General features: G+C 39.2%; 2 long non-coding RNA genes across 4 annotated transcripts; one reads left to right on the top strand and one right to left on the bottom strand.

Annotated features, from left to right (window-relative positions):
- Nucleotides 1–2,830: 2,830 nt before the first annotated feature.
- On the top strand, nt 2,831–29,221 carry LOC144314090 (uncharacterized). Of its 2 annotated transcripts, none has more exons than XR_013379759.1 (4): nt 2,831–3,106; nt 6,202–6,290; nt 7,823–7,903; nt 8,815–8,867. It is a non-coding gene; the product is annotated as an uncharacterized LOC144314090 (long non-coding RNA). The 2 variants fall into 2 exon arrangements; XR_013379758.1 differs by lacking the exon at nt 8,815–8,867 and adding an exon at nt 26,717–29,221 and having other exon boundaries at nt 2,837–3,106.
- LOC144314087 (uncharacterized) lies at nt 6,143–39,488 on the bottom strand. Of its 2 annotated transcripts, XR_013379743.1 has the most exons (5): nt 39,362–39,488; nt 22,490–22,583; nt 18,076–18,425; nt 14,160–14,281; nt 6,143–6,304 (listed from the first exon to the last, which is right to left on the bottom strand). It is a non-coding gene; the product is annotated as an uncharacterized LOC144314087 (long non-coding RNA). The 2 variants fall into 2 exon arrangements; XR_013379738.1 differs by lacking the exon at nt 6,143–6,304 and having other exon boundaries at nt 14,078–14,281.
- Between the last annotated feature and the right edge of the window lie 21,460 nt (nt 39,489–60,948).

Here is a 60,948-nt window from a genome sequence, read left to right as displayed (position 1 = left end):
ATGTCTGGGTGTGGGAATTATTGTTACAAATAAAATGAGGTGCTGGCACTCAGTGTCTGGTGCAACTCAGTTTGTGTAGGTGCCTGCACCAGCGCAAGTTTTTAGGAGCAGTGGGTAAGTTCAAGAAGCCTGAGACATACTCTTCATGTCCCCCTCAGTCCCCAGTCGGCTGTATTTGTATTAAAGTAGGTCAGACCTGATACATACTTAGTGTAGTTAAAATAATGAAAAAGAAGTGTCATTACCTTCCTAAAAGCAGGAGAAAAATAGCTGCAAAAATTGCCAAAGCCATTTTAAGAAAAGGTGGTTTTCTAATCCTTTTCTACAGGATTGTTATAGCAACACCAGTAGCTGTGTCTTGCATGTGATTGTCAGGGAGGGGAGCTGGAGGAATAACATATCTACTCCCTAAAGCAGCAGCAGTTCTGATCCTAGATAAAGCTAAAAAGGAGGCAAAAAGATGGTTTGTTTTGTTCTGAGGCTCTCCTTCCCTTCTGAGTCCTGGACATGTTTCCCTTCTAGCCAACCTTGCCTTCTTGTTCTCTTTTCCCTAGAAAATTTGTTAATTCATTTATTCATTCATCCATCAGACTTCTATAGAGCACCTTCTGTGCCAGGCATCAGGAATACAAAAATGAGTAAGAAATAGTTCTTGCTGTCTAGGATGGTCTAGCGAAGTGAGAAGATTATGAGAATAAGGGGGAAAAAATCACAAGGGAGAAATCTTTGCCAAAGGCATTGCATTCTTGAGTGGGTATAGCAACAATATTCTGGATAAGAGCAGAAGGTGGTAACTAATTTCCCTAGAGTGGCATTCAATTGATCATAAGAATTTAGGATTTTGCTCAACTCTATAGTATTTATACCACGAGATTTTGAAAAGAAAGTAAGGAAATAACATGTACTGAGTTCCTATTATTTCACTGCTTTCACATACATTATCCCCATTTAAAAATGTGGAATTGGGAGTTTACAAAACAAGTGACTTGCTGAGGGCCCATTGGATGCACAAGGGCTGAGATTTGAATTCAGATCTGCCTGACATACAAGTCCAAGCTCCTTCTACTTTCCCACATTGTCTACACAGGAAAAATTCTCTAATTACAGAACCTCAGATTCTGTAAGAAGTGAGGGGCCTATATTTTTGGATAGAGAACTCTCTGACATCCATTTTGTCACCTAAACAGGTCAATGCATGTAAGGCTGGCCTTGTGTAGTTGACAGCTGGACTACATAGATGGCCTTCTCTGCTAGGAAAGCAAACCAGAGAATCAGCAAACAGAGTGGACAGATTCAGGGGGTCTGGCTTTGTCAGACTTGTCATTCCATGGAGGCTGCAAAGAGCAAGTTACATCCAATGCCTTTCATTAGGGTTCTCTGCCCATTTCCCACACCACTCTTTTCAGATCCCACACTTACCAGAGGTCTTCCAAAAGCTCTTTCAGGGCAGTGGACATGCATTGCATCAATTTTGTACCTCCTTCTGTGCCTGACACAACTGCATTTGTATAACAGGTCTACAACAGGTTAAAAAGCAGCTTTGTCTTGACAAAGCAAATCATTTGATGGGACACCTGGGTGGCTCAGCAGTTGAGCATCTACCTTTGGCTCAGGACGTGATCCCCGAGTCCAGGGACCCGGCCGCATTGGGATTCCTGCATGGAGCCTGCTTCTCCCTCTGCCTGTGTCTCTGCCTCTCTCTCTCTCTATATATATATAAATAAAATCTTTAAAACAAAACAAAACATAAACACAAATCATTTGAGTATCAAAATTCAAAACTTCTTCAAAAAATCTTTTGGTAAACTCCGTACATAGTAATCTTCCAGAATGTTGCTTGACTGTACTAAACGGTTGAAAACTGGTATTTCATGGCTAAGACAGGTTTTCTGACGAACCCCACCCTGATTGCACTCTTGACTCCGACAGGAAGTGCTGTTGTGATCACAGAGAAACACATGACTCACGGGAAAGTCGGCCTTGATCCCTCCTCTGCCTCCGCGTGTTTTGAGATGCTTGGACATTTAGGGGAGTTTCCAGTCTTGTTTTGATTCCCCTTCCGCGAATCCCCCTCCTATCCAGGCTCTCCTCCCTGAAAATGTCACGTTTTCCACGTAGTTAAAACAAAACAAAACAAAACAAAACAAAAAACCCGACAAGACAACCCATCATCACAAAACCAGAAACTCTTCAGGAGTCCGCAGTGAACTTCTGTGTGTATGTGTTCAATTCAGATTTTACTCTTTAAAGTGAGACCACGTTGAATGTTCTTAGCCCATCCATGCCTCCCAACTTGAGTTAACTGCAGCCTGCAGGCCCCCTGCGTGGCCTTGTCTCCCGGGCCCACGCGTCCCCAGGGCTCAAGCGCAGGGCACGAAGGTGCAACAGCGCCAACGAGTCCCGTGCAAGGCTATTTGTCTTCCAGCGCACGCAGGCCTGCACCGCTGGCCTCAACTTCTCAGCCCGCAGCTTCATTCTGGAGCCCCGGAGCCCACAGGTCACGGTCCGAGGGCTTCTCCCGGTTCTGCGGCCCAGCACGTCCTCCCAAGTCAGCCTGTGCGCGCCCCTGGGGGTGACCCCGCTGCCGGGCCGTGGGGGGGGGGGCGGTCGGGCTCCCGCCGTTGCACGCGCAGCACTCGCGGCGCGCGGTGCACCCAGGGGTCGGCGGAGCTCGGCTGCGCGCTGCGGTGCTTGCGCATCAGGTCCCACCCGCGCAGCGGCTTCCCGGCCCCGCAGCCTGAGCCTGCGCGCGACGGCTGCTCCGGGTTCGCGGCCCGGGTCTTAGGAGTTGGCCGCGGCGTCCAGGAGCCCGGCCCGGCAGCGCCTTGTCCTCGTCCTTGCTTGCGGGGCCTGCGGTGGTCCTGGTGGGGCATCCTCTGGGCCATTCCCTGAAGCGGCCGGGGGGGCGGGGGGCGGGGGGTGCAGAAGGCGTCGTGGGCGCGGGCCCCGGCCCGGGATGACTGCCTCCTCCTCCGGGAAGCCGGCACCGTCACCGCGCTGTGGCTGCTGCAGCTGTTCCTGCTGCTCAGGCCCGGGCACCCGCCTGCTCGCCGTCTGCCTTCTCCGCGCGGCCGAAGCGTATCAGGATCGCCTCGTGCTCCTCCAGGTAGTGCGTGCAGACCACGGGGCCGCCGCAGGCTGCAGTCGGAGGAGCCGGCAGTGGGCGTCCATGAGGCCATCCCGGGGCCTGTAGCCTGAGGCCCTGCGGTAGCTCCCGGCAGGTGTAGACGCCCCGCCTTGCGGTGCTTGCCCGAGTGTGTCATCCGCGCAAACAAGCCCTCGTGTCCTGGTGGCTTCTTCAGCTCTGCTCCGACGCACATGCCCCCCTGCCCCCCTGTAGCACGTTCCCTTCGTTGCCTTCAACAGGGTTGAAGCTCAAGGCTACCAACATAAATTTCAAAAGTTATCTTGGGTAGGCAGACGTCAAACCTATATTTTCCAGCTGTTGTAGAAAAAAAAAAACACTTTTTTTCCTTTTGTTGAGAGTTATTGGGGTTATTCTCGTTTTCACTAGTAATTGCTGCAGAATTTTATCTCAGCCCTACTTCATGGACAGGGTCTGTAGTCTTCAGTTTATGAGCTGCGAAGGCAGTGGTTTGCAGAATGTGATTAAAGTCTGCTTTTCCTGGGGTGCCTGGGTGGCTCAGTGGTTGAGTATCTGCTTTCCGCCCCGGGCCTGATCCCCAGGTCCTGGGTTCGAGTCTTGCATCAGGCTCCTGGTAGGGGGCCTGTTTCTCCCTCTGCCTGTGTCTCTCTTTTTGTGTATCTTTCATGAATAAATAAATAAAACCTTAAAAAAGGTTTGCTTTTCCCAAAATGGCGTTCTCCCTTTTTATCTGCTCAAAAACCTGTACTATAGAATTTCTTTTCTGTTTAGTGATGTAGGTGGGGACAGAAAGCCACCATGGTGGGCAGTATAGGCCCTTAATTTGTGCCCACACACAGTTGACTGGCAAGTTGGTTAATACAGAAAGCCATATCCTAAGGTGTAAAGATAATGGACAATAGTAGGAGAAACAACAAATTTCAGGTGACCACAGGCACTTGAAATTGAATTAGGAAAAGGAAGGCATCCAGAAGAAGAGGGAAGTGTTTAGGGTTGAGCAGAAGAGGCTTACAGCTTGGCTTTGGCTTGGCTTTTTCTATTTTGTGACATAAACTTGAGTCTCTGGTTCTGTAAATGGAGATGAGAAAAATTAGAAAGGGGAAATAAAAACTAGAAACTGTAGAGCAGTATCAAAAGTAATTTATCTATGAGATACTTGTGCGGCTTAGTGGTTGTGTGCCTGCTGTGGCTTGGGGCATGATCCCCGGGGTCCTGGGATGGAGTTCCACATCTGGCTCCTCATAGGGAACCTGCTTCTCCCTCTGCCTATGTCTCTGTTTCTCTCTCTGTCTCTCATGAGTAATTAAATAAAATCTAACAAATGTTATCTAAAAATGTTATGAGAAGGCAGTAAATCAATGTTGATTTGTAAATATCCATAAACAGATTGTCCTCCCAATAATGGAACTCCGATGTTGAATCGTTTTTAGATGTCATGTCTCTTTAGAACTGAAAGCCTCAGAGAGGCAAGGCCACTACTACTCTCAATTTGCAGGGGAGGAAACAGATGCTGACACAGGTTAACTACTTGCCCAGTCATATGACTGGTTGGTGACAGAGGTGTGACTTGAACACAGAGGTTTTAAGTTCAGTTCTGATGCAGTGAACCACTTGCCTCCTATGTCTGAGAGAGGCTTTTGGGAATAGCTCAGAGTAGATCTTTTGTGTTCTACTGGGGTGAAAATATCATAGTCACTTGGGAGGAAAATAAAACAGTATGAGAACATATTTGGACACTATTGCCTTATGAAATATAGATGGGGTCTGGGGGGAGGAATTGATTATACCAGATTAATTCTCCTTTGACTTAAAGTGAAATTAAGGAAAAATTGGAAGAATAACTGGTTCTGCCAGTCTCACCAGCTATCAACTTAAAAGGTGAGGTCTCAAGATGGAAAATTCTAAGTCAAGGTGGAAGAGAACAATTTTCTGCTTTTTGCCCTCTGAGTGGACCAACATGGCACCTAATAGCAAAGACTCTGAAAATTCAAAGGCTGAAATTCCTTCTACTTATTCCAGTAGAACCAATTTGTCTCATGGGGGAATTTATTAATAGAGAGCTTCCTGTAGGTTTCATTTTAAGGCTGGATTTCTTGTGATATACAAAAACTTATTAGCCAAAACTTTGAGTTATGACTTGTGGGGTTTTGAGTGGAATTTCAATTATTCCTCAGAATGTCATTTGGAGCAGACCAGATCATGCTCTGGTAACAACCAACCCCTAAATCTCAGTGTCTTAAAACAACAAAGATGTATTTCTTAGTCATGCTTTGGGACCTAACAAGTTGGCAGAGGGGCTTTACTCATAATGATCAATCAGATATTCAGGCTGACTGGGAACCTGGTCACCAGGCTAGAGAAGAAAAGGGAGAACCCTGGTAGATCTTACACTAACAATCAGGTGTTCCAGAAAAGAAGTGACATTGCTCAAAATCCACTGGCTGGATTAGTCATATGGCTCCACCCTTACTAGGATGTATAGTCCTACCTTGAGAAAGCAGAGAACTGGAAGCATTTTGTGAATTGCACTACTGCCTATCAAAATTCATGTATAAATACCTGAGACTCTGGTAAATAAAATCCTGTAAATCAAATCCTTTTTCCTAGTAGTGTTGATGAATACAATTATTTAAAGAATGAGGTATTCCAAAGTGTCTATTCATAGTAATTGGTACTAAATGAGAAGTATGGTTCAAGGTTGAGCAAAAAACAATTATAGTCATTATTATATTGGTCATGAATATAAGAGTAAGGAAGCTCTTCTTTTTGACTGGGAAGTATCATAGTAAATCAAGTATTTTTTGTTCATTTGTTTTGAGTGGAAGATGCAGTATATAAGAAAAATTCTCGAATACTGATAGCGATCAGATTTTATCTCCTATAGCAATTCCAATTTTTTGTATAATAGCAGACTCTAAACTTCTTTGATTTCTTCTACTGGTAAAAGATATAGTGTATTTGCTTTCATCCCCACTTATATATATTTATTTGATTATCAATTATTATCATAATTTATTGCATATACTAGAAAACTTTTACAAAAATAGACATTAAAACTAGAAATAAGCAATCTCTATTTTCTTCCCACTCCACAGAGAACTGCCTTATTTGTCCCCTTTGAAGACAAATGTTCTTGAGCACTGGTTGAACTGGATTTTCAGGCCAGGTCAAGGCCCAGTTCTTGGTAAGTAGCAATATCTGCCAAGCAAAGAGAGAAAAGGATGTCATATGTTTCAGATGGTTGAAGTCTCAGACTGAAGTTGGCAAGGGTTGGATCCATTTTTACTTCTTTTCTATTTGCTTTAAGAGATCCTACCCGAAGTTTCCATTTTTAGATCATGGGAAGTTACACCCCTGACACGTCTTCCAATAACTCTTTCAAATGAGTCCTTCCTAAGCTGAACTAAGTGGATAATTGAGCAGAGGAAATGATGATGCATATGAAAATTCACAACTGCATGCAATTAGGCAATGGTTTGCAAGCTGGGTCCAGAAACTATAGATAGCATCTCAGGAAATTTCATATGGTGTATTTTTTTAATATGAAAGATGCCTGAACTTTCTTGTAGCATATGAACTTTGTCCCACAAGATTAAAAAAACTAATTATAAATTTAGTGCTCAAAAAATTGAAGGATGGGAATGACTGGTTTTAGAAATAGTCTGTGCTAGACATATTTTTAAAAATACCTTTTGTTTTTTTTAATAAAGATTTTATTTATTTATTCATGAGAGATACACACACACACACACACACACACACACACACACAGAGGTAGAGACACAGGCAGAGGGAGAAACAGGTTCCATGCAGGGAGCCCGATGTGGGAATTGATCCCAGGACCCAGGGATCACGCCATGAGCCAAAGGCAGATGCTCAACTGCTGAGCTACCCAGGTGTCCCCAAAATACCTTCTTTTGAGTGAATGATAGGTGGTATCCTCCAGGAAAGGACTGGAGAACTTTCTGTGCTAGTGGTTGGAACTACCTGTGTTTTATCTGTGTTAGCACAGAGAATGATTTTAGAAGCATTGAGTTTTTAGGAAACTTGAGAGATTGAGGAAGAATACTTTATTGAACTCAAGTAGGAGTACCAGATATTCTGGTGCTTAGATGTTTATGCATTGTAATAGGCCAGGAGTTTTATTCAGAATACGAAATAAATATAACATTCTTTCTTCCCAATAATCGGTATTATAATAGGAATGTCTGTTTATTTGTTTTGGACAGGGCATTTTAATATGCTATACAAAATTTATTGACAGTTCTTTCAAACCTGGCAGTGGTCTGTAGGAGTATAATAATTATGAAGATCAGAAACTTCCAGGAAGTCATAAGAACAGATTCTGTGTGGCTATGTATAGTTGTTTCAGAGTTTAAAGTAGTGGAAGAAAATAAAAAGGTGGTGACATTTCAAAGACATCTACAGGGATGCAAACATTAATGTAGATTTTTGTATCTTGTATATAATATGTAATTATATCTATGAAATAAAATAAATTTCTCGTGTGTGTGTGTGTGTGTGTAACAGCCCAACCTATACAAAAAAAGTCTGTGGAGATATGATGTATAAACACAATTTGGTACTATTCCATTGAACTTGAAGCTTCTAATTCTAACAAGATTCTTTAACAAGCACTTTGGTAAGACTTAAACATTTTTTTCCCCCTGAATCAGAAATGCTTTATTGGTGATTGACATTTCTTCTTTCCAACAGATGGTGCTATCTTACTGCTACCTATTCCATGGCACACCCTCCAGATAAGTCCCTTTCTCCAGTTACCAGCTACTGGTTTAGGTACATCTGTCCCATGAATTAGTTGGGTATTACAGTATCTTAAAGTGTCCTAAAAACTCTCTAATAATGTGTTTAATTTCTCAGTAATTTTCTTTCACCGGCCTCTTTTTATTAAAAGCTAGACATATAATGGATGCATAACTTACTTCTGGCTTCCTAATATTCATTGTTTGACTTGGCCATCAACATATTGAAGGAAGATATTAATTAAAACAGCCAGATTGTGTTGACCTAAAATACCAAAAGGATTTTGAATAACTTTCTGGTGTCCATCTCTAAATAATTGAGAAGGAAAAGATAGCTTTATTGTGTGAAACCCTTTCAGAAGCAGAGGTCATCTGGTGACCTCTTTTAGCTATATGACCTCTTGACACCATGATTTTTGAGTTGTATTGGGTCTATTTAAGTTGTTGGATGTAACATATAAATACGTATCTAGCTAATACATCAGTCATTTGCATCCTCTGGGCCAATTTTCTGTTGAATACTGCCACATTTAACGTAATGACTTGAAAATTAAATGTAGATATAATAATTGAGTTATATCAAATACTTAGTAGAGTGGCTTTATAAAATGATTTTAATTTAATCTCTCATTACCTTATTAAAACTTTTTACTGTGAAAAATTTCAAACATACATAAAAGTAGAAGAAATGGCATAATGAAATCCATTGTTCAGCTTCAATAATTATCAGCATATTGTTATACTTGTTTTATCTGTATATCCCCACCTGATCCCATGGTGGTTTTTTTATTATACTTTTATTTAGGTATAGTTTTTACATACAATAAAAATCACCCATTGTAAGTGAATGCACACTTCCACTGATTTGTAATTTAGTGATTTTTAATTTATAGAGTAGTGGAACTATCACTATGATCTAGTTTTAGAATATTTCCCTCATTTCAGATTTCCCTGTGCCTGAATGCAATCAGTTCTCCCTCATACTCTTGACTCCAGGTAACTGCTATTCTGCAAATCTATAGATTTCTACTTTCTGGATGTTTCGTATAGATAGAATCATAATAATATGCAATCTTTTGCATCTCACTTTCTTTACTTACAGTGTTTTGATATAGTGTTCATCAGTGCAGTAGCATGTAGTAGTAGTTCATTCGTTTTTATTGCTGGATTGTATTTCATTGTATAGATATATTACAATTTTATATATATATTTTTTTATTTATTTATGATAGTCATACAGAGAGAGAGAGAGAGGCAGAGACACAGGTAGAGGGAGAAGCAGGCTCCATGCACCGGGAGTCCGACGTGGGATTCGATACTGGGTCTCCAAGATCGCGCCCTGGGCCAAAGGCAGGCGCCAAACCGCTGCGCCACCCAGGGATCCCGATATATTACAATTTTAATTACCATTCATCAGTTGATCAATTTTAAGATTGCTTCTAGTTTTGGGCCATTATGTATAATGCTGTTACGAACATTCACGTAACAGTCTTTGTGTGAGCATGTGTTTTGACGTTTTCTGGGTAGGTACCTACTTGTGGAATTGCCGGGTTGTTTAATATTTATCTTTTAAGAAACTGCCAAGCTGTTTCCTAAATGGCTATACCATTTTATATTCCCACCAGCAATTTGAGGGCTCTTGATTCTCCACCTCCTCACCAACACTTGGTATTGTCTTTTTCATGATAGCCATTGTAATGAATGCATAGTGTTGTCCTTTTTTTTTTTTTTAAAGATTTTATTTATTTGAGAGAGAGAGTGCGGGTGCACACACATAGATGTTCACACAAGTGGCGGTGGGGGAAGGTAGAAGGAGAGGGAGAGAGAGAGAATGAATCCTCAAGCAGGCTTGATTCCAGAACCCTGAGATCATGACCTGAGTCAAAACCAGGAGTTGGTCACTTAACCAACTGAACCACCCAGGTGCCTCTCATTGTCCTTTCTAATTACCTTTTAAATCTGTTAAGTTGGGCAGCCTGGGTGGCTCAGCAGTTTAGCGCCGCCTTCAGCCCAGGGCCTGATCCTGGAGACCCGGGATCAAGTCCCACGTCGGGCTCCCTGCATGGAACCTGCTTCTCCCTCTGCCTGTGTCTCTGCCTCTCTCTCTCTCTCTCTGTCTCTCATGAATAAATAAATAAATCCTTAAAAAAAATCTGTTAATTTTATCGAATGAGATTAGTTCTTTCTCTGCCTCAAATGCCTTTTCCAGTTGCTCTTAGGTATTACAAAGGATCTTGATTTAGTCAAAATGTCCTAACTGATTTAAAGGTGAGGCACCTGCTTCCCATCCTCTGCTAGAGCCTAGAGTGTGTTGATGGTGGGGGGAAGCCAGTGGTTGGCTTTCCTCTTTTGCCTTCTTACTCTTTTAGCTTTTCCCCTTATTTTGCTGCCAAGGAACAAGGATAGGGGAGCAGAAAAGTCTTTTCTATTACTGTGGTGAGGTGGCCTAACAGTTTCTCAGCCTGCAGGTATTTAAGGCTGACTTTTGACTTTTTGAGTGAGTGAGTGATACCTCTACCTCTTCTGCTTTCTCACGGTGAATACATATTCAGTCTAGCTGGTTCCTTATGCCCTGAACATCTAGAATTTGAATGATAACTTCTACTTTTCTTTACTGAGGTCTTTTTGCCCCTATAGATTGCTCTTCTGGTTAGGAACTAAAATAACCTCTTCTTATGAGGCCGACATCTTAGGCAATGTTACCTCATCTCTGCCCCCATAAATTTTGCGACTGCTAATATACTGACACTGCTATAACTCTTCTGGCTCATCTATTGGTAGCTAGCCATCCCTTTTCTTTCACTTGAGATTTCTCAGCTTAGAACCAGAGAACAGACCATTCACTGTCACCTCAAACTGAGGGATTCTGCTGGGCCCCACTAAGTAGGCTTGAAGAGAAGATCAGGCATCTCCAGAGCCTCGATGTGGCAGAAGGGACACAGAACACTAACATCTAAAATCTTTCAGTCTGTTCTCTTCCTATACCTTTATGTCCTCGATGCAGTGAGTGGTTCAAGAGTTATATGCCTGTTTATTTGTGAAATCCTTTGAAAATTTGCATCTTGTTTGATACTCTGGGGGTATTGATTATATGTTAAGATAGTTCTGGGTAATAGGTCCAGACCAGAGATAGGTCTCACGGTATATTTATGTGTTCCCTTACTGAGAAAAAAAGTTTTTTTTCCAATCAACGTAAGGACAAATTGCTGAAGGCATAATGCTTATGTTTTGCAACTCTAGGAAAGCAGAAGAATAAAGCATCAGGGTTCCTGATGTCTAGTTCTATGTGACTTAGGTACTTTTCTTCTTACATTCTTTCATTCATTCTTTTTAATATTTTCTTTTTTAGATAATCTCTCTACCCAACATGGAATTTCAACTTATAACCCTGAGATCAAGAGTTGCATGCTGAACTGACTGAGCCAGTCAGGCACCCTGCTTTAGGTACATTTCTTAATCTCTTAGGGACTGTTTTATCCTTTGTAAAATTGAGGCAATGCTAACCATCATTGTGGACATTGTGAAGAATAAAAGAAATGGTGTATGAAAACAAATTAGTTTAGTATCTGGCATATAGTGCATGCTTGTATATAGCGAAATGACTGAGTTACAGAGCATTATTTGCATTTGTTTGGATAGTACTGTAGACTGGGTAGCCTAAAGAACAGATAATTTATTTCTTTAAATTTCTAGAGATTAGAAGTCCAAGATCAAGGTGTCAGCAGGATTGATTTCTCGCCTTGGCTTATAGATATGGTTGTCTCCTTCCCATGTCTTCACATGATTTTCTTTCTGTGTATGCTTGTGTTCTAATCTTGTCCCATAAGTAATCCTATTGGATTAGGGACCACCCTAATGACCTCACTTTAACTTAATTACCTTTTTAAAGGCTCTATCTCCAAATATGGTCACATTCTGAGGTTGAGATTAGGACTTCAGCATATGAATTTTGGAAGGACATAATTCAGGTTCATTCATTCATAATTCATGATTATTTAAAAGGAGGAAACAAAGCCCTTGTTATTTATGGATGATGTGCTTATTTACATAGCTGATCAAAAGGCTCTGTGGTTAAACTATTGGAGTTAATAAACGAATTTGTTAAGTTGCTAGATAAAAGGCCAATATACAAAAATCATGTTTCTATAAAACAGTAGAAAACAACAAGAAAATAAATATGAAAAATATGACTTACATTAGCATCAAAACCACCAAATGCCTGGTAACAAATCTAATGAGTGATGTACAAGACCTTCTCCCCAAAAGAAAAAAAAAAGCTACAAAATATTATTTAGAAAGTTGAAAGAAAACCTACAGAATGGGAGAAGATATTTGCAAATGACATATCAGATAAAGGGCTAGTTTCCAAGATCTATAAAGAACTTATTAAACTCAACACCAAAGAAACAAACAATCCAATCATGAAATGGGCAAAAGACATGAACAGAAATCTCACAGAAGAAGACATAGACATGGCCAACATGCACATGAGAAAATGCTCTGCATCACTTGCCATCAGGGAAATACAAATCAAAACCACAATGAGATACCACCTCACACCAGTGAGAATGGGAAAAATTAACAAGGCAGGAAACAACAAATGTTGGAGAGGATGTGGAGAAAAGGGAACCCTCTTACACTGTTGGTGGGAATGTGAACTGGTGCAGCCACTGTGGAAAACTGTGTGGAGGTTCCTCAAACAGTTAAAAATAGACCTGCCCTACGATCCAGCAATTGCACTGTTGGGGATTTACCCCAAAGATACAAATGCAATGAAACGCCAGGACACCTGCACCCCGATGTTTCTAGCAGCAATGGCCACGATAGCCAAACTGTGGAAGGAGCCTCGGTGTCCAACGAAAGATGAATGGATAAAGAAGATGTGGTTTATGTATACAATGGAATATTACTCAGCTATTAGAAATGACAAATACCCACCATTTGCTTCAACGTGGATGGAACTGGAGGGTATTATGCTGAGTGAAGTAAGTCAGTCGGAGAAGGACAAACATTATATGTTCTCATTCATTTGGGGAATATAAATAATAGTGAAAGGGAAAATAAGGGAAGGGAGAAGAAATGTGTGGGAAATATCAGAAAGGGAGACAGAACATAAAGACTGCTAACTCTGGGAAACGAACTAGGGGTGGTGGAAGGGGAGGAGGGCGGGGGGTGGGAGTGAATGGGTGACGGGCACTGGGTGTTATTCTGTATGTTAGTAAATTGAACACCAATAAAAAAAAAAATGAAAAAAAAAAAAAAAAAAAAAAAAAAAAAAAAAAAAAGAAAGTTGAAAGAAATGAAAGAAGACCCAGCTATACCATGTAAATGGATTAGAGGACTAAATATTGTAGAAATATAAATTTTCTCAAAAAGATTCATAGAGCAAATAAAATCCCAATAAAAATTCAACTGCGGATTGAGTTTTGTGAACATTGAGTTGATCTTAAGACTTATATGAACATTTAAAGGGTAAAAAGGGCAGGAATAGCAAATTTGACAAACTTCTATTATCAAATAGCATGACTATAAAGTTGGAATAATTAAGACAATATGGTATTCATGCTGTATCAAGGGTCCTCAAGACCATCCTCAGGTTTGATGATTTAGAAGGCCTCCCAGGACTCAGGTATAGTCATATTCATGGACATGATTTATTACAGTGAAATGATACAAAGCAAAATCAGGGAAGGGAAAAGACACGTGAGGTGAACTCTGGAGGAAACCAAGTGCAAACTTCCAATACTCTCCTGGTGGAAACACATTTAATTACCCCAGCAAGTTATGACAACACATGTGAAATGTCCATCCGAGAAGCTCATTAGAAACTCCATGCCCAGAGTTTTTATTGGGGGTTTGTCATGTGCACATATTCTGTCAAGTACACATGCAGGTTCCAAACTCTAAAAGGAAAACAAGTGTTCAGCATAATCTACGTTGCTTGTACAGTTTAGGCACAGTGAGACATTCCTATCAGTTCTGGGAATGGTAGGAACCCTCCATGGATCTAAGTTCTGCATTCTAGCCACGGGCCACTCTTATGTGCAAGCCTATCAGAGGATAGCATTCTCAGGCCTGCTTTGCTAACTCTTTTCTAAACAGGTACAAAAATGGGTAAATTGATAAATAGACTAGAAAACAAGTCCAGAAGTAGATCTACACATATTACAGTTATCTGATATATGATGAAGATGTCATTACAGTATAGTAGAGGAAAAAAAGGCATTTTTAATAAACGATGCTGGATCACTTGGTTATCTAAGTGGAAAAAAGTAGATCTTGACACCTACTTTACATAATATCCAAATAATTCCAGATGCGTCAAAATAATAAAGCTTTTAGGAGATATCCTGGAGAATGTCTTCATGACCTTGTAAGCAAGATGTTCTCAAAAGCTCACAAAAAGCACCAACTGTAAAGAAAAAAGATACATTGGACATGATTAAAATTGGGAGATTTGTTTTTTCAAAAAATAGCACTGGAGTGCCTGGATGCCTCAGTCAGTTAAGTAGCTTCCTTCTGCTCAGGTCCTGACCCCAGAGTTCTGGGATGGAGCCCTTATCAGGCTCCCTGCTCAGCAGGAGGGAGCCTGGTTCTCCTTTTGCCCCTCCTCCTGCTCGTGTGCATTCACGCTCTCTCTTTGTCTCAAATAAATAAAATCTTTAAAAAAAAAAAGGCACTGAGTAAAATAAGCCATGGAGTGGGACAATGCATGATAAATATTATCTTCAAAGGACTTGAATGCAGAGGATATAAGGAAATCCACCTCCAGCCCTGGAGACAATATGATATTAAAAATACCAGACAGGGGGATCCCTGGGTGGCTCAGTGGATTGGTGCCTGCCTTCGGCCCAGGGTGTGATCCTGGGGACCCGGGATCGAGTCCCGTGTTGGGCTTCCTGTGTGGAGCCTGCTTCTCCCTCTGCCTGTGTCTCTGCCTCTCTCTCTGTATCTCTTATGAATAAATAAAATCTTAAAAAAAAAAAGTACCAGACAGGCACTTCATGAAAAGGGATATCCCTATGATCAATAAACATACGAAGAGGGAGATATATGAGTTTCCTATTACTGCTGTAACAAGTTACCACAGGCTTAGTGACCTATGACTGACTCCTTGGAATATACTCAACAGAAATGTGTACCAGTACTCATCAAGAGACATATTATTAGAATTCACACAGTCACACTTTTTGTAATAGTTCCAAACTGGAAAGTATGCAAATTTCCAATAGCAGTAAAATGAATAAATAAATTGTGGCATATCATGCAGTGGAATACTGAACAGCAATAAGAATGAAGAAACCTCCACTATTACTATGTGTAACCACATGGATGAAACTCCCAAATGTAACCAGAGTAAAAGCATCCAAGCACAAAAAAGTACATATGGTATAATTGTACTTACATAAAGCCCAGAGTTAGGCAAAATTAGTTCATGGTGTTAGGAGTCAGAATAGTGGTCTTTTTGGTGATGAGATCGCAGAGGAGGAGGCAATGGGAAGTTTTATCAGTATTGGCAATGTTCAGTTTGGCTGGCTACACAGATGTATCTATTCTAAAATAATTCACTTACAATTTACGCACTTTCCTACATGTATGCTAAATTTAGTAAGAAGCTAACTTACAAAGTAAGTAAATAAATGTGCATGAAGTCTTTTTGAGAAATCTTTGAAAAATTATTATCTTATAAACTTTTCCCCTTCCCACTCCACTTGAAATCTGTACTTCAAAACATTTGTTTCCTTTTTGGAATCCTCACACTCTCCAGTTGAAGGCTGGGTCCGATTTTAAGTTAGCAGAGTCTGGAAAGTTGAGAATATCCTTTCAGGAAATGGGTCCTTAATTGTGTGAATATGTTTCACAGGTTACAAAAACAGGCTTGGTGGGAATTTTAGTTTCAACATTTCATCCAGTGCCAACTACACTTGACATTGAAACTCCAGTGACCCATCATCTCAGGTTGTGACAGTGAGATTAAGGGGAGTTTGGAAGTTCAGGCACAAAAGAGATCAGTTACTAGTAAGCCAGTTTCTGTGTTTTGTCTTTTCAACAATGCACATTTTCTTAGTTTGAACCCTGTGTGTGACTGAATATACTCGGAGTATAAGATTTCATACTGTCCTTTAAAAGTTCCTTTTATCTCACTGAACTTATTTGTTTGTCTGTTTATTTATTTATAAACTCACTTTAAGAAATGCTGTAGTGAAAGATACAGAAGAAATGGAAGACTGAACTCCTTTCCTTTGGAATTATTTGAATCTGGATTTATGGAACCCTTAAGGATCCAAGTATCAGTCAGCCAAGTATCCAGTGTGTTGGGGGAGACTATATTTCAGAATCTGCATGTTTTCATAAAAGAAGACCTCTACTCAATTTCCTTAGTGGAGTTTCTGCCCTTCTCTCATCTACCTCAGCTTGGTGACTTATCTGCTTGATGAGATTAGTAGTACTGAGTGTGCAGTGGCTCGATTCCCTATCTTTCCTAGAGCAGTGAGTAGGCTTTTATCTGTTGTCCAGTGGAGTATTTCTTGAAAAGGATGCTGTCTCTGCAGTGAGTTGGGCTTTTGGATGCTGAACTCACAGTCATAGGTAATACAAGGTTGGTTGTACCTACAGATCTAAGCCACCTTCTTTAAAATACCTTTGTCAGTAATAAATCTTTTATTTTGATTTTTTTCTGTCTCTCCCTTTTAAAAAATATTTTATTTTTTATTTGAGAGAAAGAGTGAGAGAGAGCATGAGCATAGGGAAGGACAGAGGCAGAGGGAGAAGCAGACTCCCTGCTAAGCAGGGGGCCCCATTTGGGGCTTGATCTCAGGACCTGGAATCATGATCTGAGACGAAGGCAGATGTTCAACCTACTGAGCCACTTAGGTGCCCCTATGTTTTTCTTTCTTGATTGGGCTCATTCCACTTTGATTTCAGTTGGCCACGTGTCTTAGTCTGTTTAGGCTGCTGTAATAAATTACATAGATTGGGTGACTTACAAAAAACAAAAATGTATTATAGTTCTGGAGGCTGGGAAATCCAAGGTCAAGTTTTGGGCAGATTTAATGTCTGGTAAGGACTGTCTTTCCATATGGAAGAAAGGGCAAGGTAACTTTTTGGGGTCTCTGTTATGGGGGCACTAATTTCAATCATAAAGGTTCTGCCCTTACGACCTAATTATCTCCCAAGGTCTCCACCTCCAAGTGCTGTTATGTTGGGCATTAGAAGTTAACACACAAATTTTGGAGGACACGAACACTCGATCTGTAGCACCATACAATGCCCAGGAGTATGCCCTTCTTCCCATAAGGTTCAGATAACATGGACATACTGTCTTGGACAGTTGAAAAGATTAAACTGTTAGAAAGAAAAGAAAGCTTTGGTAAGTTTTAAGGAGGGGATAAAAAAGGAAAGTAAGAAATATACAAAGAAAAATAAGAACAATAAGAGAATTAATTGTACATAAATGCTAAAATCAGGAGTTTGGTACCTCAAGTCCTTTTCCTTGAGATTGGCTCATTAGTACCTCTATGCTTAATAGGTCAACAAGGAAAATGACATCCTTATTTTTCTGACCATATAGGTAAAACTAATGTAGAAAACTCTAGCAACAGAATAGGCCACACTTTTTTATTGTGGCTTTTCCAGCTCTTGTCTGAATACTTAAGGTTTTATAAACGAAACAAATGCTGCTATAGATTAGCTTGCAAGAATGAACTTTAGACATATTTGACAATTCAAACTTTCAAAATAAGAATGTCAGTGATTCGCCAATACTAAAACCATTCTAGGAAGTTGTTTTGAATTCTGTATGTATATATACACTTTCTGACCTTTAGATATACCAAAAGAATTAAAATAAACACTAAGAAATAAAAAAGAAGAAGAATCACCTAAAATCTCTCCAGTAGGGTACACACTGAATGTTTTAGGAACCATTCTTTAGAGAAGGGGTGTGAGGGAACCTTTTGGAGTCCTAGAACCACATATTTTTATGTGGTTGGTAGCCACATGGTTATATACAAAATAAAAATTCAAGCTGTACAAGATTTATGCATTGTACTGTATATATATTATATATCAGTTTAAAAATCTTCCAGATATTTCTTTCTCTCTACAATTTTACAGAAACAGAATTATTATCCATGCTGTGTTGATAGGATAGTCTTTCCTCCAGGAATCATATATTCTAAACTTTTTCCATAGCATTGTACTTACCTGTATGTCTTTGTCTTAGGGAGTGTTGTGGCAAGATTTAGAATCTTATGAAAGCTGGCTTAGGGAAAATATGAGAAAGTTATAGGTATTCTCACAGCATCCCAGAACAATTATATTTCTTATTTTTTAACTTCTTCATTATCTTTAAGCCAGTCTTCTGAGCCTTCCCAATTTATCTTACTTTCTATAAATTTGGTGATCTTAGAATTTCATCAGTCTTAGAGAGTAGCTTCGTGGTTTCTATCAGTTTTCTCACTTAAAGGGCCATTTCATGAGGTCTGTGTCTTAGGATATAGATGATCCATGGAATTTGCTGTGTGAGTATTCTGTACTACCCAACGTAGCTATGCCTGCAAACCAGGAAAATAAGTATCAGAGAAAGTGATATATATGTTGTTAACAAATCAAAATATTGGTTTAACTATGTGGGAAAATGGGCAGAAATAGCTTTCATTACCATCTTAGAAATTCATTCAGTGGACGTTTCTTGATTGGGAATCTAATGTGTGATTGGGAATAAGTGACATTGTAATGGATGCTGGGGACACAGCAGTGAATATGACATACATACTGGACCTCAGTGAACACAGTCCAATGTAAAGTGGATGGTAGAGTATGGCTGTTGAAGCAAGTTTCCAAGATGGATGTTTCCTGATTCTGTGATTGCCCAAGGATGAGAGCTATACTAGGGCACCGCGGGCAGTGATGGACGCCAAAAATGAAGAATTCGTATTGTTAGAATGATAAAAAAAAAAAAAAAAAAGCAGAGGTCTAAAAACCTGGAGAAGCATTTGGAGATTGGTAAAAGATAAAGCAAGTCAGTAGAAGATATTGAAGCCAAGGTTTGAAGCTAGAAATTTGAGGCCTGGTTTACAAAAAGAAGAGAATCTGGAGTAGAAGGTAACGGGTGAATTAAAATCATGAAAGAGAGTAAGGAATGTAAAGCGAAGCCCAGGTAACTGCTAGTGTTTGAGGTGAGTGCATTGGGCTAAATGGCCAGTGGAAGAAAAGAGAATACTCAGGATGAAAAGAACATGTACAATAAATGTGATATAACTCTGGAACCCACAAGAACCAGTGATTAGGTGTAGTTTTATCATAACAGCAGACAGATTCTGTTTTAAGTACCAGATTTATTGAAAAGATTATAAAAGATTTGCCTACTAGATACATAAACAAGGTTGGTGATCTTCTCCAAAGAACATACATCTTTTGGTATTTTCTTGGGTTCCCACTCCTGTCTACTTATGTTACATACGGAATAGAAACAACTACATGGGTCTTTTCATTAACAGGATATAAATGCTTCTGAAGATGGATTAAGAACACAACATAAAATATAACAAAATATTGCCAGTTGGCAGCTGGTGGGTTGGTCTGGTTTGTTAATTGTTCCAGAATAAGCCTCTTACTGTCCAAGCTAGAAAAATGTGAAAACCAAACAAAATTATGGCCCAAGATAGGATACTTAATATGATCATTAAGAATGAGAAAGGACATTTGAAGAAGTAAAACACAAGTTAATGACTTTTTGGTGAATGTTCATGTTTAATATAATGGCTAATGGACTCACCTCTACTAACCCCTAACCTGATGTCTAAGCCAGATATTTAGCATGAAAGAAATGCTAATCAGCTGTGTTGAATTTGGTCCCAGTGGAAATTTCATTTCTATTGTTTCTTAGAATAAGTGGATTTATGTTGGCTTCCATTATTTAAGGAAATGCTTTGATTCCTTCGTGCTTTCCAGCCAAAGACACAGGGAAGACTTCCAGGGTAGGAAGCAAGCTGTGTGTGTGTCTCTGTCGCAGACTTGGACAATTATTAAGAGTTTTCAAATCAGAACTGATGTGGGAAAATGGAAGAAACGTTCTGATGAAAGAAGCAATTAAAACCCAGAAATCTGCTACTGTAATTTGTTGAAATTTTAATTCTATCACTTTGCATTCCATGTATAAAATACATGTATTTTTAATTGATTTTCTTGTTTATAATAGCTTAGTAGAGAGAGATAAAGATAGAGAAATAGAAAGCTCCTATTGTGCTTATATGCCAGGGAACTAATTTTGGTGTTATCAAATATAGGCATTTCCTTATATTTGCTTTATAATCAATTTGTAACATCATGTACATACAACAGTTTGCCATATCCACTGCTTTAGGTATATAAGTGTGGAGATGGAGAGAGAAAGAAAGAGGGAAAGAAAGGAAAACAGTTGACTCCTACTAATCAAATTCCTGGTGCAGGTGGGCTGGGCCTACACACCTGTGTACTCTTACCTCTACCTGGAATACTGAGACTCCAAACCAGCTCAGAAGTGTTTCTGTTCTGTTTCCAGCTCCTCTGTGTGTTAGTTGCGTTTATGATTAGGGCCAATCAATATAACACATGGTGGATCTCTAATGTATCATATCTGCTAGCTTTCTCATTCTAGTAGGCTATATCTTCATAATTGCAGATCCCGTGTCACAGTGCCTGCCTGTACTATGTGAGCAACAAGTGCTCAACTGATCCACAATTTTTGAAAAGTTTCATTTTACTTGTGTTGTTCCCCAACTTAGTTTCCCTCTATTTTTATCTTATTTTTAAAGAATATTTATTTATTAATTTTAGAGAGAGGGAGGGAGAGCTTGCATGCATGGAGCAGGCTTAGGGAGGAGCAGAAGGAGAGGGAAAGAGAGAATCTCAAGCAGAGCCCAACCAACATAGAGCTCAACCTTGTAACCATGACCTGACCTGAAACCAAGAGTTGGATGCTCAGCCAACCCAGGTGCTCCCACCCCCTCCCAGTTACCCTCTTTAGAGGCAGTCATTACTAATTTCATGAATGTCCTTCTAGAGATGATCTCTGCATATTTAAGTGATTACATGTATGTTTTCCTTACCCCTATTTTTACCCAAATGATATTCTGCACTTTGTTTCTTTTTTAATTTGAAAATATATCTTGATTTTTGTTGCATAGCAGAACATAAGGAGCTTCCTCATCCTTTCTTTAGAAAGCTCTTTAGCATTCTATTCCAATGTATGGAGTGTCATAATTTTTTAAATCAGGTAACTCTTGATGACTTTTAAGCTACTCTTGTTATTTTGCTACTTTGAATTTTACTGTAGTTAATGAATAGACTTAAAAATATATCATTTTATAGAGACATGAGTATGTATGTAGAGTGTGTGTGTGTGTGTGTGTGTGTAATTGGCTAGGTTAAAGATATGCATATTTTATGTAAGTTGTTATTACTAAATTCCCTCTCTAGAGGCATCAACTACATTCCAATCAGTAATGTATGAGAATGCACAAACATGTCATGTCATTAAATTTTTCATCTTTACAAATCAGATCTTTGGAAAAAAGTATCTCAGTAAAATTTGAAATAGCGTTTCCTTTATTTCAAGTGTAGTAGAATATCCTGTCATATGTTAAAAAGCTATTTGTATTTCCTACTGTGATCTGTCTGGTAATATCTTTACCCATTTTTTTTCTACTTTTTTGTTCTTTTACTTATTGGTTCTAGGGGATCTCTATATGTGAGGGAAATGAGCCCTTTGTCGGTGTTAAGAATTGCAAGTATTTTCCCATTTAATATTGCTTTTATGTAGCTGAGTTCAGCAATTCTTTATTTCATGGTTTCTATATTTTGAGTTGTATTATAAAACGCTTTCTTTACTGTAAAGTTTTTTTTTTTTTAAGGCGTTCTCTGTTCCTTCTCTTCATTTACCTTTAACTCTTTGATCCACCTGGAATTTATTTTGGTATAATTTATGGGATCATTTAATTTAAATATGTTACAGTATTAGATGATTGCTCTGCATTGTCATAAAGTGAGTTACCCTATAAGTGATGGCTATAGAAACAAAATGGCTGTTAAAAGGAGCAAAACTTATATCTAATAATAAATCAGGGTGCCCAAGAAGGTCATTAAACACTTAAAGCACTACCAAAGAGACTGTTAACTGTATAAACATTGTTTTACATGGTATAAGATCTCTATTATATCATTAGAAGAGATCTTAATATTACCGCTTGAAATATTCATTTTGCATAATTTGAGTCTGAATTTAATTACACCTCTTAAAAACAAACACTTTTCTTGGAGGAGACTCTGTGTTTAATATATTTGGTAAAGTAATTATTATTGATGTTATTTCAGGATTTTTTTTCTAAGTGAAAGAGGCCATTTTGTAAGTTCAGACCATACAAAAGCTTTCTGTAGATTTTACCTTCACCAGCGTGAGAACACCAAAAGGATATTGCAGAGGAAAGGTAGGGAAGCTCAACATGCAGATTTCAGGGCCAGACACAGAAGGAAAACTAACTTTATCCGTTTGGCAACTTTTACGGAACCTAATTAAGGAATAGTAAATAAAAACAGATAATTCAACTGAATAAAATATTTTGGATTTATGTCCACTTACAAGTGACCTTGATGTTGATTGTGTTTTCGTTGAGGTGTAGAGCAGAACTGAAGTGGAGTTCAGACTGTGACCTTTCGTCCAAAGTTCAGCTTAACTGTAAAAAGTTAGTTGAGAGATTATCTCTCTCCAGTCTTCTCATTTTGCTGATTAAGAAATCAAGGATCGGGAATCCCTGGGTGGCTCAGAGGTTTAGTGCCTGCCTTTGGCCCAGGGTGTGATCTTGGAGTCCCGGGATCGAATCCCACAACAGGCTCCCTGCATGGGGCCTGCTTCTCCCTCTGCCTGTGTCTCTGCCTCTCTCTCTCTCTCTCTCTCTGTGTCTGTCATGAATAAATAAATAAAATCTTAAAAAAAAAATCAAGGATCAATAAGACCTGATAGCATGTCTACAGACTTAATATTCCTAGTAAATATCTTTAAAATGAAGAACAGTTAACCTTGAACAACATGGAATTGAAGTATGCAAGTCCACTTATATGTAGATATCTTACATACTGTGAATGTATTTTTTCTTATGATTTTCTTTAATAACATTTTCTTTTCTGTAGCTTATTTTATAGTAAGAATACAGTATATAATACATCTAAGATACAAAATATATGTTAATCAGCTGTTTATGTCTTTGACAACACTTCTAGTCATTAGTAGGTTATTAGTAGTTAAGTTTTGGGGCCTTAAAAGTTATATGTGAATTTTCAACTGGACAGGGGTTTGGTGCTCCTGATCGCCCATGTTGTTCAAGGTTCAACTGTATTTATGGATTTATAGAAGTACATAAAAATAGAGAAAGTAAGGAGAGAAAATAAAGATCATTTAATCCATCGCTCTTTCTAACAGAAGGGAAAGGTGTTCCTTACAAAGAAAATATTTGAAATAAGTTTTCAAATATTAGAAAGATTTAGAGGCAGCCTTGAATGTTCAACTACCTCATTTTGGGACAAACAAGAATGATCTTACTAGGCGAAAAGTAAGTGCATGTGGAACATAATTCCTCAGAAAGTTATCCCTGTTGGACAAACATTATATGGTCTCATTCATTTGGGGAATATAAAAAATAGTGAAAGGGAATAAAGGGGAAAGGAGAAAAAATGAGTGAGAAATATCAGAAAGGGAGACAGAACATGAGGGACTCCTAACTGGGAAACGAACAAGAGGTGGTAGAAAGGGAGGTGGGTGGGGGGGGCGGTGACTGGGTGATGGGCACTGAGGGGGGCACTTGATGGGATGAGCACTGGGTGTTATGCTATATGTTGGCAAATTGAACTCCAATAAAAAAAAAAAAGAAAGTTCTCCCTGTTAAACTACAAAGAGATTGAGTTTATGGATGATTATAATTATTAAGAAAAACTAGAGTTTTTCTGAGTACATTTTTGGCCTTTTGGTTTTAACTTCATGGAAAGTGATCATGGCTTTCCGGAATACATCCCTGTCAGGGACAGGATAATAGACTGGTTTAACTCAGTATGAAGTTTTCTTAATGAAAGTTAGTTTAAATAGAAATAACATTGTGTCTCTTCCAGTCACCAAAAACTTCCTTTCAGCATATTTATCCTTACAAATGAAAAACAAGTATTAGTCAGAGATGAATGAGATTCCTTTGCCCTAACTGCCCATGTTATTAGAAAAACAATAAAGTCATTTGGCCATTTTGGCTATTGGAAAGCTGTCAAGAAGCAAATTCAGGAAAATTTATATTTGTGGAATTATAAAAGAAATTATATTTTGAGAGTCAGAGTCCCATGGTGAAAACTAAACCAGTAGAAATGTATAAACACAGAAAGGTTTATGTTTAGAACTAGCTTCAAGTTCTTATCATTCATATGGTTGTATGAAGAAAGAAAACAGGAAACTTCTCGAAAAGTCATTGACTTTAGGCTTTAAATCAAAATGGCCTTTGGAGCTAACTGTGGGGTTTAAAAACAAATCAAATGAAGATTGTTGTGCCACTGATTTCATGACTTGAGCTTTCTTTATCATTTGTTTATTAAATGGAGAGTGATGACATTTCAGGAAATTGAGGATAGATTGTGTGCAAAATATGAAAAAGGAAATATGAGAGCAGAATTTGTCTCTGAGATGTGTCCTTAGTTTTACTCTCTTGTTCCTAACTTAGCTGAGCCAGCTCCAGTGGTATGTGTCCTTTAAAATTCACATTCTGAATTTTATCAAGCCAGGATTTTCTTCCGAAGCAAAAATACTGGATATTTATATACTTTAGGTACCTAGTTATATACTTTTGTCAAAGAAGACACTAGAATTTCCTTCGAAATTTTGCTTTTATGATTTGAAGTCCACAGTGAATAGAATAGGGCTCTTTTTTCTAAGGAGTTTAAAATTTCCCTTTACCCCACTTTTGTTTCCATCTCTGTAATCAAAATACATCATTGTATATATTGTATTGGTTATTGGATATGGGTTACCCAAATCCAAGAGGTAATTTGGCAATAGCACGATTTCTTTTTCTCTATATTTGAGAGCAAAACAATAAATTCTATTCACTTTTCCTTAGAGTGGATCATTGTGAACATTAACCATAGGGTTTTCTCTGTTCTAGTATTGGAGTATAAAGCGAGGTAAGACCATATATTTGGAGCAGAATGCTAAGGGGAGATACAAAGATGGGTCTAGGCACAACTGTTTATCTGTATCCCTTAGAAAGAAATAAGGTCTCAGTTTGGCTAGCTTAACTTTGCATCCATAAAATGATTGTATTTTTACTTCTATCCCATACCCAAGTTCTTTTGTTTTAGTCTGGTTTGGTTTTCCTTCTTTTGTGTTTAATAAAACCCTCGCTGAGTTCATGCTTAAGTATATGATTTCCTGAAAATCATGTAGATATTGAGAAATAGGAAGAAGTAAGGACATTTTTATCTCCAGTGATCTGAAGACTGACATTAGATAAGCTATCTTTTATCAGAGTTGTCTTGGCATAATTTAAAGACAGCAAAAGGGGAAACTTAACACTTGACCTTAATTTATCTTTCCATAAACTATAACAAAATATTGAGTTTTTACTAGGCTGAAACAAACATTCAGGATATAGCTGAGTATAGGAAATTATACCTTGAGCATAATTAGGATGTTTCTTTCCAAGTTTTGAGGGTATAGTTAATCTACTTTTTCCTCTCTCTCTTTGTAGTCTTTGAAGTGTTACTTGTAAATTTTTCCTTGTCAGTGTTTGATCTATCTTCCCATGTTAGAGAATTGGCTATCTGTGAGTTTTGGAAGTTAAAAAGGTCGTATATATGCTTTGCTTGGTGGTTGTGATTATAGGCCACTGGCTTAGGAACTCAGAGACTCCTACCTAGACTTTGAGAGGCAGATAATGTGGTAGAGCCAGTTGCTTGGGTTTGAGTGCCAGTCTCTCACTTACCAGCTCTTTAACCGTAGGCCCTGTAAGCCTCAGTATTTTCACCTGTAAAGTGGGACAGTTAACTTTCTTTAGGGTGTCATCCTGAGGATTAAATGAGATAGAGTTAACTTGGCTTAGAACAGGGCTTCACAGGTCATGAACTCACAGTAGGTATGAACAGGGGGCCAGATGTACAATGAAAAGACAATTAAGAATTCGTCTGGCAGGGACTGTATCTTATACCTGGAGTCCAGTAGTGGTTTCACAGTTAAGGAGTTCCTCTTAGGTGACCCTGGTTGTGGATTCCTTTGATTTTCTCCAGTTTCCAGTCTTAGTACTCCAACATTTGAGTCAGTTTTATGAGCCACTAAATAACTGTCCAGAAAATTCTTTTTCAGCTTTCACTTTGCCCATAGGAGTTCATACCCAGATGGATATAGTCTGTGACAATCTACTGACTGCCTGTCATGTCAGACTGTTATACTTCGGTTTCGTTTGTATAGGCCTTTTCTCGATAAAGAGGGAGTTAGCATCCTAACTACAAGGACCTTACCTGGCATTTTGTTTGTATCAGCCATAAAGCCTTGCATGGTACTGGCCCCAGGATGAGCATGTACATGTGCTGGCATAGAGGAGGCCAGTGGAATGTATAAAGGCATGTTGAGGAAAAGAGTGAGTGGATGGATGGATGGAGTGTTCATATTGACCATAGTTCTGGCATTGTTGAGCTGTGCTATCAGCCTGTTGACAGGCTTCTGATTTAAGAGAAATAGAAATTCTTATGTGTTATTTTTAAATTTTTGATTAGGTATTCTATAATGGTAGCCAAATACATCCTAACAATAAGATTAAATGTTTTTTTTTTTTTCTCCTAGACACTTCAATTTTTTGTTGTTGTTATCCATCAACTGCCAAAGAAGTGCTTCTTGCCACCTTTTTGGAGAAATGATTTACTAAGTGTGCTGTACAAAGTTCTGCTGGAAACAAATATTACTTTGGGAAGATTTTGTATAGTTCTATCAAAACCAGCATCATTTCCTTCTTTAATTCAGGAAAATCTCTTTCGTAGAGCATTAGAACAGATGGGATGCGAGCAGATGAAATACAAGATGGAGGCAAATGCTTTTATTTCAAAACAGAACTTTTTATAAGGTTTTTGCATAAATTTGGTAGAGTTTGCATTAATTAGTCATTAAGGGATAATGAAGTTATTTGGATTATACATGTTCGGAAAATGAAAAACAAATGAAATGATTATTTTTCTGTTTAGTTTTGAACTGCCTCAGTGTCCTGTCTTTACAGAGGTATTTTATAAAACAGCTTGAGTCAACATAGAACAAAGAATTTGAGCATGTACAACAAATCCTTGGAAAGAGTTCTGTCAGAGCTTTCATCTGACCACCAACCTGAAATGCTGATCACCAGCCAGAAAAATCTCTACACATTGTCTCTCTTGAAGAGGTGTTAAATTGCAGTGCAGTCAGGATGAAAAAAACAAGTCAGATTTTAATAATATCGAGTCTTAGATGTCATCAGCAAGAAGACATTTCCTGGAAAGAACTATGTTATTACAGTATTATTATTTGTAATGATTTGCTTGATATGATCAACAAAGAAAAAGTAAATGATCCAAATGGGACCTCTGGCAGGGAACTGCATTCTCATTAAAAGAAGTATTAGTGGGCCAAACACATTTGAGTAAACACTGAAGATGAACTTAATTTAGAAAGGAGGAGCTGTTTGTGGAGACCACAAAGAATTTGTAAGGCCAAAAAATTCTGGTTTCACCCACCAAGGGAGAATAAAACCAGGTTGACCTTTGCCAAACCTCTTGGCAGCCTTAGCCAGGATTTATATTTAAGGAAAACTTAAAAGTCAAAATAACATAGTTTACATGAGATCATGTGCTTTATCACTGCCATCTCTTAGATACTCAGACAGTGGCAGACTTGGAGATCTGGCATCTCAGAGAAATACCAAGAAGAGTGGGGGTGGTGGGGAAGACTTCAGATCCATTGCTACGAGGTCATCAGCTTGAAAGATAATCAGTAAATCAGAGGCAACTGGCTATGTTGCCAACTCAGTTTGCCAGCGAGAAAAATGCAATACAAAAATGTTAATAATGACATCGATGGTTTAGTTATGCAAGATTCTAGAGACAATTCAACCAAACATGTTCATTTCTACGTTTTGGGCAGTTGCCTTTTAAAAATGTATAAGATGGAGGCTCCTGGGGTGGCTCAGTCAGTTGGATATCTGACTCTTGATTTTGACTCAGGTCATGATTTCAGGGTTGTGAGATTGAGCCCCATGTTGGTCTCTGAGGGGAGTCTGCTTGAGATTCTGTCTCTCCCTCTGCCTCTCCCCCTGCTTGCATGTTCTCTCTCTCTCTCTCTGTTACTCTCTCTCAAATAAATAAATAAATAACTCTTAAATAAAAATATATAAGATGAGAAAACAAGAAAAGTTTGAGTTAGGTAAATGATGTCTCATAGATCCCTGCCAATTCCTGCCATAATATCTGCCAATCCTAGTTTCTCAAAATCCTTGTATAAATGTAACATTTTCAAGTCCCAGATGTTCAGTGATCTCATTCAAGTAACATTTGATCCATATCATAAATGGAAGGCATTAAACAAGTTAGAATTACTTGTAATAGGGTATGAGCAATATTATTATTAAATAACTGTGAAAGTACTGAAATATAACTTGACTGTTAATCGTTCTAATAAGAAGTTATTTTTTTAATGGATAAAAGTAAGATATATTTGTTCCTGCCCTAATTTTAAATATAAGGATAAATCATACTTCTGCTTATCTTCCAGGTTTTATGCTAGGAGATGAGTCAGACTTGAATGATACTCCATTTATCTGCAAAAAAGCAATAGTCTCACTGAGAGGCTTGCTCCAGCGCTTAAACTTTATGAAACAATGCCTCCAAATCAGTGGAGGAGGTAGATTCAAAAGTCATATTCTTATATAGGGAACATGGTATGGATTCACAAATTAGACCCAGAGGCTGGTGGGGTTAGAGAGAGTGTGAGATGCAAAGAAACAGGACCACTTTTTCAGTGTCTTTCAAGTTTATGATTGATGGATTATAGTGGATTACCAGAAGGTGGGCTTCCCTACACTTCTGCATAAATTCTTTGTAGGGCAATCCAAGACACTCAGGAAATTAGACTGATTTACAGATATAAACCTCCTTCCACTCTCTTTCCCACTCCTCCCCTCCCAGTTCATATTCTCTTCATGTCCTGCACAGAATGGAGTTCCGAGTGAATTCCAGATTTGAGTAGCTTTCTCATCCCTTAGAGCAAAACACTCCACATGTAGTCCCATTTTAACTTTTTTTTAAATTTTTTTTTTATTTATTTATGATAGAGAGAGAGAGAGAGAGGCAGAGACATAGGCAGAGGGAGAAGCAGGCTCCATGCACTGGGAGCCCGATGTGGGATTCGATCCCGGGTCTCCAGGATCGCGCCCTGGGCCAAAGGCAGGCGCCAAACCGCTGCGCCACCCAGGGATCCCTGTAGTCCCATTTTAAACAATACCTTGCACCTAATCCAGATTCTTTGACTAATATTTGTTGAATATTGGAATATAAATTACAAAGGGGCCTTTGAGACCTACTGACCCATTTCATTTATTAATGCTATTTGTGAAGTATTTTGGCTCTGGTATTATTAGATGAAGACCAGGCGGCCCAGGTGAGGGTAATTATGGTTGCAGTCCAACCTGGAGCTACCAGAAACCCAAAGAGCAACATGGAGAGAGAAGTTTGGGATTTCTTCCCTCTTGGGTGGTTGTTTCTCTTTTGACAGGAACAATGTACTCTTTCCACAGATGGAAAAATACTTCTGCATTTCAGAATTCACTTGGGTAGCTTTTTAACACCTGCATTAGGAACTCAAAACTTTCCACATTTTTCTGCATTTTCTTTACCTCTTATAAAACATGGTCTTCCCTTGGGGGCTTTCTCCTTCTCACTATGCTAAACTCAAAGCTCATTTGTCACCTTTGTCATACTTCATTGTGGGAAGATTTCCCTTTTCAGGGTTGGGACTCCACCTGGAAGAGGACAGCTAGATTTCCTCTTAGAAACTTCTGTTACCAGGGCAGCCCGGGTGGCTCAGTGGTTTAGCGCCACCTTCAACCCAGGGCGTGATCCTGGAGATCCGGGATGGAGTCCCACGTTAGGTTCCCTGCATGGAGCCTGCTTCTGCTTCTGTCTCTCTCTGTGTGTCTCTCATGAATAAATAAATAAAATCTTAAAAAAAAAAAAAAAAAAAAAAGGGCAGCTCCGGTGGCTCAGCAGTTTAGTGCCACCTTCAGTCCAGGGCATGATCCTGGAATTAAGTCCCACGTCAGGCTCCCTGCGTGGAGCCTGCTTCTCCCTCTGCCTGTGTCTCTGCCTCTCTCTCTCTCTCTCTCTCACGAATAAATAAATAAAATCTTTAAAAAAAAAGAAAGAAACTTCTGTTACCATGTTTCATTGATTCTCAGGCATGCTTTTTTTTTTTTTCATGTTAGTATCTCTGAAACAGATTCTTGTTTCAGTTTGGTGGCATTTTATATTCAATAAAATACAGCGTAACAGCCAGCACTTTCTGGTAATAGCAATAACACTGTGTCTTGGGAGGTTCCTAAAATTACTTTGGGATCTATAGTTATGGTACTCTAAAATGCCTCTCAAGGACTGTCTGTGTCCTGTAAATTCAAGAGCCCTTTGAATCATTGTATGGCTTTTGATCCTTTAAAGGTTCTTTGACTTAGATTAGGACAGAGTGGCTGAATCAATAAAAGGTTGTTTTTTGTTTTGCTTTGTTTTTGTTGTTAAAGGCTAACTTCTCATTCTTTGCCATTTATAGCTACCACACAAAATAATTATAGCTAATATTTATTTAGTGTTGTCTATGCAGCAGGCATTGTTCTAAGAACTGGAAATGTGTTAAATTACTTAATCTGCACAACAACTGTATGAGGAAGGTACAGTTTATTTAGCAGATGATGATGTTGAAGCCCAAGGAGGTTATTAACTAGCTTTAATAGTAAGTATTGGAGCAGGGACTTAAACTCAAGCAGCCTGGCTCCAAGGTCCATTCTCTTATCATTCATCACTGCCACAAAAAGATTTATGATAATATAATTGATAAGCAGATGGGCCACAAAGAGTCACTGAGAGATTACTGCTGAGAATACTGTTATGTGATTCAATTTATGTCCTGAGATCTGAACTTCAGGGCTATCAGATAGGCTCAACAGATTTTAGTGTCCATCTGAAAAACATACCATGGTGACTGACAACCAGAGAGACAGTTGGGCCAGTGTGGGGAAAACCAGAATATAGCAGCTGCCTTCATTTTAACTTATTTTATGCTTGAGTGTTCTTGTCATCTACCACACATCTGTAATTGCCTTAACAATACAATCCTATTATTCAGTTTTCCTCAGGTTTGTTTGAGAATAGGTGCTGGCTGTTTTGAAGGTCAAATCCAACCTCAAAGGGCAAAGATTTTTTCACCACTGAAAAATTTCAAAAGAAAATTCTGTATTCTGTGAAGGTAATTCTAAAAGAAGCTCTCTTGAATTGTTTAAACAACAACAACCTCACTGGAAAAAATATATATTCCCTTGGACTGAACATTTAAATGTAGACATGCTCTTCAGATGTTCAAGTCATGGATAATTATTTTAAAATATAATTTGTCTTATGGTTAGAGCTCATAGAATACTTAAAATAGGATTAACCTCTTTATATATTACAGACATGATTAAACTACATTTCTATCATTTGCTTGAATTCTTCACAGAAAGTGACGTAGTATAGTTTTTGTTTTTCAGCATTATTATTCTGAAGCCACTGTCGGTAAGGATATAATTTGTTTTTATATCTTAAAATTCTGTTTGAATGTAATTATTCTGGATAAAGTTCATGCTATAAGACAGTTTCTTCTATAAAAAGGGAAATTCCAATTTACCCTATGAATTACAAATAGATTCTATTTGAATAATTGCCCAGCATGCCAGTTTTTTTCACTTTATTTTTTGTTTTACTTTATTAATCTATTAACCTATCAGCTAAGATTTCAAAAGCTCCATTAAAACATTAATACATTCTTTGTTGTATTTTTATTACTATTTTATATAGCTGTTAGTCCTGCCTTCCAGGTGCATTCAGAAATACAAAGGATTCTTTTGGGACCCACAGGCTCCACCCTTTCCTCTGGGCTGTGGGACAGGATAATGGAGTCAGGATCACATGGGAATTTGCAACGGCTAGTTGAACATTGGAGTGTGGCCTAAATTCCCTTTTTCTGTTCCCCTCAAATTGTATAGTTACCCCTATATGTTAAGTGGGTTTTCTGAGATCTAAAGCAATTACATAAAAGTCTCAAGAACATTTTTACAAGCATTTGGTTGTCAATTTCATACTTGAATTGGGCATTATTTCCAATCAAGTAAATTTTGGCAAAAAATCCTTCAGTTGTCAACTGTGTATTAGACCCTCACCACTGACTCTGCACTGGATGTGAAGCCTGCTCAAGATTCTCTCTCCCTCTGCCCTCCCCCATCCCTCATGCACAGGCACACACTCTCTCTCAAACAACGACAACAGCAAAACCCCACCTTGTATGAGACACATAATAATTGCATTTTATTCTGATTTCTGTGCTTTGGAGCATTGGATCTCACTCTTAATCTGAACAACATTTTGGATTTTATCATACCTGAATATGGGGAGTGGTGAGCTGGTTGTTTCTTTGTTAATAATTTGTAAGAGATGTAGGTCTTAGTCAACTAATAATGATGTGAAATTTATATGAAATCATTATATAAATTATATAAATTTATATATCAACTATAAATGTATTTATAATTATATAAATATTCCTTATTAAAGTCTCCCAAAGCACTGTTTTAGGCCTGAAATTAGAATGATGTACTTATCCAGTGCAAGTAACTTACTGAGAGAGTAATCTATAAGGAAGTGAGGAAGTGGCAAGAAAATCGCAAAGACATGCCTTTCAATGGAGCCCAAGGGTAGCTCTGGAGCATGGGTTCATTCCAGGGTTATCTCACCTGGAAGCAAGGGGACTATGCTTTTTTTTAGCTCAGTCAGTGGCTGTGCCCTGCCCCCTGGGGAGGGGTGAGAGGCACTTAACCCCCGAGGCAGTTCTCAGTGAGGACAGTTCTCCAGAGAAGGGGGCATCTGTGAGCCACCAGCAGCCAACACTCACTCACCGCGGGTACCTGCCTTGTAAAGGGACAGGACAAGGTACGAACACTGTCCACTATAGGCTCCAAGGAAGCTCTATAGGGAGCAATCAACAGTAATCTCAAAAAAATGAGAAACTTTGATTTGGCTGCCCTTTTGAGATGTGGAATTATTTTTCAGTTTACTCAATCACTAATCAACTATTGGTCAGAGAAAGTGAATCTGCATATAGTTATATCTCTAAATCAAAAGAAAAGGGGGAACTGAATAGTCTTACCATCAGACTTTTGAGAACTTGAAGTTTATTGCTTACATAGTAAATCTGAGATACAACTGTGCCCCCATCTCCTACACTGGTTTTGGTTTTCAGGAGGTAAAGGCTACTTGGGAATGAAAATAACAACAATAACTGACACTCATTTTATTAAAAACTAAATGGCATGCATTAAAAAAAGAATTGTTTATTTTATAAAATGGAGAAACAGCTACATGCTCATTGGTACAAATGGAAACATGAGAGGTATTTAGAGAATGAGACAGTCATTTCACCTCTGCCCATTGCTGCACCCAGCCTTCTGAGGTTTCCATTGTGAAAGGTTTAGTATTCCACTCATTTAACTGTGTGAATATAAACACACAAAACAAGCAACATACTTAGGGCTTCCTTTTCTGTTTTATAATACACAAAGAGTCCTTTTTCTAAAAAGTAGATATATGACATACTCTGGCCCTGGTTCAGTGAGCAGGCTTTGTGCTTAGCTTTGCTTTGGAATGATAAAAAGTTGAATTCCATGCATAGGGGCCCAGAGGTAAGGGTTACAGGATATCATATCTGGTCAAGAAGGAAATGTGGCCTTTGGACAGGGTAAGAGGATGAAAATAGCTGCATTGGGAGGTTGATGCCCTTGACCATAAGGTCAGGCTTTAGAGTTTTGAACTCTTCAAGAATATTTTGAAGTCATTTTGGCAGAGAGCTAAAGTTTTTAATTTTTGTGCTTTGGACTAGATCTTTGGAAGGCTATCTGTTGTTTTTCCTTATGACTCTGTGCAGAGGCAGCATAAATGTTTCCCTTCTTGAAAACCAGCTGGTGTTTTACTAGAGTAGACATTATCCCAGATCCCAAAATGAAGGAACTGTTTAGAACTGAAAGGGGGCTATACAGACATGGCCTATTCTCTCTAGGCCATCCAGCTTAGGGCACTTGTCATCATCAACCCAGTAGGCTGTTTTAGGTGTTGATATTTTCGATGGCTGGTCCAACCTTCTGGCACTCCACTGGATCTCACTTATGTTTAGTCCTTTACTGTTGGGGAAATCTAGGCTCAGAGAGATATATAAATTACCCAAGATCAAACAGAATGTAGTAGAGCCCTATGGGTCTAGGTTTGGTTATCTCCATATGCCATGTTTTCTGTTGCATCACACTATCACAATCCTGTGCCAGGACTTTATCCACTAGTAGGAATTGTAGGACTCTATTCCACATGAAAAAACTCTAACCAGATAGAGTGATTGAGAGCAGAATAAAGTGAGTAAATATTGAAGTGGAAATGGTATAGGATCACAAATCCAAGCAACTTGGATTCTGGGGCAGCTGTGTGGTCTTAGGTAAGTCACCTAACCTAATTAGCCTCAGTAACCACCCCCCCATTTGTTAATTAAGGCTGTGATCAATAGAAATAGAAGTCGCAGTACTAACATTTTCTGATTCTTGTCAAGAAAATTTGGAAGGAATAACCACATGAACTTGGTCTTGAAGGAGGAAGTGAAAGAATAGGAAAAGGATAGTTCAGATTAGGGGAGTAACTTAAACTCAGAGAAAAGAAAAAAAAAACTCAGAGAAAAGTTCAGGTAAGCTGTATTCTTGGGGGTGGTAATAGACCTTCATACATTCACTCATAAAGCAAGGCACAGTGCTTGGACAGCAGGTGAGACAAATACCAATGTAGAAAGTATTTGGGGATCCATGCTTAGCTCACTCATTGTTCTGGGTCACATCTCATTTTTTTTTTGTCCAGTTAAAAGCTTCCTTATTATCCACTCTGAGAAGGTGAAGTGGAAATTTAATAATTCTTAAGGCATAGTGACATATTTGGGAACACATGCTAAATGCTACAGAGAAGGTTTTTCTTATTGACAAGAGATCAAATGTGGACTAGGGATTTGGGGAAACTTCTGCTGAGTTAATGAGGTTTGAGCTTCTCTTTCCTATTATCTTTGTTGTTCGTTCAGTTCTACTATGAAGGGCTGATTATATGCATGACCTTATGTATAAAAGTAGCCCATGGGCTCATGAGTCATGGAGTGTAGGATATCAAACTTCTAGAGAGGCACTATGAATTTGAATGAGGCTATAGGAAGGGAGTGATTAAAAATGGCTGGAGGGACTGGGGAAGACTTCCTATAGGATGGAATAGTTGAACTATATCTTGGAAGAAAAGAAGAGGAGGGAGGAACAAACCAGATTGGAGTAGAACAAGGAAAGGCCCAGAAACATGATGTGTACAAGCTGATTAGAGGATGGGTGACAAGATCCATTGGACATGGCAGGAGCAGTCCATGGAGAGTTGGAAAAGAACATAGCTGAACGTGACGTAAAGTCTCATAACAGCTCTGCATGTTAGGAGAAAAAAGTTTCTGAATTTAAAAAACATGTTAATTACTATACCATTTCCTAAAACCTAGTGTGGAATTCTGGGAATGTGTCTGAGTTTTTTGGGACAGTGATGGGTGAGAAAAAATGGAATGAAGTGGCTGGTTGAAATCAAATGGCAGACTGAACTCATTTATTGATGTGAATGGGCTGAAAACGGAAGGGTTCATAAAGACTTTGGAATAAAATTATAGCTTAAAATATGAGTTTAGTTTCAGTCAGAATCATCAGAGACTGATTCAGTAGTTCAGGAAATAAACAGTTGACTTTTATCTTGTTCTGTGTTGAAATCTTGTTAATTAGACTTAAATTAAAACTAATTAAATGAAGGAAAGGCACAGTTAAGTGATGGGTGTTTCTTAGAATGAAGTTGGGTTAGTACTATTGTTCTTGGACTGGCAGAGTTGCAACCTGTCCCCTTAGGAAAATAATGTCAATAAATATCTAAAAGGTGATTCATTGTGTAAGAGTAGACATTTGTGTTTTTATGTTTATCTGAAGGCTCAGAAAATTATTTACTAGGCTCAGTTCATTTAGCCAATGCCTGTTTATTCATCAAGCATTTTTTAAAAAAGATTTTATTTACTTATTTATGAAAGACACAGAGAGAGACAGAGAGGCAGGCTCCTTGCAGTGAGCCTGATGTGGGATCCCTGACCCCAAGATCACGACCTGAACTGAAGGTACACGCTCACCACTGAGCCATCCAGGTACCCCTTACTCCTCGAGCATTTATACTGAGTCCTTAGTAGTTACTGTTGGTAGGAGGAAGAGATCCATAGAATCTCCATAGTTAGAATGTCATGAGTTTGCTTAAGAATCTCAGTAGAGGGCAGCGGGGTGGCTCAGCGGTTTAGTGCTGCCTTCAGCCCAGGGCCTGATCCTGGATACCTGGATTGAATCCCACGTTGGGCTCCCTGCATGGAGCCTGCTTCTCCCTCTGCCTGTGTCGCTGCCTCTCTCTCTCTCTCATGAATAAACAAATAAAATCTTAAAAAAAAAAAATCTCAGTAGGAAGATTAAAAAAAAATTAAGGGACACTTTGAAAGATTTTAGTTGAAGTATAGTTGACATGCAATATTATATTAGTTTCAGGTATACAATATAGTGATTCAACATTTATATACATTACAAAATAACATAACAAGTGTAGTTACCATCTATCACCATACAGATTCCCTAGGCTGTACTTTTCATCCTTGTGATTTATTTTATACCTGGAAGCTTATACCTCTTAATCCAAAATTAAGGTACACTTTGAAATATTATGTGAGCATATACAAATGTTATTTTATCAACCACATATATAAATGTGAGAGGGATTGGGGGAAAAAATCACCATCCACATTGCATTCCAAGATAAAAATCTGAATCATTCTTAGGCTTTTCTCTCCTTCATTTGCCCCCAAACCACCATACTCAACTCCACCACCCATTCACTATGTCCCCAATATCTACTTAGTCTACTGCTGAAGCATAATCTGTGTTTCTTAACTGTTACCTCTGCCTTTGGCCTGTTACCTAGATCGGTGGTTCTCAAAATATGTTCTCAAGATCCCTGGGGCCCCTGAAACCCTTTCAGGGGGGATCCGTGAGATCAGAATATTTTTGTCATAATAGTGAACCTTATTTTCTTCACATGCTCTCATTCGTTAAGGAGTAGAAAGCGGTGTTTTCAGAAGCTATAGAAACTATGATGATGTCATGTCTCTGATGGCTAACAGAATATGTGCTTATGTATTCTTGTATTTTAGAATTCCTCAGTTTTAATTTGTAACACAGTAAAAATGGAACCCCTATAACCCATGTAAATGAAAGTTCCTTGCTGTCTTCAGTAATTTTTAAGAGGGTAAAGGGGTCTTGAGACCAATAATGTAAGACTTGCTGGCCTAGATGAATGCCTTACCTAACAGGTCATTATACTTCTCATGCTTCTTCAGTCTCATCCCTTCCCCTGAGGATGTTACTTTGTCCTTCACGCAGGTGATAGAGTCACCTTTCTGAAACATAGGTCTTCTACTTGCCTTGGACTTAGAAACTTCCAAAGGCTTCACACCTTTGTTTTTTGTTTTTTTTTTCTTTAATAAAATGACACCATAGACTAGCAGCAAAAGGCTGTCACAATCTGTCCTAAATCTTCCTTGCCAGTTCCATCTTTCACCATATACCATACCACCTGCACCTTAGCTAGTTAGCACTAAAGATGGCTAAAGACAACAATTCAATGAGAATGCTTTTTTATTTTTTATTTATCTTTTAAATAGGCTCCTCACCCAGCATGGGGCCCAACGTGGGGCTTGATCTCACGATTGACTCTGAGATCATGACCTTAACTGAGATCAAGCATCAGATGCTTACCAGGCTCCCCGGAATGCTTTTTTAGTACCTTCATAAACAGAATGGACCATTTCCTTGTTTATTACAGCTCTATTCATTTTAGCAAAGATGTGGCAACAACCTGAATGTCAATTGACAGATGAATGGCTAAAGAAAATTTTATGTAAATACAATGGTATACAACCTTAAAAAAGAAAAATTCTTCAATGTGATAATATGGATGAACTTTTTTGTAAATAAAATATTTATTTTTTAAAGATTTTATTTTTAAGCAGTCTCTCTACCCAGTGTGAGGCTTGAACTTAAACCCTGGTATCAAGAGTCATACCTCTACTGACTGAGCCAGCCAGGTGCCCCAACATGCATAAACTTTGAGGACATTGTGCTAAATGAAATAAGCCAGTCATAGACAAATACTGCATGATTCCACTTATATGAGTTATCTGAAATCAAATGTATAGAATCAAAGAACGGAATGCCACTTGCCACAGGGTGGAGGGAGAGGGAAATGGGGAGTTACTAATAATGTTTCAGGCATAATGTTTCAGTTAAACAAGTAGAGTAAGTCCTAGAGATCTGCTGTACAACTTTGGACCTATAGTCAACAATATTGTACTGTACACTTAAAAATTTTGTTAAGAGGACTGATCTTTTTTTTTTTTTTTTTTAAAGATTTTATTCATTTGACAGAAAGAGCATGTGGGTGCATGCACAAGCAGAGGGGGCAGTAGAGGGAGAGGGAGAAGCAGGCTTTCTGCCAAGCAGGGATCAGGTACCCTGATGTGGGGCTCAATCTCAGGATCCCGGGATTATGACCTGAGTTGAAGGCAGATTCTTAACCGCCTGAGCCACCCAGTCACCCCAAGAAGGTATATCTCACATTAAGTGTTCTTACCACAACAAAATAAAGTAATAAAATCTTAAATTATTGCCAAATAAAACAAGACCAGCTTCAGAATCTGTCTTCCCAAAGTATAATGTTTATACCTTTATCATTTATTATAGTCTGACTTGTGTAGTGATGGGGTATACTTATCCTCACAGATGCTTAGCACATTTTCTTGAAAGCACTTTGTTTTTGCTTTTTTTTTTAAAGCACTTTGTTGAATAAATGAAGGGATAAATACTTGCAATAACTAGATTCTGTTATCTGCATATGAAAGCATTCTGTAGTAGGCACAGATTTAGTGATAAGATTATTAAGACTGATTTTTGAACCTATTTACCTTATGAGATACAGAAGGACATTAATCTCATTATTTATAAACATGCCTTTGTTTAAAACAGCATTACTCAGTCTGATTACTCACTTTGTTATCAAATTAGGTTCTAGATGGCTTTGATCTCTTTTCAATCATATATTCATCTTGAAGCATTAGGATTTGCCACCACTGAAGTTATTAAAAGGAATTGTGTCCTATGACTCTAGACTTAATTACAGTTCTGTTCTATTCCATTCCATTCCATTCAGTAGGCACTTATTGAATTAGCCGCTCTGTAGATGGAGATGAGTGATACAAGGCTCTTGCCTTTGAGAAGCTCACAGGCTAATATGGAAAACATAGATAAACACATAAACACCACTTGTCATGATAAGAGCAATAATAAAGGAAAGAGGTAGGACTACCCCCCAAATGATTAATTCTCTCTTGGGTTGCTCGTGATGTGATGATAAGGAACAGTTTTTCAGAGAATGCGTCTCTCAAGCTGGGGTCTTAAGGAAAATTGGAACTTTTTCAATGGTTGGGTGAAGGGGAGAAGGTTTCAGGGAGGAGGACACTTGTCTCAAGGGAAGTGGTTTAAAGGAAACCATTGGAGAGGAATGAATATCAATGAGTCTTGAGAGCTTGGCAGGGCCTAGATCATGGAGGTCTCATTTTTCACGTTTGGACTTGATTCTGCAAGTGCTAAAGAATTCCAAGCGAAGAATTCTAAAGTTATTTGGAGTAACAGCAGGATTGAATTAAGCCTGTGCCTGCCAAGGGTACTACTTTGGAGAGCCCAAACTCATTCGAGTATTTAAGTTTTGGTATATTTATTTTGAAAAATCATCTACAGCATTTTAGATATTATTTCATATAATACATGTTTTTAAAAAGGGTAATTTCTTACCCTAAGGCGTTCATTTATTTTGCAAATATTTGTTGAGCTTTTACCATGTATCAAACCCTCTTCTATGAACTTAGGAAATGTCAGTGAACAAATAGACAAAGACGCCTGTCCTCATGCATTGCATACTCTAGTTTTCTTAATCCATAGTCTATCTTGAGTGACCTAATCCATGAGTCTATCATAGTGTGAACACACTATACAAATATTTGGATGGGAAGGGGACAGTGAAGTTAAAGCACAGTAAATAACTGCTCTTCCCCTTTTCCCTAAGGAGTTCTTTCCTGAGAGGTATGCTTTTAGGTAGGTGATGGGTAAAAAGATAGTGTGGCAAGCCAGGAATCAGAGGGCTATAAGAGGCATATGCTTTTTTCTCCTAACCCTGTCATCAGTGATTTAAAAAAAAAAAAAAAAAAAAAGGTCCTTCTTGTTGTTGTTAGAACAGTTTGAGATTTACAGAAAAACTGAGAAGATAGTATAGAGATTCTATAGAGAGATTCTATATAGAGACTCTATATATAGAGTATAACTTTACCCAGCTTCTTCTATTATTAACACCTTACATTATTAGTATGGCGCATTTATTACAATTAATGAACCAATATCAATAATATTATTATTCACTTAGGTTTTTACTTTATGCAGATCTCATTAGTTTTTACCTGATATCTTTTTTCCTGTTCCGGGATTCCACCCAGAATGCCACACTAAATTTATAGAGGGCACCTGGGTGGCTCAGTTAAGTATCTGCCTTGGGCTCAGGTCATGATCTCTGGGTCCTGGGATTGAGCCTCCTGTCGTTGGATTCCCTGCTCAGCAAGGAGTCTGTTTCTCCTTGTCCCTCTGCCTCCGCCCCCATCCCCACCCCCACCCTTAAGTAAATAAATGCGCTCTTAAGTAAATAAATAAAATCTTAAAAAAAAAATAGAATGCCTCATTAAATTTATAGCCATCTCTTAGGCTCCCCTTGGCTGGAAAGTTTTTCAGTTTTCCTAGTTTCAGAGAGTTTTGAGGAGTACTAGTGAGGCATTTTGTAGAATGTCCTTCAATGGGGATTTACTTTATGTTTTTCTCATGATTAGATGGGGTTATAGTTTTTTGGAAGGAAGATCATAGATGTGAAGTACCATTCTTATGACATCATATTGAGGGTACATGCTGCCATCATGACTTACTGTGGTGTTGACCACAGTCATCTTGTTGAGGTAGTGTTTGTGTTTCTTCACACTGAAGTTATTCTTGCTTCTCCTTTCCACACTGTCCTCTTTAGAAAGGAAGTCACTATGGGCAGCACTCACACTTAAGGAGTAGGGAGTAGGGAGTTATGCTTCACGTCCTTGAGGATAGAATATGTATATAAATTACTTGGAATCCCCACAGGAGTTTTGTCTCTTCTCCCTCATTGATTTATTTATCATCAGTGATTTTTTTTTTTTTTACAGTTACCATGAATCATGTACTCAGTAAACAGATATTGAATGCCTGCTATATGCAAGGCATTAATCACACATTTTTTAAAGATTTATTTATTTAAGAGTGAGAGCATGTGTGTGTGCACGAGTGTGTGTGGGGGGAGTGGAGAGAGAGGGAGAAGAAAAGAATCTCAAGCAGACTCCCTGCTGAGCACAGAGCCCCATGAGGGGATCGACCCCATGACCCTGAGATTATGACCTGAGTCAAAATCAAGAGTCGATTGCTTAACCAACTGAGCCACCCAGGCACCTCTAATACATTTTTACTGAACAATATTTATTTTGGTCTTCTCAGAAACAGCTGCTTAGAAATGGAGAAATCTGATTTCCTGCCTTGCCTCTGACATTACCTTGCTAGGAGGCTTCATGTAAGTAATTTCACAACTAAGCCTCAGTGTCTTCTTTTAGAAAATTAAATGGTTGAAAGAGATTAATTCTAACATTTTTTCCAGGTTTAAAATTGTAGGATTATATAATATATTCATAGAAACAGGCTTCAAATTGTCTGCAAAAGGGAATTATTAATATCTGCAGTGGGCTGGTCCAACTCAAATGAAATCTGTGTGTAAAATCTTCCTTGTCACTTGCCTCAGGGAATGTATCTTTTGTCTGGTATGTTATTTTCTTATGGCTCAGTTAAAATATATATGCACAATGAAAGTATCAAGTAGATGAAGTTAACTTGTTAGTAGTGTATTTTATGACCAAGAAGAAAATGCCAGAGCATTAGCAAATGACTGATTTATGGATTTAATAGAAACCACTACCTATGGAAAAAGCAACATGGAATAAAAACAAAGTGAAGGAGTTTGGAATTTCTTCTAATTCCAGATTGGGGTGGTATAGCCAAGGAAAAGCTCATGTGGACTCTTCCTCCCTATTATCTCTGTTGGGAATAAGAAATACAAGAAAAAGTAAGAAGAGCTGATGAAACCTGAGGATAAGAAGCACTGTTTAGGTTTGAGAGAAAAATATAAATATAAACATTCATTACGGCTTACAGTGTTCCTCTTTGGCTTTGGAGGAGGCTCTAGGAGGAGGTCTCAGTATAGAGTGCCAGTTGGCCCTTGGCTTCATTTTAGGGAAAAGGGGAAGTAACTTTTTTCTACTCCTGCGCTTTGCGAACTTAATCAGGCTTTTTAGGGCAGCTGGAGCCTCTCTTCTCATTGATGAATGTCTTTTAATGCATTTCTTGCAAATGCTATTATGGATGTTCTTTCCAGTATTTTCTGGGAAGATTCATTCTTATAAAAAGTCAATAGTTGTCAAGGTAAATGGTAGTTTTTTTTTTTTTAAGATTTTATCTATCTACTTCAGAGAGAGAGATAGAGAACAAGCATGAGCAGGGGGAAGGACAGAGGGAGAAGCAGACTCCCCACTCAGCAGGACTCGATCTCAGGATCACAGGACCCCAGGATCATGACCGGAGCCGAAGGCAGATGCTTAACTGACCAAGCTACCCAGGCGCCCCATGGTAAATGGTAGTTTAATATAAAGACCGGAAGCCACCAGGCCAGGCCTTGCCCCATGCTCCCTCCCTATTGCCAGTTGTACCACTTTGGGCATGTCAGTACTGTCCTCAGGCTACAGCTCCTCCTGCTGCAATATAAGGAACATTTTACGTGACTATTCCCGAATTACATAGATGGCCTCTTGAGGTCTCTTCCAAGCCTGTTATTTCCTGGAGTGGCAGATCCAAAGCTGTTCAGGTCAGCACTGAGATAATGCACTCGGTGTCAAGTTTGCAGAGTGCCTAAGACATGCAAAGTGCTGTACTAAGCATTATGGAGGAGAGGTAAGTAAACTAGAGTCCTCAGGAACTTAACAGTTTTGTGAGGGAAACAGACATTCAAAACAAGTATAATTCAAAACAGCCTAGACAAAGCCTGCAGCGGGAGGATTCTCATCTCTCCCCTGCAGACTGGGTATTCCTGTGCCTGGAAGGAGGGACGGATAGAAGTGGGGAAGGGGGAGGAAGAGATATTGAAAGGAGCATTGAGTGTAGCAGATTTTTCTATTTGGCAATAGTTGTGGGGACACAGAAAGGTGAACCCAACTCCTTGACATGAGCATAGGCCTTTTCCAGCTTTGTTTTCTCTGTCCTGTGGCCTTGAGGCTCAGAGCCAGCAGCTGCAGGAGGAAGACTGAAGAGAAGGGGCTGCCACCATCAGACCCGGGAAAGTCCCTGGTGTGTCTGTCTGTGTCAGGAGCGTGTCAGTGTGTCTCAGATAAAGTTGGCAAATGGGTAGGGCCCCAGGATGGGCCTGTGAAGAAGGGGCCTTCTGTGCCCACAAGGAGTAAATGGGCCCAAGAGTTTGCGTGGGAGGGGTAGGTGTGAATGATTGAGAGAGACCTGCTGTGGGATAAGGGCTCTGAGGCAGGGCACTTGGTCTCTCTAGGTGACTCTAGGTGACTGGGTGAGGGGAAGGGGCAGGCATCAGGCTCAGGGCTAAGTGATTTACAGGACAGCTAATTCATTTAATCTGCATGAGATTGGTGTTAATATTCCCATTGTACTGATGTAAAAACCAGAGGTTCTGAGGCCTTAAATAATTTACTGCAGTTGTCAGAGGTAATGACAAAGCCAGGATTAAAAGCAGGACGTGTCTAAATCCATAACCCATGATTTTTCTGTTGCCTGTGTTGCCTCCTGTGATGACCTATTCTATATTATCTGAGTGATGCTTAAACAGCCCTCTCAACCCTGGAATGGAGAGGCCACTGGGGTACCTTCCATCTATCTACCTGATGTGCGGTAGCAATTCCATTATGGGACATCCATTTTTTTTTTTAAGGTTAAGAAGAATGATCTCTCTTCAGCCTGTCTCCTGAAGGAATGCCACGTCACTATAATTACTCACTTCATTGAATATCAGCCATCTCCTCCCACTCCTGCTCCCTCCTGTTAAAGAGTTCTTTAGCTTTTTTTTTTTTTTTTAAGATTTTCTTTATTTATTTATTCATGAGAGACACAGACAGGAGAGACACAGGCAGAGGGAGAAGCAGGCTCCCTGTGGGGAGCCCGATGTGGGACTTGATCCTGGGACTCTGGAATCACTCCCTGAGCTAAAGGCAGATGCTCAACCACTGAGCCACCCAGGTGTCCCCTACTCCTGCCCTTAACCAATGTCAAGAACTATGATGATTGGAGGTTTTACCCTCCCTCCAAGTTAATGTTAGCTTGTTAGGGTTTTGTGGAAAATGGCAGAAGACATGAAGCTCCAGGGTCAGAGACGAAGGACTGTCTTAAACATGGCACAGTAAACAGCAGGAGTACCACCATGTCTGTCCATTCCCTTGTCCCCTAGTCCCACAGGGGGCAGTATGGAGGGTCTTGATGGATGCCACGGGGGCAGTAGGTTTGAATCATAGCTGGGGAATACCGAGCTTGAGGAACCCACCATTTTATAGCAAGCAGGAAGCAAGACGACTTTTTTTTTTTTTTTTTTAATGTGGATGGAGACATCTCCTCACCCCCAAGGTTGCCATGAGCAAATATGATTCTGAGAATGATCTGAGTAAAGAGCAATCAGGGTTTGCATTTTTGGCATTCTCAGGAGTGTGAGAGACCCTCTGAATCCTGCCTCCTAATAAGTAACCCCTTGGTCCTATACTGTCTTGACTTTAGGCAAATTTTCACTTATGTCTGCTACTACATTGCCTATTCTGACTTACAGATGCTAGAGTCAAATTCATTAATTTTGTTTCATATAGCATTTCATTAAAGGAATGGTGAACTGGACTCTAATACTTGCAGTATTCACCTCAACCATGCTCCCCAGAACTCAACCAACTGCAAATAAGTCCTAGGGGGACAGGTGGATTTTTTTTTTTCCTTATAACCAGTATATAGTCTAAGACCACTCTGTTATCCATTACAATTTGTGCGTGGGAGTTTAGACTGACCTACAGATCTTTATTATCGTTTTTTAAATTTTTATTTATTTATTTATTTTTATTCTTTTTTAAGTTGCATTTTATTGGAGTTCAAATTGCCAACATATAGCATAACACCCAGTGCTCATCCCATCAAGTGCCCCCCTCAGTGCCCGTCACCCAGTCACCCCCACCCCCCGCCCACCTCCCTTTCCACCACTCTGCCAGCCTTTTTAGCAGAGGGGTCTGATTGGGTTTCTTTTTTTTTTTATAAATTTATTTTTTATTGGTGTTCAATTTGCCAATATATAGAATAACACCCAGTGCTCATCCTGTCAAGTGCCCACCTCAGTGCCCATCACCCAGTCTTAATATCATTGACAGTAGTTACAAATGGCAATAGATGGGTCAAGAAGTAAGCCGTATTATCAGCGAAGGGGTATTCTGTGATGTCAGGCCAAATAGAATAGCTTAGGACCAACCATGTCCACATGAGTCTTTCTATTTTTATAGCCATGGATGGAAATGATAAATCCAGCAATGTATTAGATTGCTAACTGTAGCTGCTGCTTTACTCAGATGGGCCATTTGATTATTTTATTAGGCTATGGTGCTGGATATAGGCAACTAAAAGAGCATTAATTATACTTCCCCTCCATGTCTACCCCTATGACTTAACAAAACCCATATAATGGTGACCTAAATCAAATTTAGCAAAAAATCCCAAACTAGAGTGACAAACGTTCTTTTGTATGTGAGAGAGTATGCCACAGGATATCCCTCCACTGGGAATAGGGGTCCAAGGTGTTCCCTTGGGGACTGTTACTTTCCCTCTATGGTTATAAAGTCAGTGTTTTCCATACCAGTAGCTATAATGACACTTCCCTCTCCCTTTACCCAGTCATTCCCTAATTGAACCCAGACTTTTTGTCTGGAAAAATCAGGTAGAAGTGGGACAAGAGCATTCTTTAAAAATTTATAGAGACCAATTTTGTCCTCCTCCTGGCATATGTGGGAACTCATTGTACCCAAACAGGTGGTCATTGTCTTCATGATCTGAGACTGTTGGAATTCAGTGATAGAATCTAGGTAGCTGAACCAGATTTAAGTTTGGATGTGGTAGGTCCCCTTTTGGCTGCATTGCCACTCAGAGAATATACCAAACAGGCTGGCCTGAGGTTGCTATTAGGGGAGAAAGACATGTCATGCTCAGAAATTATTAGGGTGGAATGTTGGATTTTCAAAATAGGTATATATAACCCCTTTCTTCCTGATCACTACCCTGGATAAACCCTTTTTGGGGATTGCTGCATTCAGTAGCCAAACTACCTTACTTGTGGACCACGAAGTATAAAAAAATTTTTCTTCTTTTTCGTATATTTTTTGTTGGAGTTCAATTTGCCATAGTATAACACCCAGTGCTCATCCTGCCAAGTGCCCCCCTCAGTGCCCAGCACCCAGTCACTCCATCCCCCCACCAACCTCCCCTTCTGCAATGCATTGTTCATTTCCCAGAGTTAGGAGTCTTTCATGTTCTGTCACCCTCTCTGATTTTTCTCACTCATTTTCTCTCCTTTCTCCTATAATCCCTTTCACTATTTTTTATATTCCCTGTATGAGTGAAACCATGTAATGTTTGTCCTTCTCCAATTGACTTATTTCACTCAGCATAATACCCTCCAGTTCCATCCACGTTGAAGCAAATGGTGGGTATTTGTCAATTCTAATGGCTGAGTAATATTCCACTGTATACATAGACCACATCTTCTTTATCCATTCATCTTTCGATGGACACTGAAGCTCCTTCCACAGTTTGGCTATTGTGGACATTGCTGCTAGAAACATTGGGGAGCAGGTGTCTTGGTTTTTCACTGCATCTGTATCTTTGGGGCAAATCCCCAGTAGTGCAATTGCTGGGTTGTAGGGCAGATCTATTTTTAACTCTTTGAGGAACCTCCGCACAGTTTTCCAGAGTGACTGCACCAGTTCACATTGCCACCAACATTGCAAGAGGGTTCCCCCTTCTCCACATCCTCTTCAACATTTGTTGTTTCCTGTCTTGTTAATTTTGACCATTCTCACTGGTGTGAGGTGGTGTCTCATTGTGGTTTTGATTTGTATTTCCCTGATGGCAAACGATGTGGAGCATTTTATCATGTGCTTGTTGGCCGTGTGTATGTCTTCTTTAGTGAAGTTTCTGTTCATGTCTTTTGCCCATTTCATGATTGGGTTGTTTGTTTCTTTGCTGTTGAGTTTAATAAGTTCTTTATAGATCTTGGATACTAGCCCTTTATCTGATAGGTCATTTGCAAATGTCTTCTCCCATTCTGTAGGTTGTCTTTTAGTTTTGTTGATTGTTTCTTTTGCTGTGCAGAAGCATTTTATCTTGATAAGTCCCAATAGTTCATTTTTGCTTTTGTTTCCCTTGCCTTCATGGATGTATCTTGCAAGAAGTTACTGTGGCCAAGTTCAAAAAGGGTGTTGCCTGTGTTCTCCTCTAGCATTTTGATGGATTCTTGTCTCACATTTAGATCTTTCATCCATTTTGAGTTTATCTTTGTGTATGGTGTAAGAGAATGGTCTAGTTTAATTCTTCTGCACATGGCTGTTCAATTTTCCCAGCACCATTTATTGAAGAGACTGTCCTTTTCTCAGTGGATAGTCTTTCCTGCTTTGTCGAATATTAGTTGACCATAGAGTTGAGGGCCCATTTCTGGGTTCTCTATTCTGTTCCATTGATCTATGTGTCCGTTTTTGTGCCAGTACCACACTGTCTTAATGATCACAGCTTTGTACTACAACTTGAAATCTGGTATTGTGATGCCTCCGCCTCTGGTCTTCTTTTTCAATATTCCCCTGGATGTTCGGGGTCTTTTCTGATTCCACACAAATCTTAAGATTATTTGTTCTAACTCTCTGAAGAAAGTCCATGGTATTTTGATAGGGATTGCATTGAATGTGTAAATTGCCCTGGGTAGCATAGACATTTTCACAATAGTAATTCTTCCAGTCCATGAGCATGGAATATTTTTCCATCTCTTTGTGTCTTCCTTAATTTTTTTCAGAAGTGTTCTGTAGTTTTTAGGGTATAGATCCTTTACCTCTTTGGTTAGGTTTATTCCTAGGTATCTTAAGCTTTTGGGTGCAATTGTAAATGGGATTGACTCCTTAATTTCTCTTTCTTCAGTCTCATTGTTATTGTACAGAAATGCCACTGATTTCTGGGCATTGATTTTGTATCCTGCCACACTGCCAAATTGCTGTATAAGTTCTAGCAATGTTGGGGTGGAGTCTTTTGGGTTTTCTATGTACAGTATCATGTTATCTGTGAAGAGGGAGAGTTTGACTTCTTTGCCAATTTGAATATCTTTTCTTTCTTTCTGTTGTCTGGTTGGTGAGGCTAAGACTTCTAGTACTATGTGGAATAGCAGTGGTGAGAGTGGACATCCCTGTCGTGTTTCTGATCTTAGGGGAAAGCCTCTCAGTTTTTTCCCATTGATAATGATATTTACTGTGGGCTTTTTGTAGACAGCTTTTAAGATGCTGAGGAATATTCCCTCTATCCCTACACTCTGAAGAGTTTTGATCAGGGATGGATGCTGTATTTTGCCAAATGCTTTCTCTGCATCTATTGAGAGGATCATATGGTTCTTGTTCTTTCTCTTGTTTATGTGATCTATCATGTTGATTGTTTTACGAGTGCTGAACTGACCTTGCATCCCAGGGATAAACCCCACTTGGTCATGGTGAATATAATCTTCTAAATGTACTGTTGGCTCCTATTGGCTAGGATCTTGTTGAGAATTTTTGCATCTGTGTTATCAGGGATACTGGTCTATAATTCTCCTTTATGGTGGGGTCTTTGTCTGGTTTTAGAATTAAGGTGATGCTGGCCTCATGAAACGAGTTTGGAAGTATCCTGTCCCTTTCTATCTTTTGGAACAGCTTTAGTAGAATAGGTATTGTTTCTTCTTAAACATTTGATAGAATTCTCCTAGAAAGCCATCTGGCCCTGGACTTTTGTGTCTTGGGGTTTTTTTGATGACTGCTTCAATTTTCTCCCTGGTTATTGGCCTGTTCAGGTTTTCTATTTCTTCCTGTTCCAATTTTGGTAATTTTTGCATCCATTTCTTCTAGATTGCCTAATTTATTGGCATATAGCTGCTCATAATTTGTTTTTAAAATCGTTTGTATTTCCTTGGTATTGGTTGTGATCTCTCCTCTTTCATTCATGATTTTATTAATTTGAGTCTTTTTTCTTTTTAATAAGGCTGGCTAATGGTTTATCTATCTTATTAATTCTTTCAAAGAACCAATGTCTGGTTTTGTTGATCTGTTTTACAGTTCTTCTGGTCTCTATTTCATTGAGTTCTGCTTGAATCTTTATTATCTCTCCTCTTCTGCTTGGTGTAGATTTTATTTGCTGTTCTTTCTCCAGTTCCTTCAGGTGCGATGTTACCTTACATATTTGAATTTTTTCCAGTTTTTTGAGGGATGCTTGTATTGCAATGTATTTCCCTCTTAGGACTGCTTTTGCTGTGTCCCAAAGATTTTGAATGGTTGTATCTTCATTTTCATTAGTTTCCATGAATCTTTTTAATTCTTCTCTAATTTCCTAGTTGACCCATTCATCTTTTAGTAGGATGCTCTTTAACCTCCACATGTTTGAGTTTCTTACAAATTTCTTCCTGTGATTGAGTTCTAGTTTCAAAGCATTGTGATCTGAAAACATGCAGGGGACAATCCCAATCTTTTGATATCAATTGAGACCTGATTTGTGACCCAGTATGTGGTCTATTCTGGAGAAAGTTCCATGTGCACTTGAGAAGAATGTGTATTCAGTTGTGTTCAGATGAAAAGTTCTGTATATATCTGTGAAATCCATCTGGTCCAGTGAATCATTTAAATCCCTTGTTTCTTTGGTGATGTTGTGTTTATAGTCTGTCATTTGCAGGAGGTGCCATGTTGAAGTCTCCTACAATTAGTGTATTGTTATCTAAATATCTCTTTACTTTGGTTATTAATTGATTGATACACTTGGCAGCTCCCACATTAGGGGCATAAATATTCATGATTGTTAGGTCTTCTTGTTGGATAGACCCTTTAAGTATGAAATAATGTCCCTGTTTATCTCTTACTACAGTCTTTGGGATAAACTTTAACTAATCAGATATGAGGATTGCTATCCCGGCTTTCTTTTGAGGACCATTTGAATGGCAAATGGTTCTCCAACCTTTCATTTTCAGGTTGGATGTGTCCTTAGGTATAAAATGAGTCTCTTCTAGACAGCAAATAGATGGGTCTTGCCTTTTTATACAGTCTGAAACCCTGCATCTTTTGATGGGATCTTTTAGCCCACTCATGTTCAGAGTAACTATTGAAAGATATGAATTTAGTGTCATCATAATACCTATTCAGTCCCTGTTTTTGTGGATTATTTCTTTGAGCTTCCTCTTTTATTAAGGTCCCCCTTAATATTTCTTTTTTTTCCCCTTAATATTTCTTGAGAGCTGCTTTGGTGGTCATGTATTCTTTCAGTTTCTGCTTATCTTGGAAGCTCTTTATCTCTCCTTCTATTCTGAATGAGAGCCTTGCTGGATATAGTATTCTTGGATGCATCTTCTTCTCATTTAGGATCCTGAATATATCCTGCCAGCCCTTTCTGGCCTGCCAGGTCTCTGTGGAGAGGTCTGCTGTTAATCTAATATTTCTCCCCATATAAGTTAAGAATCTCTTCTCTTTCTGCTTTAAGGATTTTCTCTTTATCTTTGGAATTTTAAAGTTTCACTATTAAATGTTGAGGTGTTGAACGGTTTATTGATTCGGGGGGGGGGGACCTCTCTGTCTCCTGGATCTGAATGCCTGTTTCCCTCCCCAAATTAGGGAAGTTCTCAGCTATGATTTGTCCAAATATGCTTTCTGGCCTTCTGTCCCTCTTGGCATTTTCTGGAACCCCAATTATATGTAGATTCTTCCTTCTGAGGCTATCGTTTATTTCCCTTAATGTTTCCTCATAGTCTTTTGTTTTTCTCTTTTTCCCTCAGCTTCCTTTCTTGCCATCAACTTGTCTTCTATGTTACTCACTCTTTCTTCTACCTCATTAGCCCTTGTCATTAGGACTTCCAGTTTGGATTGCATCTCATTTAATTGATTTTTAATTTTGGCCGGATTAGATCTAAATTCTGCAGTCATGAAGTCTCTTGAATCCTTTGTGCTTTTTCCCAGAGCCACTAGTAGCTTTACAATTGTGCTTCTGAATTGGCTTTCTGACATCAAATTGTAATCCATATTCTGTAACTCTGTTACAGAGAATACTGTAGAGAATACTGAAGAGAATACTGTTCTGATTCTTTCTTTTGTGGTGAGTTCTTCCTTCTAGTCATTTTTCTCAGTGCAGAGTGGCTGTATGAGCAGGCTGAGACAAGAATATCAAGCACGACCTAAGTAAATTTCATCCTAGATGATTCTGACAAGGTCAGAGGCCAGAAAATAAAAACAAAGATCAGAACGAAATAAAACAAAAGGAACAAAATAAAACAAAAGGACCTCTAAAGTGAAAAACAAATTTTAAAATAAAATAATAAAAAATAAAAGGCCAGGAATCCCAGAGAAGAAGAAAAAAAAGAAAAAAGAAAAAAAAATAGAAGAAAAAAAGGGGTGGGGGAATGGGAGATGGTGGTGGTGATGAAGTTGTAGTGGATGGAGAATGTAGTCTACCTGAGGGGTCCTAGAGGGTGATCCTCTTAGTTCTGAGTGTATTAAGTTCTATATGTTAGAAGATGCTCAGTCCCAAATTTATATAAACCAGAAATACTTGTAGAGAGCCCCACTATTGACCACCAAAACATAAATGAGATAAAAGAGGGGGGCAGAATGGGAATGAAGAGAGAATATAATCTCACAGAATGAATCAGCACGGTGTACCACTTGGTTCTGGGTGCATACTGGTCATGTTCTAGAGGGTATTAACTTCTGCCATTGTTGAACAAAATGAGGCAGAGAAAACAAAACAAAGCAAAACAACAACAACAAAAAACATCTCATATATCTCCCAAAATTAAATTGAGTATATTGAAGGGAATCTAGAAGTGGAAAATATATCTAGGACCTGCAATTGTAGAAATATGAAAGTCAAAAAGGAAGAAACTTAAAAATGAAGAGGTGGTAAAATATTGTAGTTAAGGTAGGAAAAGAGAAAAAAATATTGGAAATTTTTAGTCTGATATAAAAACGAGTTGTACTGGAAAAAAAATAAAGGAGGGATACCCTCTAGTTCTATATACTATAAATCCCTCGACTTCCCCTGGAGCTTTCCAGCGCTTGCTCGGCCAAGAACTTACTCTTCCCCTGTCCTTCCAGCTGGTCTTCTGGGGGGAGGGGCCTGCTGTGCTGACTCTCAGGTGTGTGCACCTGGGGGAGCTGCTCCGCCCCCTGCCAGGTGCACGGCCCAGTGGGAGCTGTTTATCCCGTGAGGCCCCTGTCCCCTGGCAGCCCCGCCCCTCCCAAGGCACACGGTGACACCAGGAGGAACAACCACAGTGGCAGCGGCCGGCTCTCCAGCCCTGGAGTCAGCTCCCGCAGTAACTACTGCAGCTCCCAGTCCGCAGGGGCCCGGATGCTCCGGGGGCGGGGGGGCACTGACTTGCACAGCTTGGGGACAGCTTGGGCAGGAGTGTCCTTGCTGTCCTGTGCTCTCCTGGCCTCTGCCTGTCCCGGGGTGAGCCCAGGTCCGGGCCCTGCGCTGCTGGAATTGTGCTCCCGGCCGCGGCTCCTGAAGGCAGCAGGTGCAGCCCCCTCCGCGTGGAGCTGCGACCTGAGCTGCTTCTGAGGCCCCACCAGGTGTGCGCTCCAGCCCTTTACCGCGCTTGCCCGCGGTGTGTGGCGCGCTCTCCCCCGGGGCACACCTCCTCTGTTAGTGACCCCGGGAACCTGGGGGCTCCACTGCTGCTCCTGCGATTCTGCCCAATTTACCTGCTAAGCACTTTTCCTCTCGAGAAGAATCTGGTGCGGATTTTTAAAGTTACCGCTTCTCCTGGGCTGGGCTTTCCTGTCCTGGAGGCTTTCGCCGCGGGGCCTTAGCCTGACTCCTTGCAGGGCCCCTCCCCCACTTGATTCTTTTTTATTTTATTTTTTCCCCACCTTTCTACCTTGTTAGAAGCGAAAACTCTTCTCTCTGTAGCGTTCTGGCTGTTCTGTCTTTAAATCTCAGGTCGAATTCGTAGGTGTTCAGGATGATTTGAAGGTTATCTAGGTAAGTTGGTGGGGCCAGGTGAGGTGAGGACCCCTACTCCTCCACCATCTTGCCCCCAGCAAAATTTTTCAAGTCAGAATCTTTTTGAAATGATTTTTGATGAGTTTGGTCCAGTGTTCAGCAATCTCTGAGACCTATGGATTTGAGGGAGCATGGAGTACCTATCAAATATCTTGACTATCAGCCCTTGTTGGGTGGTCTTTACAACATAAGGTATACCATTTTCTTATTATAAATTATCCAGAAAGCAGAAAAAATGATACCATTCCATTTCCAGAGCCACAGTGGTGTGGCCAGAGTTGACAGATTGGACTAGTACACCAACACTGTACCCTGAAAAAGTGTCAACAGTGGTGAGGTTCCAACAGTATCTCTGGAGGGGATAGGTCACGGTCTGACATAGTCAATTTTCCAAGAGCCAATGCAGTATGGCTTCTTTTACCATAGGACGAATGAACCAACTTGACAGGAGTTACAAGTCACAGTGTTAGCTTCTTCATTACCATTTTTTGTTGTGTGGATGGTACATTTTGTTGTATGATGCTGGATGCATTGCTATGAGCAGTGTAGTGATGGATCCAGGTGGGCATGGGGGCAATCTGAATGGTGTAGCCTTGATCAGCAGCTTGATTCTAGATGGTCTTACCAGAAAATGGGACCCAATGGAAACTACATGAGTGACAACCATGACTTGTGTCCACAGTTTACACCCCAAAGACGGGTGTCACCTGTCTGAAGTCTTCCAAGTGGCAGACCAGACAGCTAAGCCACTGCAAGAACCAGGAGTCAGTAATAATATAGCATGTTTCATTAAGGGGATTGTTGGCCAGAGCTGTGAGGACTGCCTTGAGTTCTGCCCACTGAGTGAAGCAACTTCATCTATTTTCAGTTCTGCATCCCTGGCACTGGGTTTGAATAGCCACAACAGCCCAGTGAATACCACTGGGTTTCAGCTTAGACAAACTATCAGTGAACCAGGCCTAGGTATTTAAGAGAACTTCTGTAAATTGAAGTCTTTTTTGAGCTAGTGTGTTTACTTCAAATGATAGAGTGGAGGGATGAAGTTTTCCCCAAAGGGTAGCTGCCACTTTGTCATGCAAACCCAAGATACCACTTGACTCAGAGCAGCTGTGTATTTGAATATACCATTTCCAATTCATAAGTAAAGCTTGTGGGCCCTTCCCATCATGTTAGTCATTGAATCTAAGTTGACCCAACTCTAAATGGAAATATCGCAAGACCTGTAATTTTAAGAGCTTAGTAGGACGTTAACAGCTATTTTTAAATTAAATTAAATTAATTTAAGTTTTAAAATTTGAGTGTAGTTGACATATACTATATTAGTTATATTTGTACAACATAGTGATTCGACTTCTGTATACATTATGCTATGCGCACAAGTGTAGCTGCCATCTGTTATCATACAATGCTATTACAATATCATTGACTCTATTCCCTATTGTGTACGTTTAATTTCTGTAACTTATTAATTCCATAACTGGAAGCTTGTATATTACACTTCCTCTCACTCATTTTGCCCTAACCCCTCTTCTCTGTGGCAGTCATCAGTTTATTCTCTATATTTATAGGTCTCATTTTGCTGTTTATTTATTCATTGTGCTTTTTAAAAAATTCCACAAATGAGTGAAATCATATGGTATTTGCTTTCTGTCTGATTTACTTTACTGAGTATAATACCCTCTAGGTCCATCTATGTTGTCACAGATGGCAAGATCTTATCCTTTTTATGGTTGTATAATATTCCAGTTGTGTGTGTGTTTGTGTGTGTGTGTGTGTGTGTGTACCTACCACATCTTCCTTATCCATTCATCTATTGTTGGACACTTGGGCTTCTTCTGTAATTTGGCTATTGTGAATTATGCTACAATAAACATAAGGGTGTATATATATCTTTTTGAATTAGTGTTTTCATTTTCTTTGGGTAAAAAAACCAATTGAATTACTGGATCATATGGTAATTCTATTTTTAATATTTTGAGGACCCTTCATATTGTTTTCTGCAGTGGCTGCACCAATTTACATTCTCACCAACAGTGCACAAAGGTTTCTTTTTCTCCACATTGTCACCAACACTTGTTATGTCTTGTCTTTTTTATTTTAGCCATTGTGGCAGGTACAAAGTTTTATCTTATTGTGGTTTGCATTTCTCTGATGATTAGTTCATGTGTCTCTTGGCCATCTGTATGTTATCTTTCAAAAAATGTAATTTTTTCTTTGGAAAAATGTCTATTCAGATCCACTACATATTTTTAATCAGATGTTTTTTTCTTTTTTGATGTTGAGTTGATAAGTTCTTTATGCATTTTGGATATTAACCCATTATTATATGAATGATTTGCAAGCATTTTCTTCCATTCAGTAGTTTGCCTTTTTGTTTTGGTAATGGTTTCCTTTGATGTGAAAAGCTTTTTTATTTTGATATAGTCCCAAAATTTTATTTTTGCTTTTTCCCCCCCTTGCCTTAGGAAGCACGTCTAGAAAAATGTTGCTGTGACCAATGTTAGAGAAATTGGTGCCTATGTTCTTTTCTAGGATTTTTATGGTTTCAGGTCTCATATTTATATCTTTAGTCCTTTTTCAGTTTATTTTTATGTATGGTGTTAGAAAGTGGTCCAGTTTCATTCTGCATGTAGCTGTTCAGTTTTCCCAGCACCATTTACTGAAGACTGTCTTTCCCTCATTGTGTACTCTTGCCTCCTTTGTCATAGATTAATTGACCATATAAGCATGAGTTTATTTTGGACTCTCTGTTCTGTTCTGTTGCTATATGTGTCTCTTTTTATGGCAGTACTATACTATTTTGATTACTATAGCTTTTTAGTATATTCTTGAAATTTGAAATTATATCTCCAGCTTTGTTCTTCTTTCTCGAGATTGCTTTGGGTATCCAGGGTCTTTGTGGTTCTATATACGTTTTTAGTATTATCTGTTCTAGTTCTGTGAAAAATGCCGTTGTTATTTTGATGAGAATTGCATTGAATCTGTAGATTGCTTTGGGTAGTATGGATACTTTAACAATATTGATTATTCTAATCCATGAGCACAGAGTATCTTTCCATTTGTTAGTGTCCTCTTTAATTTCTTTCATCAGTGTTTCATAGTTTTCAGATGCATTTTTAATTTTTACAACCAGGTGGCTGCCTATTACAGATGGTGATGATGCACTTGGGAAATAGCATGAGTAAGCCCTTACTTCCCTTTCCCCTTGCAGGATTTTATAGTGTTTCTACTGGACCCCCTGAGGCAGTGTGTTGTGGTTGGGAAGTAGGGTGGGGAATGATGTTCCATTAATACTTTCTGTGTGCCACAGACCCCGAATAGAATCCCTCTGGTACTTAGGGGAATGCAAATATGTAACACATCCATTCCATATACATTCAGATGTGGAAACCACAAAAATACATAAAATCAACCCAGAGGCCCTCACCCACAAAGTCACTTTAATTTCATTTCCCCAGTGTCCAAAATCCATTAATTGAAATCAGGCACTGTTTCTCCCTATGGGAATGTGGACAAAAGAGTCGAATGTGTGTGTGAGTTAGGAGCTATAGCAACAGCAGCCAGGAAATCACTGCTATTCCCCTGAGAATATAAGGATTAGAGAATAGAGGGGAGACCAGTCTGTGGGCAAAGCGGCGTGGTTCTTTTCTCCTATGACTATGTGCTCTATTGTCAGTGTCTGATAACTGGTGCTGCTGCTTCTCTCAAGTACCTCCTGGCATTGGATGGGTATCTGTGCCCATAGTTCCCTTTTTTTTTTCTGTGGCTATGCATGTTGCCTGGTCCTTGGTACCTTTGGCTACCATCACACCCAGTACTCAATCCTTGTCCTAGGCAGGTGAGACTGTGGCAGGGTCTGGGCACCTGAGCCTGGCTAACTTTGTTCTGTGTGGCAAGGCTATGCATCCACTTCTGTTTTTGAGCAGCTGCTTGCTTCTGGCTCAGAAAAAATACACTTCTGTTGTTTCAATTCCCCCAAAACTACATGATGAATGGCAAGGTCCTTGCTGCTAGCATCATTTTTTACCATTTAGGAATTCCTTGAGTCAGTAGCCACAATCATATTGTCTCTCAGCCATGGGTTTACTCCCCCATTGCCATCATAATATCTCTTCCTCTATCTGCTTAGAGAAGAGTGAGTGAACGACAACCTAGGGGGCACTTGGGTGGCTTGTTTTAATCCTGTTTCTCACTGCTTAGTCTTGTTATCATGTAGGATATTTGGGGACCCTTACTCCCTCACCTGCCTATGCTTGGAAGCATTTATGGGCTATTTTGCAGAGTCTTCTAATATCCCAAACCCAGCCCACAGGGCCCTCATTCTCTTCTTCCAGCAAGTTGTGTCTCTGTTAGCATCCCATCCTCCTCACCACTTAGTTGTGGTTGGGACAGTGGGTCAATGCAGAGTACTGATGGGAAAAGCAATTCAGGAAGGTCAGGTACTTTGGAGGTGGTATGACTATCAGCCCTGCTCTGAGCTGTGTGAAGACACTGATGTAAGGGCATAGAATTGTCACACTACACAGAGAGGTAAGAATCAGGAGTAGTCATCTATTATAATTTTGTCCAAGCAGAATTCTCTTTCACCCTTCCTTGTTCAAAACTGGCCTTTTTCCTGTCAGAGGCTGCCCTAAATTAATTATCCTCTTGGGTTCTTAAATGTGTTAATAACAGATAACTTCTTGGCAAACACAGCAGATGGTAGAAGACCATTTGGGAATGAATTTTTTTAATCATTTTCTTAAAAAATACCAGCATCTTAGTAGGTACTGGGCACTATGGCAGATGCTGGGGGTACAGTGGTGAACAAGGGGTGGACCCTGCTCTCAGAGTCTAGAGTCTGTAAGGCGAGATATTGATAAAGATGCAGAGTTGACTCAGGCTGTCACAGGCTCCACATATACCCAGTTTTGTACTCCCAGAAAATAGCCAGAGACAGGCCAATCCCTGGGATGGGGATGGGGATGGAATTGGAGTGTCAGGCACATAGTCATTCTCTCAGTCACATCTTCTTTCATGGAGATGTGTTACACAGTGTTTACAATGACCTCAAAAAACACAGTTCACTATAATGAAACATGTAAGCATCATTATTATTTATCTTCTTATTCAGGAAGTCCAAGAAGTCAAAGGAAGTGTTTACTGTTTGAATGGAAAAACAGGGAGGTATCTTCAACGACAGCCAAAATGAGAAGCAATTATAGAAGTCCTGTGCTCATGAAATAAAAACATTCCACAACTATATTGTTTCTCTTCCACACTGAGAAATTAAGTTTGAAAACTGACGTAAATATTGGTAATTGCTTTGATGAACCTGGATTCCTCACAGTGAGGTTAATGAGGCAATGATGAAAAATAAACATTATCTAAGCTGCCAGCAAAGGGAGGGTGACGGATTTCTTTGGCTGGCAGTGGACACACATCAACAAACTCAGATTGGTCAGGAGGAGATGGTATATTTGGTCTAGAATGAGAACTTCCAAAAAAAATGAGGAAGTGATCCAGATGAAATGTCGCCTTTTACCTTTTCCTTTGTCCAGCTACACTGGTCTAATCTACCTGCTGATCTTTACATATTCTACTCTGAGGAATCTCCAAATATGCTATTCCTATCCTCTTACCTATTCACTAGTTTTGCCTGGTAAGTGACTTTTTATCTTTGAATATTTAATGAAAGTCTCATCTCTGAAAGCCATGCTCTAATACTACTCTAGGTAACAGACTCGTGAGTCAAATACAACTAGATTAAAATCCTGGTTCTGCTACTTGCTAACTGTGCGACTTGGAACAAACATTTAAATTCCTTAAGTTTTTTTTTTTTTTTTTACCTTAAGAAAACAGATATAACACCTCCTTCATAGGGCTGCTGTAAAAATTGGTGAGCTACCCTCTGAAAAGCTCCTCGCACAGAGCAGGCACTTAATAAGAATGAATTCCTGTCCTCATGTGATCACAGTAGCTCCCTGACTTCTCTGTGTTGGCATAGGTCTCATTCCACAGTGGTTCTGATTGTCTCTTTTCCCCAACTGATGGCAATATCCTTGAAGATAAGGAATGTGTCTTATTTTTGTCTTTGGATTTTCTGCAATTCCTAGAAAAATACTTGCAGGAGTAGGGACTCAATAAATGTTTAATGAATGAAGAAAGAGTAAGTGAATAATTTAATAAATGAGTAATTAACCAATATCTCCTAATTTGGTAGTCTTTAAGGTGATGTTTTTCAGGGAAGTATTAAACTCTTGCCTTTAAGAGCCACTTTGTGGTGTGTGTATGTATGTGTGTACATAAGTGCACGAGCACATACATGTGTGCTGAAGATCACACCTTTAGAAGATGAGGTTAAAAGCTGTTGTCTGTGTCAAGGTGTAATCTGGATTGCACAGTTAACTTTTACCAGTGATACAGATGTAAGGAAAGGCACATGTTTTTCTGATTGGTCTGGGGGTGCTTCAGGGTATTGTGTTTTTTTTTTTTAACATATTATATTTATTTGAGAGGGAGAGAGAGAGCACGAGTAGGGGGAGAGGCAAAGGGGGAGGAAGAAGCAGACTCCCCACTGAGCAGGGAATCCCATGTGAAGCTTGATCCCAGGACCTTGGGATTGTGACCTGAGCCAAAGGCATTTGCTTAACTGACTGAGCCACCAGTTTCCTCAAGGGTGGTGATTTTCAATCTGATTATTATGGCATGTGTTTGTTATTAGGAAAAGTGTTTGGTTCTCACAGATACTGAGCCCAGCCTTCCCATGACTAAAATTTGATTGCCTTGTGTATCAAGTAGGAATACTTTGGACTGTTGATATCTGTAATGGGTTGATGACTAGTAGTATTTAAATTTATTAAATTGTTTATAGCACTAGATCTGGATTAACTAGGTCTAAGATGATTTGGTCTAAGATTATTCAATGGTTATTTCACATTCACCTTTATTTAATGAGGTACTCCTAATCTTCCCATACTCAGTTGACAATGAATAAAATATATCACAATAATTTAATTCCTTTAACTGACTAGAGGGAAAGCTCTTGTTCTCCAACACCTAGAGAGGGTCTGACACAAAGCAATTACCAATTTTTATCCATTCACCAATTCATTCATTCCCATTACTTCAATAAATATTTATTGTCTACTGTGTGTCAGTCACTTTTTAAGGTACTAAGCATATAACT

Source organism: Canis aureus, chromosome 1 (genome assembly GCF_053574225.1).
Source record: "Canis aureus isolate CA01 chromosome 1, VMU_Caureus_v.1.0, whole genome shotgun sequence".
Lineage (NCBI taxonomy): Eukaryota > Metazoa > Chordata > Mammalia > Carnivora > Canidae > Canis > Canis aureus.
Note: the sequence above shows the minus strand (reverse complement) of the source record. Positions and strands in the feature narration are given on the sequence as shown.